This window comes from Leptosomus discolor, chromosome Z (assembly GCF_034619465.1).
Source record: "Leptosomus discolor isolate bLepDis1 chromosome Z, bLepDis1.hap2, whole genome shotgun sequence".
Taxonomy (NCBI): domain Eukaryota; kingdom Metazoa; phylum Chordata; class Aves; order Leptosomiformes; family Leptosomidae; genus Leptosomus; species Leptosomus discolor.
Genome location: NC_141419.1, coordinates 544345 through 614601, shown reverse-complemented (window position 1 = coordinate 614601; position 70257 = coordinate 544345). Strand labels below are relative to the sequence as shown.

The 70257-nt window shown below is 52.7% G+C and overlaps 2 protein-coding genes across 2 annotated transcripts; both read left to right on the top strand.

Moving 5' to 3' along the window:
* Positions 1-41516: 41516 nt before the first annotated feature.
* LOC104348183 (Cbp/p300 interacting transactivator with ED-rich tail 4) lies at positions 41517-43390 on the top strand. Its single transcript, XM_009953405.2, has one exon. The coding sequence runs from the start codon at positions 41517-41519 to the stop codon at positions 42129-42131; it is 615 nt and encodes a 204-aa protein (XP_009951707.1). The 3' UTR covers positions 42132-43390.
* Positions 43391-56100: 12710 nt separating this feature from the next.
* On the top strand, positions 56101-69957 carry STX12 (syntaxin 12). Its single transcript, XM_086479405.1, has 9 exons — positions 56101-56212; positions 59472-59541; positions 61460-61559; positions 63384-63521; positions 64394-64437; positions 66008-66113; positions 66584-66656; positions 66823-66905; positions 68513-69957. The coding sequence occupies exons 1-9, from the start codon at positions 56101-56103 to the stop codon at positions 68603-68605; spliced, it is 819 nt and encodes a 272-aa protein (XP_086335531.1). The 3' UTR covers positions 68606-69957.
* Positions 69958-70257: the final 300 nt, after the last annotated feature.

Here is a 70257-nt window from a genome sequence, read left to right as displayed (position 1 = left end):
CAGAGCTGGTAGAAAGAGTATCTGGAGGTCTTTAGTCCAACCTGCTGTCACCAACACCATGGCTTAGTCTGGTCAAGTCTTTAAACATCCAGGCACCCACCCTGAAGATGTCCTCACCCTGCAGCCCAGCTCACATCTGTCCCCACACGCTGTCCCCACACAGGACAGACTGCGCAGCCAGGACCTGACTGACGTTCACCAGCTGCAGCCGGGCTGCGGGGAAAGGACAGGACAGGGTTCAACTCTGAGGTGTCTAAAGGGTTAACAAAGCAGGGCCAAGCCCTGCCTGCAGGAAGAACTGCCAGGGTTTTGCTCTCTGCCCCTGACAGCTCTGCTGGCCACAGGGCGGTGGATCTCCCCATGTCCCTCGGACACCTCTGCTGTTCTGCAGTGCCTCCTCACCCCATCCCTTGGAGCTGGCTCCCCCAGGGAATCGGGAGCCAAGAGGGCCACAGCCATCCAGTGTGTGTGTGCTTGGGCAAGTCAGAGAGCCCCTCCTAGCCAGAGCAAGCCCCTCTTGCAGCCCCTTGCCTCAGCCCCTGCTCAAGCCCTGGCTGCCAGCCCGCTGGCCGCCCGGCATACAACCCCACTTGCTGCTAAGCCCTGCGAGGGCTGCTGGGCTGGCGAGGCGGGCAGATAGAAATGCAAAAGCCCAGGCCACACGGAGATCCTCTCTGCTAGCACCAGACAACAATTCAAAGGCAAGTGTCCTTTCTCCTTCCTCTCAGTCTCCTTCTCAGTTTCTTTTAAGCAAAATAAGAACAAAACCAAAAAAAAAAAAAAAAAAGAAGAAGAAGAAAGGGAAGGGGGAGGAAAGAAAAGAAAGGGGCGACTTCCAGCCAGGCAGTAAAATGCCATCTGTCTCCTGACGGCTCATGTGACACTGACAGACGTCCACTGCAAGCCAGAGCCAAAGGCATGGCAGCCTGTGATACTCGTCACAGCAGGCGAGGGAGCACCCCTTCCCAGCCTCTGCTCTCTCCTGAACCCATCAAAAGTTTTTGAGCTGAAAGAAAAAAATAAATCAGGCTGATCCTTGCTGCCTTTACTGCAGGGAAACATGCCCAGGGAGGTGGTGGAGGTGGCAGTGTCGGACTTTGGAGCGGGCTGTCTGTGTTGCGTGACTTTTCACCAGGCTGCGATCCCTGCGGATCCACCTGTTTCCCTCTCAAAAGCAGCTCCCAGAAAACAAAGGAGATGAACAGCAGGCAGCCCGCCACCCCCACGCTACCCAACTGCTTAATTGCCTCTAGGGACAGAGCCTCGCTGACCCGGGGACCCTCCTAGGTTCTTGCAGACACGAAAAGGGAGTTCTACAAGACAGACGTGCTGCCGTGGCTGCCAGTGACCAGCTGTGGACTGGCCCTGCAGACAGTGCCACAAAGAGGGAAGCTGCAACTCACATTTCCTGGGAGCACAGATGTCTCTAGGTGACCTAGCCACTTCCCAGAAAGAGATACGCTCTGATTCGGTCCCAGAGGAGATGGCGGGGAAGTCCCTGTGCAGTGGGTGGAAAAGTCTCAAATGTCCCTGATTTCCCTGGATTCCCAGCAGTGATGGTTTCAGGAGAGCAGGACTTAGCTGGGTGTTGGAACTTGCAACCTTCTTGCCCTATACCCCAGATGTCTGTGGTTCGGTGAAGCAGCACAGACCCTGGGAAGCTCAGCACCCCATGGCAAGGCTGCCCTGCTTGTGGCACCTGCCCCGCGCGGCCATGACCCTGCACGGAGGCACGACCACCCTCGTGCCAGCCAGGGCTGCACGGACAGCACAGCAGTGAAGTGTCCACATGGCCCTTCTCTGGAGCACCAAGCCCACCATCAGGAGCCAGCAGCACAGGCCAGCACACATCTCCTTCCCCATGAACCTCTTCTCATTACAGCCTCACCATCCAGGTCACTGCTCACCACCAAATACGTGGCAGGACCTCACTGGCTTGGCCAACTTGGAGCTGGGTTGCTCATCTCCTAAACCCATCTCCTAGGAACAGCGTGGCAGAAGGAGTCACCAGTCATACAGAGAGCTGGGGGGATGATGCGAGGGGGTGCAGGAGACTGGCTTCTCCTGCCTGCCAAGAGACCAACAGGATGATGCCATAAGGTCCCAGAACACCCTTGGACCCTTCCCCACAACCAGCGTCAGTACTCGGGCATGGTTGGGCACCCTGTCAGGTCCTGGGTACCTTCCCTGAGGGCAGTTGGAAGTCCAGGGCAGCAGGAGGTGGGCAGCTCCCACCAGCCCAGCTGCAAAGCGTCAAGTCCCTTTTGGTGCTGGCACGGTCCAGGGGGGAGATGCTGCTGCCAACATGGAGCACCACCTAACCCCTGCTCTGTCTTTGAGTCTGACAACATGTGGTGTCTTTCTAAGCCCCTGAGCCCAAAGGCAGGTGTAGGCCTTGACCTGCAAGGATTCATTTTATATTTTTTATCAGGAGACATGGAGTTAGGATGTTCGCAGATGCAGCTTCCCAAGGGCATCCCCAGACAAAGGAGGGCAAAGAAAGAGCCTGGCATTCCACAGGTTTGCTGAGCCAACGCTGGTCACTGGATACTCAGCACAGGTTGGGATCCTGCCTCACTACCAGTGCACCACAAAGGCAGCCTGGCCCCTGTCCCACCTCCACCAGCAAGACTGAAGCAGCCTGTCAGTGGCTGCCAACACCCTGGTCCTGCCAGTTGAAGCCACCAGAGAAACGACACTACATTTCAATTATGTCCTCTGTGCTGCCTTCAGGGACAGCCCTGGTCCTTGACATTGCCAGAAGGATGCAAGAAGGGCTGGACATGCAGCTGTCTCTTAAGGATGGGCAAAGAAACAGCAAGATTTGTCCAGGGCAACCCAGGACAACGCCAGGCCGTTGAGCGCAACACCAGGGCAGCACCTCTCTCCCTCGCTGGCTGCAGCAGGTCGGTGCTGCCATTGAGAGAAGCCACCGTGCAGAGATGCTGCAGTGAGACACCCCAGAGCACACCATCAACTGAGGCTGTGAAGCCTGGAGGACCCTGGCATATGCCACATGATTTGCCAAGCAGACCTCCAGCGGCTGGGTCACAGGTTTGTTGCCCACCAGCCTCCTTCCATCTGTTCCTACACCCTTTGACCACAGAGGTGATCTGTCTGCCCTCTGCAGCCATCCCTGACCCTGCAGTTATCTCAGGTGACACCTCTAGTGACTCCTAGCCAAGTGCTGTTCCCCTCCATGCCTGCTCTGGCTGTGCCTCCTGGGCTGTTTCAGGAGGACGGTGCATGTGTCACGCAATGGCGACCAGGGCTCAGGGCTGTCTGGGGGACAGGGAGAGCGTCAGTACGTGAAGTTGCATTGAGCCAAGATAAAAATGGTCACAGGGTGCAAAAGGCCCTAGAGAGACCCTGAAGAGTTTATCACAGTAGCAGAGCAAAAAGCCCCGATTATGTTGTGAAATGATGGTGTGGGACTGCTTGGCCTCGGCCCATGGGCCACGGGTGGGATGGAGACAGGCGTTACTGCTGCCTCCACCCCAGCCCTGCAGGAGCCACCGTCCAGTCCTGGGTATGGAGAAATACGCTGAAACTGCTCAGCCCCGCTGTGTTTAACCTGGCTAATGATTAGCTAGCGAGGACGTGGCCATTCAAGGGCACAGGGTAACAACAGCCCTTCTGCCTTTGCTTACACAGCACGCACAGCCGGGCCGTTCCCACCGCCAGCGCCCAGAGACAGCAACAGCCGCGGGGGAAATGCAGCTCGGGAGCAGCATCCAAGGGCTTTGGCTGGGAGGATAGCCCAGAAGATGCTGCCCAACCCAGCTCTGCTTGAAACGTCCCCCGAGCAAGAGCTGACCCCAATGTACACAGTTGCGTCTCTCTGCAGAGATGTTTTTGCATCCAAAGACAAATCCAGGGAACAGCGACCTCACTCTTTGTCCTTGTGGCGTCCATCAGAAGTTGAGCCAGGAGTTAATGTGAAGCTCTGGGGTCATGAAAAAGGTCTCCTTGTGTGTCTCACACTTGGAGACCCCACAAGGTTTGCTACAGCACCCTCTTACCTGCCCAGAGAGCAGGTGCCTTCTCCTCCAGGGCCAGCTGCAGCAGTTTGACAGCAAACTCCTTCCTTTCACTACCCAGTTCAGCCTCCCCAGGATCCTGCCTAAAGGCCACACATGGCTGCCATAACGAAGAACAACAGGTCTTTGATCAGGTGATGGTCCCACCTCTGCAAGGAGAGAGTGTCAAAACTCTAAGAAAGCAGAGAGAGCGGCCACAGCTGAAGGTATCCCTGCCTACCTGAGCAACACCCCTCCTAAAATCTCATCCAAAGCCACCCTCTGACCAAAAGACACCCTCTGACCAGAGACCTCCGCAGGTCCCTCCCAAACTAATTCTTCTGTGATTTTTTCAGCCCCCTGAACTTTTGCTCTTTGCTGGACAGCGAAAAGAAATGGGCCCATCCACAGGTTCCCATCTAAGGCAAGTTTGGGGGAACCCAAGGACTGGATTTGACCGGCTGTAGTACAGTTGGGTTTATAGAGTGTGTTTTGCTTTGCAGGGTTCTGGAAAAGCCAAGGCTTTACATGTCTCTCATCTATCCCACCCACTCAAGTTAATATTAGTCTTCCTGTGAAGAGGAAACAGCTTAAAACAGCTCTCACAAGTGCTTCTCATCAGATCGAGTGAACAGAAAAGTGAAATGAAGTCCACTTCGATTTTCTATTAGGAATTCAAAGCCACTTAATTAATACACTTCAGCTTCAGCTTCACCTTCCTGTACACAGATCCAAAGAGACACCTTCCATCCACTTTCACTGCTCAGCAATTGAACAACCCTACTCAATCCACATGATATTTGAAGACCTTGGTGAACCTCAGCTAAGCCCAGATACAAAATCCTCTTCTGATTCAGCAGACACAGAACAATTTCCAGCATTTCACTAGCCCTTCACTCCACACCCAGCACCTAGCATCTGCTGAAATGCCTTAGAAGCAGCAGCAAACCCCAATTCTAGACATCTCATAAATTTTCGTGTGTTCCTGAGTTTCCAAAGTACTCTGCTTTCTCTTCTCTCAGATCAGAGAGCTGAACCTGCTGGAGATATATGTCCCAAATCTCCACACAACACTGACAACTGGGGCTTCTGATTATTTTTTGTTGTTGTTTTGGCAATAGCTACTCATCCCACACCTGCCCCCTGAAAGGATGACGTTAGTCCCGTTTCAAGAAAGAGATCAGACTCAAGACTTCCAAGGTCCCTTCCAGACAACATTTACAGGCCATCAAGTCCTGTTTCACAGCACTCCCTGCCTTCCCAGAGGTGCAAAGTGCTTCTCTACCTTGTTTCTCCTGCCAGTTTTTGGGGGTCTCTCACAGAATTTATCGGACACCATCTCTTTCCATTGCAAGTGGTGACAGCAGAGCACTAGCAAGACATGCTTTCTTTGGGTGTGAACATGCATGTCTGACTTGGATGTGCAGGAGTCTGGCTGCATCTCAGACCCATAGAGGTTCCTGCTTCCCACGGCGCAATGCTCAGTCTGCATGCAAACGGCTTTCTCTTGTGTCCCTCTGCCTCTTTTTGTCTTTCTTTCCTTCCTTCCTATAAATTCTTTCTTCCTTCAAGTCCTTTCTTTCATTTATTCTTTCTTTCCTTTCCTTTCTTTTCTTTCTTTTTCTTTCTCCTTTCCTTCTTTCTTCCTTCCTTTTGCTCTGCATTCATTTGAATGACAAAGGTTTCTGATTACAGTCCTCCTGGGGAACTGGGCAGCAAGGCTGCTACTCACTGACTGACTGACAGATTAAGATAGATAAAGGGAGAGATTTGTATATTGACTCTGTGTTTGTGTAACTCCTGTGCAAGGCCTGGCCAGGAGCAAAGGGGGATCTGACCCACATAAATAATAACGAGCAGCATTTTTAAACTAAATCATCTGGAAAATTCACAGACTATTCCGCCAGTTCCTTCTATTGTGTCACCAGAGGGTCATAAATAATTCAGCCTTGCTCAAATATTTATGGAAATCAATTTAGCCCTCAGTCCAATGTCACCTCCCTGAGAAAACAGTTTCCTTTCATATCTCAAGAGCAAACTGACTGCCCTCGGTCCCACCAGCCTCCCTGGGGCCAAGGGCACCTGAAACTTCCCAGCAACATGTCCAGGCACCAGCCCAGCTAGGCAGGTCCCCAGACAGCTCTGGGTCCATGGGGACCACCAGGAAGATGAAGCTTTACGTGCTCCTCCAGGAGAGCAACAGGTCCAGCACCTGCCCTCCCTTCTGCTGTGACCACCCTAATCTTCACGATGAGGCACCTGCTCTGGCCCAGGGCGGTTGTCAGCTCCAGAGCCGAGGAACGGCACTTGGCAAAGCTGTGGGTACATGGAGCTGTTGCTCCTGTGCAGGTGACAGCTGATGCTTGGGTCAGCCTCAAGAGAGGCTTCCCGATGCGATCGAAGGTCACGAAACAAGCTCCCACAGGAACAAGCAGCCACAGGGAGCTTCCTGCACCTGCTCCCAGGGCAAGGTCCACGGCTCCATCATACCCACCGAGGAGCAGCTGCTGTACATTCTGAGTCATGGCCTGGCACTTGCAGCTCGCTTCCTTGCTTCCTCTCTGGCTGACACACAGCAAGGATTCCCGAGACCTCTCTTCCCAAAAGCAGAGCGGCCACACAGGCTGCCCATCACAGCCAGAACCCAGGAAGATTTTCACCCACGTGGTGAATCCACCAGGCTCCTGAACCTGGGCATCTCATTGATCCTTCTGGGAGCTCAGCATGTCCATGGGCTATTCCTGCCTCTTGATGAAAAACCCACCTAATGGAAGCTGTGAACCTCTTCCAGTACCTTGATTGTACACAAAGAAACAGGACAAATTTCCAGGGTCAAAAAGCTGTACCCTTCTGCACATCATCCAGGGACACCCTGTACGCATTACCTCTTGGTAGGTCACTTACCTTGCCTCTCCCCAAGCTTCTGGGCCCATTTCTCTCCCCTGGTGCACTTTGCCTGGAACAACATGCAGACCTGTGCAAAGCCACAACACCACTGGATTCCCACGGAACCATGGGAGACACCAGGACACCTTCTCATGGGTCTCATGTCTGTCCCAGGTAGCAGTGCCATGAACCAGGCAGATGCTGGGCTGCGTGCCACTTGGGGACCTGAGGTCGTATGGCCGTGCTGCAGTGAACAGGAACCCAAGGAGAGAGTATTTGTGATGGTTTGGGAGAGATTATCCTCCTGTGTTTCCACCACTGGGATATTTCTGCACAAAAAGCACCAGTCTGCAAACTTTGGCTTGAGCACCGTTTGGCTGTGAGCACCAGGGGCCGGAACCAAGCCTGGTGGGGAGAGCTCAGAGCAGACTCCAGAGTATGGGCAGGGTCATTCACAGCCATAGAGGTGAAAGACGGATGTGCCCTCCAGCCATTCAAAGTGTTTCCGATTCCCAGTTCTTCAGGGTAAGAAACTCACTGCACTGCAGGGTGAGGCAGAGAGAAGGTGTGAGTGGCAGCCCGAGGGGCTGTAGGAGCTGGTGTCATTGATAGCCAAGCTCTGCAACCTCTGGGCTGAAAGAACAGCAAAGGCACACAATCCAGTGTGTGAGGTGGGTTTGTGAGCTTCTCCAGCCCTAAAAGTGGATAAGAAAGGTCACAGCCTTTCTCCTTCCCAAGACTCCACCAAACAAGCTGCATCTTGAATTTTCTCTGAGTTTCCAAACTAGACAAGGGTGGTGTGTCCAATCCAGGGCATGCACCATCACACGGACCCGCATTTCTGACCTCATCTGTGACCAGGAGTGTTCTAGAGAAATGGTTTGCACCGGCTCTTCTTTCTTGGGCCCAGGATGCTTCTTCATGGAGCACTGAAGTGGAGACACACTGCTCAGACCTGCCTCTGCTTTTCCGTGGCCTCTCATTTATAACAAGAGAAAAAAAGGCATGGGTCTACAATGAGCAAGAGGCCCAGGATCCCATTGCTGCACACTGAGCAAGGTGCTCTGGTTGACTCTGGTAGGACACATCCCTCCAGAAGCCCTGTGATTGTGGTAAAGGCAGAGGACCCAGCTGGGTGCAGTGACAGTCCAAGCACCAGAAACTCAAGCTCTCTTCTGTAACACATACAACCCATCCGTCCTTGCTGGCAATCAACCAGCACAGAGGAAACAGGACAAGAGATCAGGCCCCAGCACTCATGCCTCATGTGAAATGACCCGGCTGTGTCAGATTCCAGCACCAGCTCTGCTCCTTACAAACTCTGGAGGTCTCTGCAATTATCTGGTTCACTAGGATTTGAGCAGCCAAAATCAGCTCCTCAGGCTGACCCACAAACCCAAATCATAGATCAAGCAGCAGAAGAAGCAGAGGCTCTTGACTTGTGCTGAGCAGAAAGCTACAGGAAAAGGAGACACTCCAGCTGAGGAGTCACAGGTCCTCCAAGCGGGTGTGAGCACTGTCACTGCTTGGTAGAGGACAGTAAAACTCGACTTGCAGTGATGGTCCACAATGGAGACTTCACAGAACGGGCAGCTATTTGGCATGCTCCATGCAGTGAAATGAGAGCTGCACGGAGCCAGGTGGGGTGACTAGTCCATGGGAAGACTCACACCTGTGTGGCCTTCACCCAAGCAAGTGTGGAGGAGATTGGAACGCTTACAAAGCTGGTGCCACTTAACTACATTGTCAGATATGATCGGGCCAAGATTCATAGCTCAAATTGCCAAGCTTAAGAAGAAACAGTCAAGAAATGACCACCAAGTTGGGATAAAATAGTACCAGTCCTCTACCATGTCTTCTGTACATAAAAGTATACCCCAGAACAGAGAAAAAATCAAATAAAACAGTGCCACAGACTAGCTGCGCAGAGCTGCACATCTGCTTTCCAAGGGCTTCTCCTGGGGTCATGTCTCTCAGCACAGGGCCGCTGATCCCTTCTGCTTTTCAGTCCCTCCGCTTTCACCTGTATGTGACAGCGATGCTGAGGCACCCTCAAAGCCCGTGCACATCCCATGTCTGCACATCTGCAGATGCCACTAGATGAGAGCATCGCTATTTCTCCCACGTATAAGAGGACCAGCGATCCACACAGGGGGTACTCGCGAGGGTTTTCATGTGCAAAACCTTTACTTCAGGTGACCCTCCCAAAACCACGACTCACCCCCTTCTCTCTGGGCTAGCTCAGGCGAGCCCTGCTAGGGTTTGCAAGGTGCAGGCAGCTTCGATGGGGAAAGGAGAAAGGGACAGTGGAGCTAGCCAGAGCTGTCAGACCTGCCCCAGGGAAGCTGCAGCAACAGTCAGGCCCTGCCTGCGCCCCGAACAGCAGTGGGATGCAATCTGCCCGCACCTCCCACCACACGGGCATGTCTCCCCCAGCATGTCCCGGCATGGGAGACAAAGGGATCAGGATGTGCCCAGATGCTACTAACACAGAAGAGCTTCACTGGAATTAATTAGCCCTTGTTAGGAGAAAATCCCAGGGACATTTCTGATGAAAAGGTGGGTGGAATCCTTCCTTCGTGTTTTGGTCTCCCTGCCTGGAAAAGTCCCTCCTCTGTCCAACATTTATGATTTGGGGCCTTGGAAAGTGTATTTTTCTTTGTCAGACTGGTGATTCATTACAGACTGGAAAGAAATGGATGTTCCTGGGCTCAGGGTCCTGCACTGCCCGACATTTGGGATGCCACCTAACGATGATCCTTAATTCATAGCCCCATTGTAAAAGTGTCTGCCTCTGCACTCAGTGCTAGAGCATCACCTGGATTTCTGCAGAGCTGTTTCATGAAGCATATGCATTAGTGGTGTGTTATTCAAAAAGGGGTTAATTTGTGCCCTCTTCTCCCCCAAGCACAGTAACACAATCAACCTCAAAAGAGCTGCTTGGCTTTCTCCTCCATTCTCCAGCCTTCAGTTATTGGCTCTTAATAAATTATTCAGCTTTCCTAAATATGCATAGGGGTCTCATTAACAACTAATTTTGCTTATTTAAAACAACTGCATAATCAAACCACTATAGTGTTTTGCCTTTCTTATAGATATGAATTATTCATGTGTTAGGAATCTGCATACAAATTTATTGATTCTTAAAAGGGTGCATTTTTCACAGCCTGGAAAAAAAAGAAACCCTGGTTGTGCTGGGTTTGAACAAGTGAGAGAAAACCTTCTTAAGATAGAGCACCTAACATCCCTGCTCTGATCAAACAGATGAAGGATCCCAGGAGAAACTTCATTTAATCGGAACAGCAGGAACTTGACAAAAATCCTAGTCGTATTCCAAGGGACATATTGACCAAAATCCTGCTGTAGCAGACTTTCACATAGGCATAACTTTGCAACCCAGGAGCAGCTGTACTGACACCAGCGGCTCTGCTTAAAGTGCATCTGAACACATGTCCTCAAGAGCTAATTTTGTACAGAAAGCAGCCCTGAAACAGCAGATTCTGGGAAACATAGCCAAGACAGACAACAGGCAAGGAAAAGAGACTCTTTCAAGCCTGGACGCTGGAGAAGTTCTTGGCAGTGTGACAAGGAGGTTTTGGTTACTATTGAAGAAGCAATTTTGTGCTCTTGTTTTGGAAATGGGTAGGAGATCAATGAGTTCCAGTGAAAACCATCTGAAAGGCATCTTCATGACTTTACCTGGAAGAGTGCTCAGGTAGGAACCACAGGACAGGATGAGTCGCTTCGGAGAGGGCAATCCATGTGTTGCTTGAGACAGCTCCTATCTTGCTCCAGGAGTCACAGTCCTGTGTGCAAAGAGCCTCCGTGTCAAAAAAGTCCCATTCACTACCTTGAGATTGAAACCTGCACTCCATGGCCCCTTCCCACCTTAACAGGAGAGGAGAAAAGTACATGCACGCACGCTGGTTCCACACAGAGCACACTGCCGGTGGACACTAACAATAGGACAAGGAACAGGGGGTTTCATGCAGAGGCTAACGTGCCTCCAAAAGCCAACGGGCATAAATCGTACAAGGTACCTTTGTTGGACTCGGTGTAACTTCAGGTACCTGCTAGAAAAACTTAGAGTTTTCTTCCTCTTTAAGGTCAGGCTTCTGTCTCAGTTTCTGTGTCTTCAGTCCGTCTGCTCCTCAGTTACAGCCCCCTGCATTTTATGAAATGCATCCCATGACTGCGGTGCAGAACTGGTAACCAGGATGCCTGGGTCCTGTGGAGGGTGGAGAAGATGCCATCCTCAACTTGTTGGGTGAGAATGAGCCAGTCACCTTCCACACTCACAAATACAGTTTTACAACCTGGGTTAATATTGATTTCCAAGTGACGGTGCTAAAGACTTATCCAGTTCTTGGTGCCCATTCAGAGTTTCTCTCTTTCCCAACTCTTCACAAGTCAACTGGAGAGCAACACAGATGCATCAAGAAGGTGATGCAGGTGGTATCAAAGCGTGGCTCCTTCCTGCAGCTGCTCTTCAGAGTGTGTTCCCCTTGGGCAGACCCCTCACACAGCGCCGGAGGGGAGGAGATCGCTTGTCTCCTCTAAATGCCTTTTACCCATCACAGCTGTACCTCCTGGTGCATGTTCCAGACCTGCTCTTCAGAGACAGGTGCCTGACCTGCTCTGGACACCCGCATCCAGGCAGAGCCCAGCACACCCCCACCCACTGCCCACCTACCCAGCAGGAGCAGCTGAAATCTGAAGTCCTGTTTGTGAGAGCAAACACACAAACAGGTAATTTATTGTTCACGTCTTTGCCGCACGTGCGTGCGTAGCTCTCTGCCAGACCCCGGCGGGTGTGCGCGCTGGCACTGCCCATCCGCAGCCTGCCTGCCTGCCTGCCTGCCCGCCCGCAGCCGCTGCTGCCCTCTCTGCCCACCCCGTGGAAACAGGGAGCGGCAGGGAATGTCTGGATTCCATAAGAAGCTGATATACTCATATAGGCAGCATTAATTACAACTCTTAACATTTAATTATAGGTTCCCTTGGTTTCCACTGTATATTTACAGCTGAAAAACTTTGCTAATTGCCTCTGTGTTTCCATAGCTCAGACGTGAACTCACACTCTAGCGAAGGCAGAACCACTCTACCCGTTCCAGACCAACTCGTGATGTTAATAATCTACCACCCATTTATGGGCACCCAGAGAGAGCCGAGAGGAGGATCTGGGTGTTCCCCACTGACCTCACCCCCTGCTTACAACAGTCCCAAAAATGGCCTCAAGCAGTTTAGGAGAAGAAGAATCTCCTTGAGATCAGCGGAGGAACAGAGCTGCAGAGTTGAGTCTTTGGGGCCAGTAATCCACAGGAAAACTGGGACCTTCAGGGACATGAGACACCGCTCCAGTGGAGCTCCTTCTGAATGGACTGCAAAAAGGATCTGATCTTATGCAAAAATATGCAGATGGGAGCTGACTGCTCTCAGAGTCATACCCTGTATGCTTCACTGAATGTCCACAATTTCACAGGGATGCGTTTGGGTGCAGCACAGCAGGGGCAGCCCAGGGACTTCCATTGTGAAACTGAGTCACATGATGAAATGTCCCATCCGCATCCCTTCGCTGCAGCTCCCTGCTCCCTTCCCATTCTCTGTGGTGTGATGCTCTCCACGCTTGGGTGGAGGGTATAAGTTGCCACAATGGGTTTGTGATCCCCTTGGAGCAGCGTGGCTCTGGGCCTGGAGGGGAGCAATGGCAGGGCATAGTGAGAAAGGAGCATCCTTCTTTCCGCACTGATCCCAGCACTCTTCCAGGAAGCCGGACCTGCAGATGTGGCCTGGATGAGGACTCCAAACACCCCTCTGAGCCCTGGATGGCTTTTATCTCTGCTGCACGGGAGGCAGCTGCTTCCTCCAGCCAAATTAGGGGTTACGTGACCAAGGAACAAGAGCCCATGGCACGTTTTGTCAGATCGCCCGTTTTCACCTGAAGATCCTCCCCCAGTGCTTGCCAAAGGGACAGGTCCAACCAGACAGGAGGCACCTGGTCGTTCCCAGAACCAGGCACGATCTGTGCAAATGCGCCCTGTCCTGCCCTCCCCAAACACAGACGGGAAAATTGCCTCGCACAGAGCCACTCCTTGCCTTCCCTGGAAGCCGAGCTGCCCCAGCAGGGACATGCCCCTGGGATGAGTGTGCAGGAGCTCCACTCTATGATGGTGAGGAGCAACGAGCTGAACTCAACCTCGGAAGGCAGGGAGCAGCAGCTGCCTTACCCAGCTTCCCAGGACAGCCTTGCCCAGCTCTAGCCTCTGTATGCCCTTTCCACCCGGTGCTGGGTGTCACTAAGATCACCTGGAGACACTTCCTGCAGTCTTTTCCCATGGTTTATGCCAGCCCTGACTGTACAGGGCTTGGAAATCTTCTGTCTTATCACATTGAATGCACAAACATCAACAGGCTTGAGGGGAACAGCAGTAAAATAACCCAACTTGCAAACACGAAACAACGTGCCTGAGACTGCCTGCGCTGCTTGGAGCACGTGTGCTCCCAGCTTGGCAATACGCTTCCATCAGCACGGCCGTGTCACAGGGACCCCTCAGCAGGCCGCCCCATGAGCGCCCTGCGGCAGCCCTGAAGCTCCTCATTGTGCAGGCAGCACTGCAGCCGCCACATCTCTTAAGACAGCACCGAAAGAGAGAAAAAACTAGTGGTGTTTGTCGCGTGGAGCTTAGTCCTCTGTGGTTCTGGGCCCCGCGGCACCGCTGAAGCCCGCACATCACAGCACCAGGGCTGTAGTGACAAATACGTCTTCCTTTCTGTCAGGGAAGAAGGAGAATATGCCCAGCATGGTAGAAATGTGGCTGCTCCCTTCTGCACTCTGTCCTACTTGGAGACAGACAAGATAAATCCTAATGACTCCTAGCTTGTTCTCCTCCTGCTCAGCTTTTGCTCAGGCTAGCACACCGATACCAACTCACACCGGCATCTGCATCGCCTGCTCAGCATCAGCTACAGCTGCATAGGGTTGGCCCCAGAGGAGCTGAGAGATCCCACTGCAGCCAGGAGTCTTCAATCTAAAACCACCTTCCAAACCACACAAGAGATTCAGCCCCTCTGAGGTGGCAGAGGGATGAATCCCCACCACTGGGCGAAGCAGTGTGTGTGGGTAGGGGGGAATGCAACAGCCTCCATCTCATCACACGGCATGGCAAAGGTGGTGGATGTGAGCCCGGAGGTTCTGCAGAGCAGCATTGAGAACATGTAACAGGACAAACCCCAGGCCCTCTGCATGCCCCAGTTTCTCTGTCTCTAAAAAACGGGAGCAATGATAATTCACTGTTTTGGAGAAGTGCTAACTTGGGTGTGAGGTTCCGTGCATGTCTTGTGGGTCTTCTTGAAAGCTCTCCTGGGGACTGTCTCCTAAGACACTTGAAGGTGAGGGTGGCTGCCGTCTGGAGCATGGCACACGGACCTAGGATAGCGTGCATGGAAACCCTGGCCTTTCCTGTCGGTGTTGTTCATCTGGGAGCACCAAGGAGGCGAGGTTGTCTGATGCCACCACTGGTTTTATGAGCTCTTCCAAAGAAGCATCCTCACTGTGTCACTGAAGAAACAAGCTGACGCACAGCACCACCACTTGGGAATCCACCTCTCCTCTGGTGCTTCCTTGCCCAAGCCAGTCCACGGCAGGCCCCAGGTCGGATGGTCGAAGCAGGCCATTCCTTAACCCATCCGCTGTTCCCGGAGGACAGATCCTTTGCATTTTGGTTTAATGTCACCGATGGAGTCATCCAGGGAGTCATTCAGCCCTGGGCCACACCTGTCCAGGCACACCGATGGTGTCCGGTCCTCAGGGCAGTGCGCAGGTACTGCAAGACAGACAGCAGACGTGCCTGGGGCACAGCACACAGACCGGCTTTAAATATCAAACAACCAGCTGGGCCAGGGACAGAGGGCTCTGCCCTGGCAAGTAGCGTCCACGGGTTCCTCTGCAGCCCCGTAAGACAATGGCTGTGAAAAGGCATCTCAGCCCTGACAACCACGTGGAGGAAAAACAAGGAAGAAAACATCAGTTCCATCTTGCAAACCAGGATCTTCTCTGCAGCTTGGCCCCCCTGCATACGCCTTGTTATGGTTTGTTTGGGTTATAAAGGTGCAGGGGCACCAGGGTCGGCTTCTCTGCTTTCACTGGCTTGGGTAGACCACCCCGCATGTGCAAGGACAGGGAGAAGGGGGCCCAGGGTGTGACCCCACTGGAAACCCTCCCAGCCTCCTCTCTCTGGCTGTGCCCTGATAACGGCACATGCTCCAAGTGCCCCAGTGCTGGTTTGCGTCCCCTCTCCACTGACCCACCAGCCAGATGCCTCCCAGCTGGGATGCAGCCCACAGCCACCTCCCACAGCCGCATTCCCTGGGCAGTCTCGGTGGCTGCAAAGGGCCAGAGACACAAATGGGAGCCCCACACCTCGTGGGACCTCAGCAGTGACTCTGCTGGGTACAGAAGGTCTCCCTGCCTCGCTGGAGACCTGCACCTGGGATCAGGCTGCAGGGGTACCACCGCAGAAAGGCCAGCCTGAAAATTTCTCACCAGAGCTGATAACAAAGCGCAGCACAGGCACACACACCTCCCTCCACAGAGAGCCACCCCAGGGCAGCTCCACACACTGCATGTTCCAGCAAAACACATCTCACAGGACAGCAACTGTGACAGGATTTGCACAGGGCTGGGGAGGAACCAGAGGAACCACACCAGCTGTGCCACGCCAGCTCCTTCCTGGCTGTCCCATCTTAGCCACTGATCGCAGCTGCTGCTAGGACATCTTGGACCGCTGCAGGGTGCCAGCCAGAGGCCACTTTGCAGTGTAACCGTGGATGGAGATTTCTGCCACACCTGCCCAGGCTTCCATCCAGCTCCCAAGGGCTTCCTCTTTCTTCTGCCCTGCCATGCTCCCAGTAACCCTGATGCTGCGCCCTGCAGCCTGTGGTCACTGGGCACAGCCAGGTGTCCCCCATCACAGCATCTGCTCCCAGCCATGATCCCTTTTAACTACTTCCTTGTGGCTCAGCCTACTCAGAGCCACAGACTTGTTAACTGGCACCACACGGGGTGCTGCTTTGTATTCAAAATTGCAGGATCCTTGCTTAGCAAGGTGCCAGTCCAGCTCTCATTACAGCCAAGACAAGGACCCCTCCGGCCTTGGGAGGATCTGGATGAGTCCTCACCTGGCTCACTGTCTATATCCAAGCTTATTCTTTATCTCAGCCAGTCCCAAGGGTTTTCATTCCCATTTAGGGGAATAAGCACATTTGCCTGTGTTTGTTACAAGCATTAGAATGAAACTCCTCAAATTCCATCTTAATGGGATCCTGCCCCTAAGGAACTAAAACTTTTTCTTCACAGCAGTCTCTGTCTGAGCCATGCATGAGTACTTGGAGATCTTCCCGGTGTTTACCTGGAGCTGCGAACAGCTGCCATTCAGTTGAACTGCATGAAGTTAAAGTCCTTATTAGAGATTTCTCCAGACTGCGGAGGCTGATCCCCTCTGGGGGGGCTGTGCCCCCCACATGCCCCCACACCAGCCCAACCTGCCCGGCCTGCAGCACAGGAGGGAGCTCCACCTTTGTTCTGGGACCTGCTCCCCACTGGGCAAGGAAGTCCCTGCAGAAGAGAAAAGGGTTTGAAACTTTGGCCCTGTAGATCTTAGACCGCTCCATCGCTTTGGCTGGAAGGAAACTCCAAACCATTGCATTAGAGGAATCAAAGTAATGCAAGTGACTGTCCAGGGCAATAAAAGGGAAAACTACAAGCATTGGTGTGATCCCAGTTGATATGAATGTTGGGAAATGAAATAGCACGTGAATTTCATCACTGACAGCAACGAGAGAGCATAATTGTTGACTGAACTTACAGGATCACTGAGGAACAGGCCCAGAGCATCATGTGTCTGGAACGGTGGAGACTTCTGACTCGTGTGCAGCAATGGGCAAATGCACCATCCCGCAGCTTTAGCCGAGAAGCCCTCGCAGGGGTTCAGGGCCTCCTGCCTGTTAAGGGTTTCCCCTGGAAACCAGGATGCAGTCACCTGCCAAAGAGCAGAAGCAGCGGGTTGGAGGGTGTCAGGCACCTTCCATCCTGGACAGGTCAGACTGCTCACGAAAGAGGGATTCAAAATTATAGCTGGCCGAGGAGGGGGCTGTTCCTGTCCTGATCAGTGCTGTACATGTTTCAGAATTCCAGGAGTCACTGGCTGGACTGTGAAAAACCCCATTCCCAGCACCCCACCGGTGTCTCATCTTGCCTGAGATGCTCCTGCCTTTTTTTTTTTTGACTTAACCTGATGAATATCTGCCCCTTTCTCGTCTGCTTCTCAGCAGCATTAAAGGAAAGGACTTCAGACGATTTGTGATGAAGGCATTAAGGCCAGGATTTTTAAGTGAGCCAGAGGGAATTAGGAGTGCACAATCCACTGAAGTTCAAGCCTGTTTCTTTCTGGAAGAAAACTCCTTTCAGCAGTGCCAGCACAGTATGACTTTGCTCTCCAGAGAGGTGAACCAGCTCTTTGCTTTCTAAACGGTGATCAGTCCCACTGACAGTGACACCCTGGCTGTGCAAATGCAGTTCAACACGTGACCGGACTTCTTCCAAGTGCATCAAAAACCCACAAGATAAAAAGTTTAGATGTCACACTATGCTGCATTATGTCACATAAAGTCATGTGATGTCACCTACAATATGTCAGATTACAAAGCAGATGTGTCCCGGTGATTCAGTCATTGAGGCTGAAATATTGTCCGCCCCTCCCAAGGCATTCAAGTCTGGGTAACATGAAGAACACAGAATATTCTGTAATTTTCTGAGTAACTATTTTCTAGGTGCGAAATGAAATTTCTGAGAATTTACAAGAAAATTGTTTGTTAGTACACGAGAAGACACTTTACGAAAGAGGCTGTCTAGTGTCAGGAAGCATTTCCCTCATGATCAGGACAATGAAACAGCACACACTCCCAGCTTCTGATACAGGTGAAATTCTCTGAAATCGCACAGAGACACTACATTTCAAGAATATTTTCTCAGGAACAATGGACCTTGCTTCCTATTGCTCTTTCTCAGAAATTTCCTTCTGCAACATCTATCATTCCTCCTGTCATTCAGAGCTGAGTCACCCCTTCTTATTCTCAATTAACACGAAGCCATAGCACTGTCATTAAGAAAGCTCATCTCTCAGAAGGGCCACTGCAATTTAAACCTAACTTTAGCCCCGACTTTCCCATTTGCTATGGTAGTTTGTGCATTTTAGCCTCTGAAAATGTTTTATCATCAATTTTCTCATCTGGACACCCCCTCTAAACAGACTTTACTGGCTGATCTCTAGCCAGAGGTCTTTACACGGTCCATGTTTGCGTTTTTTGGTCTGTGCTGTGCTGCTCTTTGCACGTGGGATCGATCTATGAGAGAGTGAGGTTTTCTGTCATTTCTCACCAGGCTGCACCAGCACTGCACTGAGCAGGGACGAGGAGCTCTGGCATTGTTGATGAGCCGGAAAAAAGTCACGATGCTGATTATAGTCTGTCAGCTTCCCTAACCACTTCCAGCAATTAGATTTAAGGACTTTCTTACTAAATTTACAGAAATTGCTTCCTTCCCTCCTGTTCCTCAGAGCAGAATCAGCAGAGCCTGATCCCAGATCTGCCCACTTGCATTGTCCATACAAACAGTTGTTGATGCCCCTCCGGAGCTGGGGCAGCCTACCTGGGCAGACACCAGCACCAGCCTCCCCGGGACCCTGACCCCTACCACAACCCAAGCAGGGGATAGCAAAGAGATTTACCTCCAAGCCAGGTGCGTGTCATTTGGCAGGTGAAGCAACGTCAGCTCAGGGCAGTGGAAGCTGGGCTCAGGCCAGGAACCTGGTGGGTGCTGCTAACAGATCCTGGGGGATTTCTGGACTAATTGCTTCCCCTTTCCCCTCAACCCCATGCACTCAGCCCAATGGCAACCTAAAATCCTCAAATTTTGATGAGGCAGAACACACCCTTCCCCAGCCCCTGCGGTACAGCCCCCTCCCTTGCACTAGGGCACTGAATCTGACCGAAAACAGCCTTTGCACGGAGCTGATTTGGATGAACACAAAGCACTTTTTGCAAGGTTATTTTTCCCTGGATTATCTCAGCCAGCACTGGCACAGAGGCAAGCAGGAACACGCCACCAAGGGCAGGAGCTCTGTCAGGGTCACAGAAGCCACGTGAAATGGATGCATGAAAGAGAAGATCTCCATAAGGGACAGTTCACCCCCTCCCTGCCTGCACTCTGTGTTCCTTCTCTTCACTGTGTCCTTGGCATAACACAAGCTGTACCTTTCTGTGGCAGAACACATGATTTTTTTCCTCTTGCAAAGTGCCAGGCAGCCCTGTGACACTAGGCAGGAGGCAGAGTCTGCACCAGAGTCCTTATCTCCCAGAGGGCCCATCCCCAGGAGACAGGTCAGCAGACATCCTGCAGAGCAGCACAATCCACACCGAGTCCTTTGCATGGCAGTCTGACAGGGTGAAGAAGCAGAGCTTCTGGAAACATTTCCACATCACAGGGGTGGCATGAATCCGTCCAGAGCCTGAGTGCATGAACACGGACCTGCCCAGGCAAGGGCTTCCTGGACCACTTGGGCTGGAGAGCACGGCAGGAGGAACCTAAAGGTCCTTCCTCCTGTCCAGGTGCTGGGTTGTTAAAGCAAGTCCTTCTTACCCCGGTGCAAGCACCTTAAAAATGGAGGTTTCTGTGCTGTGCAGCGCTGAAGTTGGAAGGAAAGCCCCCAAGGCGAAAAGCTGAGACTGGATGCAGAAGTTAGTGCAGCCCCAGAGAACCTCCAGCAACCTTGGAGCCTGGGGAGAAGAGCACTGGGTGACCTGTGGGTGTCTCACCAGGTACTTGTGGGTCAGCTGCAATCACCCCAACAAATTTTCTTCTCTGGAAGCTCTGCTGCCTCAAGGGCTGTCAGCAGGAGCTGGGCAGTGAAGCCAGGGCAGTGATGGTGGAGTGAGAGGTGGCCCTTTCTCCTCACCTCTGTGGAGATCTCAGCAAGAGCAAACCCATCAGAGCCACTCCAAACCCCCCTCTCCAGGAGTGCCACATCATTCAGAGCAGCATCTTCTCGCCCAACAGACCTCGGTCAGAAAGGGGCTGGGAATGTCCCAGCAGACCCTTGCTGTCGGTTCCTAACACAAGCCTCTGAATGCGCCTCCCCCTCCCCCTCCGGCCTTGGTCCCCAGAAAGCCCACCACGGCTTCCCTACGCGCCGCTTTCCAGAAACACCGAAATGCAGTCAGTCTGGCGCGGAGCAACAGGGCTTGGCTCTGCCGCCGGGCTGGACGAAAGCAGCCAGTCTCTGCCTCGGGAAGAGGGGGGCTCTTGCACAACACGGCCCCCCTCTCCCTGCCCCCTGACACAGGCAGCTGCCGGCACCCCCGAGGACGAGGAGGCCGGCTGCCTCTTCCCCCGCTGGGGAAGCAGCTTCCTCCCTGCGGAGCCGCACAGGAAGCACTGCGGTATTTATAGCTCGCTCTGAGCGCGCCTTGCGCAAACTTGGGGAAAAACCTGCACCGAGTCAAAAACAACCTCCACACACCCAGGGCTGCACTGGGAGCTGGCACAGCGGGAGGTGCACTCAGCACCCTCCTGGACCCGCAGGTCCTGAGGAGGAGGTCGTAGGATGGGATGGGGAGCTTTTTCGGGGACTATTTCTGCGCTTCTCTGCTGCTGCCTCCTCACTTGCCTCCTTCCACATCCATCTCCCACTGTTGACCCGCCTTCCTCCCTCCCTCCTCCACCTTCCTCCTCCCTTCTCCTCATGCTCTGTGCAACCAAAGCAAGCTGCTCCCCACCCAGCCAGAAGCATTGAGCAAGGACAGCAATCGCCAAGATGCAGAGGACACTGCTGCACAGGAGGGAAGGACAGAATCTGCTGCCCTGCATAGTGTAAAGAAGAGCCAAAGAGCCAGAGCAAGTCGCTGACAAGTGGCGACATGCATTCACCTCTCTGGGCCACAGAGAAGCTGGGCAGAGTGTAAAGATGCCTTCCAACATGTCAGAATTTGACTTTGATCTCAACTGGGATAAAAGAAAGTTTAAAAGACAGGAAACAAAATTTTGCATTCATTATTTTAGGTAATTCCGAGCTTCCATTTCTATTCTGAACTTTAAGTGGTTTTCTGCTATCACGTAAAGCAGGAAAATATCGAGATTTCAAAACATCCACCTCAAAAGGAAACATGGAAATGATTCACTCCAAAAGAGCTCTGAAACAGGTTTGATTACAATTCTGAGCTTTTCTTTTCTGAATGAATTCTACTTCATTTGGGCCAGTTCCATGATTTCTTGGTAGATTTGTATAGGCTGAGGCAATACCTGTTCCAGGAAATTTTTCCCAGCCAGTTCTGGCCCCAGCATGAGTCCAATTCCAAGTCCAGCAATGTTCATTTCCAGTTCATTTCTGTCTAACCTGGAGGTAACCTCACCCTTAGCTGTGTCCTGCAATCAGCCCTCTGAGCAGACTAAAAGACACAACGGGTGATACCTTCCTGGCACCTCACCACAAATGACCTCACCAGTACTTTTTTCCCCATTTCTCTCAGTCCTACATCTGGCCAAGCTGGCCCAGCAAAGCTCTCCCGAGGACAGGAGAGGCACACAGCCAAGATTTCATAGCATCATAGAATCATTCAGGTTGGAAAAGACCTTTGAGATCATCGAGTCCAACCATCAACCCTGCTCTGCCTTTTTCTTTTTTTTCCACCTTTCATCCCAAGGGGGTGCAGGGGCCACACGGAGCCCATTCTGGACATGCCCCTTGGAGGAGCTAAACTGCTGCCTCCTTCCCAAGGCTGGCTCTCATTATGAAGGCTGCAAGTCAGCCCTGAGGTGACCCAGTTGTGGCTTGCTGTGCTGAATCTATGTCAAGAAGTGCTGCTGCTACCTAAAAAGCATGTCAGGCAGCCCGTGCTGCCTCAGGGACAGGAAAACAGTGCATTGGCTACATCTCCCAGCAGAGGAGACAAACCACTTATTTCTTGTTCCTCCACCACGAACGTGGAATTTCCTCTTCCAGCCAAGCTGGAAATGGTCAGCATGGGCTGGGTCCACTGTAGCCATGGGCCTTCCTTCCTCACGGAGCTGTTCCACCCAAATCAGACCCATTTCTGGGAGGCAGGTAGGCTCTCATGTTTAGTAAACACGGTGCATCTGAAAACTTAATCCACCAGAAGACTGCTCTTTGCTCATTCCTCCTGTGACCTGGCTCTGCAGCAGCACAGCTTGCAGAGACCACGCAGAGAGAGCTCCACCAGCATCATCCCGAGGAGGAGAGGCAGCAACAGCATCACTGTGCAGCTGAGCAGAGACCAAGGCTTGAGTCTACTTTCCAGAAATGATGTCTAAAGCCTGTGGTGAAGGTGCAGTGGGGAAATGTCTGCTTTAAGGTCACTATCTGTTCTGCAGGGCTTTCAAGCAGTGCTTGCTGTGGAGCAGAAGGGATAATGGAAGAAAGCTCTACCTTCCTCTCCCAGGGCAGGAATGACTCCCAAGAAGTCAGCAGGATTGACTGAAACCTGGCATTTTGTGATGGTCTCTCCATGCAGCTGTCACGATTCTGCTGTTCTAAGACCGTTTGCTCACTTGTCCCAGCTCTCATGGCTCCACTTGCTCCCTCCCACCCAAATACCAAGGTGACACATATGCACCCCACAGAGGCCAACTAAGCTTTGCTCTGAAGGATTAACATTCATCCCGTGTTCCTCTACCAGCATTTCCAGGCACTGGTGGTCAGGCAGTGCAGCTGGCTTCTGGCGCTGCGGGCGGACAGCAGGCACAGCCTGCCTGCCTACAAGAGGCACAGCCACGGCAGGACTAGGCGCAGCGTTTGCTGCCCTCACACAGCCACTTTGGAGGGGCCAAAGAGCTGGTTTGGGGTGTCAGGTCATTACAGCACTGCTTCTGAGGATGTCAGACCTATAGTGGTGCCACTGGTTCAGGAGTGAACCCCAGCAGCCTCCCATGCACATGTGAGATCGGACCATGCTCCAAGCCCATCAGGAGTCCCCAGGGACTTTCATTTTTGGAGGGCTACAGTCTTCAGCCTTGTTTTTGCTTGCAGTGAAGCCCAGAGCTGGTTACAGGCCATGTGGCTGGAAAGGAAACACATTCACAAGATCACCAGAGATGAGAGAGGGAAAAAACCCCAAAACTCAATTGTTTTCTTAAGCAGGAAAGGAATCAGGAACAAAAAGCCGATGCAACCCGAGTGCCAGCCAAGTGAAGGCGGCTGTAACGGCTTGACTCTTTCACAACACGCTTCCCGCGGAGGGCAGCAGGGAAGTGTGGCACAATAACAGCACGAAGCCCTGCGCCGCAAGGGCAGTGCACGCAGCACCGGGCACAGAGACCTGCAGCCTCCCCCACGCCAGCAGCCGCTGGACCGTCACACAACCACCAATATTTCTGTCACTGCTGTTTCCCGGCAAGGCAAGACAGGGTTTCTGTTCCCATATTGCAAAATGCTGGATTGTTGGGAGGATCTAGGTAAGTGCTCAGCACTGGGGCGTCTCGTCTGTGCAACTCCTGACATCGGTGCCTCAGGCCACAGGGCACGGATGAGGAGTCGCATGCTCAGTCTTCACACACCTTCAGCAGCTGGAGATAGGGGAGAACCGGACAACCTTCTGCAAAGGATCAAGCAGGCTTGAATCTGGGCTGCCCTCAGTTATCCGCCCCAGCCGAGGACTTCCTCCTCAGTCATTGCGAATGGCCATTCACAAAGCGTGGCCACTCATCACCAGGGAGCATCCAGGGTGGCACGCACGCCTCTGAAAACACAACTGCAGGGAGCCCTGAGGGTTCGGCATCTTGTCGTGCTTCTGAAGCAAGTGACTAAGTCCATCTGCACTCTCTCCACTCATCCCATCCCATCTGTAGTGTCAGGGGCATCAACAGGGTAACCGAGAAGGACTACACCAAATAGCATTTTACTTTATAGGCACAATATATGAAATACATATGAAATCTGTGCTACAGCTCCATATTTAGGACCTTTTTTGGATTGGCAGAACCCATCATCTTGGCTGCAATGGTGGTTCCAATATCCCAGCAGGGAACACAGGAAAGTTCTTTGATGTGACTGAATTCAAAACTAGCATGGATTTTGCCATTTTGCTAGTGTCATTCCTCGAAGATGAGCCCACTGAGGCTGCCAACAAATACACCGTACACCCTCCCTTAGCCTGCTGCCCCTCTCTCCATGCCTATGGGCATAAGCGTTGTCTGAAAATTCCTACTTGGGTTTGGGAGCTGCAGAAGATGAATCCCGGGAGCCCTGGAGCAGGTTTCCATGGCCCCAGCATCTGCTGGCAGTGTGCTGAGATGATCTGCCTTTGCCTGTAAACCATTATCTCTCCATCCTCTCTGGGAAAGACCCAAGCTGAGGCTGCATCTTGAAGATAACTGCTAACATGGGAATATTTACGCAGGTCTCTCTCCTGGAGTCCGGCCAAGCTGCCTGTGGTTTGTGGCCTACAATAACAAACGTTACAGCAGAAGACAGTATTTGTTTAACTGCTTGTTCTGTCAATACTGCATCTTGCAAAAGCCCAAAGATTGCACAGTCAGAGCTGGTGACATCTCAGAAATCATCTGTTCTTGCACCAAGAGTCGGGGCTGTTTCGCTGTGAGATGGGACTCTGCCAGGCTTCGCTCCTCTCTAGAGACTGAGGGGTGGGAGGGTGGGGGTGCCCCTGCCTTCCAGGAGAGATAGCTCTCTTCCCCTGTTACAGTCTGAGCTTGGAAGTCTCCAGCATCAAACTGTGTCCTGGCCTGCCCGGGTCTGACCGTGCTTTCAGCAAATGCCTCTGCACCCGAGGCCTCGCCCTCTGGAAACCCGAAGCTCTGGCTGTGGGAAGGTCCATGAGCCGGACAACACCTATCGAAGTGCAGCAGTGCGAAGCCCTGACAACAAGAACTGCCAAGACATACGGCCTCCTCAAAATGCAAATAGTGACAAGTCTCCGGCCACACAGCTCTCTGCACAGTCAGTTTTTCTGCCTTGGAGGAAGCTCCTCCAGGATGCCTAGCACTCCTCACGGCAGCAATCAGCTTGATGTTTGGGTCTCCCTTGGTCTGAACTGTAAAACTATCACACAATGAGTGGCAAAGGGCAGATACTCCACTCTGGAAACTCAGCAGACCCTGACCCAAGAGACCCTGCGGTCTTCTTGGACCACAGAAGCTCATAGTCTGGACTTGGCATTACCTTGGGACTAGAAGGGACCTTGGGTGAAGACAGGTCTGCCCTCCAACCCCAGGTAGCTCAGCTATCCTTGCACTGTCCTATTTTAAAGTTCTTACAAGATGAAGAGCTGTCTCCAGGCAGAAAGATCTTCCTCAGGTCTAATGTGGATCCTCCTTCCCACAGTTGGAGCCCCTTGGTCAGCTGCTGGGTACCATGAACATGGCAGAAAGATCTGTCCTTCACCTTCAGAGCAGTCCTCTGTGTATTTGAAGACTGTTTTCCTGACTGCCTCTGTTGTCCTTTCTCCAGGATAAACTGACCAGCACCTCCTGCTACCAGAGCTCTGCTGGTGATTGCTCATCTCAAAACACTCCCCAGGTGCTCCACATCTTTCCTGAAGTGCTGGGGCTTCAAGAAAACCCTCCCCTAGGGCTTCCCCATTCACAGCCACCCCGTTAGATCTGCTGTGCTGTGCCAGGACCACATTTGGCCAAACTTCACTATGGACGTTTGTGGGGTTTCATCACTGCAGCGCTGGCTCAGCTACCCCTGTTAGACACAGGTTCATACCCCATCTCAGGGAAGACCCAGAAGTCCCAGTACAGGGTTGACCATGTGGCCAGAGGCATGGTGAACTCTAAGAAAACATTTAGCAGACGTCCCTGCATTGATTTCAGCTCCTGCTGTCTTGCTTATAGTTTCCTCAGCATCCACCACAACGTGGTGCCAGGTGGAGTATTATCCATTCGTATTAGTACATAGCCTAGAGCCCTGCAATGTCACAGGCTGAAAAAGCAGAGCAAATAAGAAGCGATGTGTTTTCTGGAGCAGCAGGTTTAGCGGGTAGCTGTGTCGGCGTGCTTCTGCCAGGACGCAGGTAGGTTCTGTGGTGAAGCTCGGGAGGAAGAGTGAAGCACAGCACGGAGCCAGCAGAAGCAGAGAAGGCAGGCAGCCCTGGCACCCAAGGCCCTGTCTCTCTGCAGAGCACTTCCACAGCCTCCTTTGCAGCCCAGTCCCACTTTCCTTTCCTCTTTGCGAAAGCTTTCAGGTTTCTTTCTGGGGTGGCTTGAGTCTGTTGTGAACCAGAATTGAAGTGTTGAGCTGGGAAAGCTGCCGGTTTCACTGCTTCTCAGAATAGCAGCTCTTTTTTCTAAGCCTTATTTGTAAACTGCTGCTGTTTGGGTTTTTTATGGCAAAGCTAGTGAGTTCAGGAAATCAGCAGTGGTTTCTGTTATCTGGAGCACAACCACGCGAGAGAGGGAACAGGGTATCACACTCCAGGAGCCTGTTCATGGAAACTAGTATCTCTTTGCTTTGCCCCTCGAGAGTCAGGTATTTACAACCCCTCACATCTCTTCCTGCTCCTTTCTGTCACCAGCTTCAAACCTTGTGCATACTTTTAACCCCACAAAAGCAGCCACCTCTCTTCCCTTCCCCCATTTCCATGTGTAATTCATTGCTCACACGTTGCACAGACCGAACACCGCGGCTGCAGCAGCTCAGGTCAGCTCCAGTGGAGCTCCCAGCACGCTTTCTCCTGGCCCCATCATCACAGGCACACCTCACGTTCCACCTCCCTGGCACAGCCCAGGCCCACACCAAACACTGACATGCCCCACACCTCCTGGGCAGCGCAGACCCCATCCAGAGCAGATCGATGCGGCGAGGAGGGGCAGGCGGAGGGACAGCGCATGCGGCACCTGTCTGCCCCAGTGCAGGCAGATCCTGGCTATCACAGTGGCCAGAGCATAAGGGCAAGGGCACCCACGGTGGGTCCAGCTGAGTAGTGCAGATTGCAAATGTAACAGTGAGGCGGCAGCAGCGGAACCCACCAAGGCATCCCCCACAAGAAGAGAAAGTGCTCAGAAGCTCAAGGAGATCTCAAGATCGCAGCGAAGAAGCGCCCCGAAACTGCTGCGCAAACTGCAGTACAAGAAAGATGCGGACTTATTGGAGCAAGTCCAGTGCAGGGCCACAAAAAAGAAGGGGCTGGAGCAGCTTTTATATGAGGAGAGTTTGAGAGAGCTTCAGGTCCCAGAGATGCTCATGTCCTGCAGCACAGAGACAATGAGGACAGAGGACCTTCTGGCATAGGTAGAGGAGCCCATGGAGGAGAAGGACAAGGTAGTGGTGCCACAGCAAGGTTTGTCAAGCTGAACGACTTGAGGGCTTGCAACAGGCTGCCGCTGCAGAGGTCACCTGTGAGACCAATCCTGCTGAGACAGCGGGCGTGGGCAGCCCCTGTGAGCAGCCTAGACTTTTGCAGTGGGTCAGGCCTTGATCTGAAGGGTTTGGAGCAACTTTATTCTAACGCAGTGCTCTGGCCAGAGCCCTCCAGGGTGCAGCCACACGCTTTACCACGTCCCAGGTGCAGCGTCTCGAGGCAACTGCCCTGGGGAGAGCAGCTGAGTGGGTGCTTGTTGCCAGCCCAGCCCCAAGAGAGCAGCAAGTGCATTCGGCTACCAGAAGGGCTACTTGTGCATGGACCCCCTCACCTGCATTGCCCTCTCCTTCCCACAGCATCACCTGGCCCAGCTGTCCTGCTACGGCCTCCTACACACCCAGATCTCGGGGACCCAAATGTTGTTCAGACCAGTCCAAAACACGGGCAACACCTCCCACATTCCTGAGCAGTGACATTGGGTCACCCAGTCAAAAGCTTAAAAGCATTCCCCAGTGGCTATAAAATGGAGACTATGAAAAGCACACCGAGATCTAGGTGAAGCCATGAAACAAGTGCATCTCTCATGCTGTCTACAGCGAATTCCAGGAGTGCTTGCAAAGTTCGTGTGCTAAGAGTGTCACCTGCTCCCTGCACCTTGAAAAGGAAACTGCATTGCTCATACAGCTTTGGGAGAGGAGATCTTAACGGGGAATGCCGCAGAAATCTGTGCAACTTCGTGTGGTGAGATCAACAGCAGCTCTCTGCCCCCATGGCTACTGTGGGGCCCCACATCCATGCTGGACCTTGCCAGACCTCTCAAATCCCACCCCAGCATCCTTTTACCTGACAGCCTCCAGCTGAAAATGCCCAGAGGAGGTCCCAGAGACTGCCGAGGCTGCACTGCCCTGGATGCAATGTGGCTCCTGCTTGTTTCTCCTCATCCTAGTCCCACCGGCCTGGTGCTCCTCTTTGCTCAGTGCTGGGGGAGCTCAGCTCTTGAGGTCCCAGGGCAGGGCCCTTCGGACTTTTGCATCGGGACTCTTATGGCCGCAGCACAGCTGGCAGCTCGCTGCAGTGCAACCACTGTGGCCGAAACTGTTCTCCAAGGCTGAGGGTGCATTTCATGAGATACAGTGGGACAAATGAATGCCACATATCCATAGCGAGAAGGAGATCTTCTTCCCTTCCCAACACTCTTCCTCCCTGCTTATCTAGTGCCAGCTCCAGCACTTGATGGACTACTGTGTGTGCTGCTGGAAGTCTCTAAACCAGTAGATAACCGTCCCAGTAAGAAGGCAATTCATCTGCCTGCACTAATGCAGTCATGGAGCACAACCCCATGGGTTGTTTTCTCAGGTCAACACTAACACAGCTACCTCAACCCAAGAGATAAGAATGCCTTCACAGTGCTGCTGGAAAGCACAGCACGATCAAGCCACAGTCACCTATCTGGGGACACAGGTAGAGTTACGGTGGCCCAAGCCTCACCCAAGCCCTCCACCTCTGTCCAAGGTCTCTAACTTCACACAGAGCTGTCACCCAGCCTTGCACTGGCGTCTCCCAGGGGCTGTCATTGTGGGCATGGTGGTGTTGGGTTGACAGTCGGACTTGATCATCTTAAAGGTCTTTTCCAACCTTAATGATTCTGTGATTCTATGATTTTCTAAGATGGATTTTCTCATTTCAGACCCTCAACTTTTCCCTAAACCCGTGTCAGGCTCTCAACTGCAAAGCCCAACTCAGACCTTGCCAAGGCCACAACTGGTGGCACTTGGGAGTTGGTATCAGGAAACGAGATATTTGAGGGTTGCCAGGATGTAACTAACGCTGTCTCGTGTCTCCACTGGGTAACATTGGTGACCGGAGAACCTCAGAATCTGGCCTCAGCCACTTCTCCATTGAGATACACACGATCATCCCTTGAGACAACCCCACACAGGCCATGCACAACCCTGTCCATAGACTGAGCAGCAGAAAGAGACAGGACAGGGCAAGCGGAGAACGGAGGGAAAGGACGGATGCCTTTGGTCCTCCAGGCCCTGCTGCAGGCTCACACCCACCAAACCGCATTGCTTCAGCTCTTGGGTGAAGAGGCACCTACGGCCCCCGTGGCGGGATGCTGGCCTGAGGCCAAATTGGTCTCCCAGGCAGGAGATTTGCCACAAAGTCTGGCTCTCGTTTGCTCTTCTTAACTCCATCCCATGATTCCGAGTTCTGTTCTGCATCCATCCCACATCCATCCCACATCAAGCCAGGGACCTCCTTGCCTGGCTTTGGGCTGCCCGCCGGATGCCCCCCCCTCTCCCGTACCCCATCGCGTACCCACCAGCACCGACCATCCCAACGCTGCCTCGCCTGGAGCCCAGGCAGGAGGAGCACAGTGCAGAGCAAGGGACTGAAAACACCTTTCAAAAGCGTACAGCGTGGCCCGTGGCAAACAAGAAGACGGTTTCTCTCCCTGCCTGGCACTCTGCTGCTTTCGCCAGCTTGTCCTTTACACAACAGATGCCTTCAGCAATCAGTGTTCCCAAAAAGGGCAATTGCATTTTAATCCTGACAATGGCAGCAGCAACACGAGCTGTTTTCCTGACATCGCATATGCCAATAGCTCCCGTAGATTTCAGTGGATACTGGCCAGGAACACGCATTTTCGGGTAGTACATGTTTTCAGGTTACTCCTAATAAATTGATAACTGGCTCCAGCATCCAGACCATTTTTTTTAATGCAAAAAGAAAGCTTGTCCACATGAGAACTGGGCTTGCTCTGGCCACAAGTCCCGCTACTTTGGCCAACCTCCAGGCATCTGGCACATGTCCTCTGCACAAGGCCAGCAGTGCTGCTCAAGTCTACTGACATTGCCACCCTGGTGACATGACAAGATGACTAAAATCCAGGCAGGTAGCAGCAGGACAGCTGCCCGGTGAGATAGGCACATCTATGGTTCTTTCACCATAAATACCGAGAGATGTTTTCTTCTTTACTTCTGAGATCAGAAGGTGGTACTGCTCCCTGTAAGCTTTTACCATGATAACAAGGAGAACAGATGATGCAGGAAAAATTGTGTCTTTATTTCCTCAAAATAAAACAAACATTTTCATTTAGAAGTTTTTCCATCGAGCAAAAAATACATGTCAGTGAAATCCCTGGTTTAACCAGCAGGTTCTTCTGCTGAAGCTTGGCCTGAATAGAAATGTCCTGTCCAGCTCCAGAAAAAAGGTTGTTGCAGACCAGGGAAACGGCAATGTCCACCACAAGTGTCTTCTCCCCAGAAATGTCTACAGCCTCCCAAGGTGGTTCAGGCTATGGCAAGGGCCCTCGCAGCAGCCTGTTGTCAGCTTTTCCCCTTCTCTGTATAAACAGCAGTTTCTCACCCCTCGCATGGCAGTGACTCACCCACAGCTCTGTCCTCTCCTACCCCAGCCCAGTGATGACTCAGAGAACATCACCAGCCCGCAGCCCGAGCCAGGGTCCAGCAGAGCTCACCCCCGATGCAGGCGGGGGCCAGCTGGAGGACGAAGCCCAGAGAAGCGCCCCGCCTGCTGCACGCTCAGCCCGCAGCCGCCATGCGCAGAGCTGCAGCCGCACGCTGCAGAGCCTGAAAGCCTCCTCTGACAGCAAAGGCTGTGATGGTCTGCCCTGCGTTTGGAGGAGGCTAGTGGGAAGGCAGGTCCCCAGTCCGTACCAGGGGCTGTTACCAGTGGCACAGCCTGAGAGAGGAGTGTCTCCCGCTGGAAGCAGCCACGGGACCGGCGCCACTGCCCCTGGTCACAGCAGAGCCCGAATCCAGTCCCACCACCAGGCATTCTGTGCAGGACACCTTCCATGCCCCACGCCATGTGATGCCAATCAGGTGACAACAACTCGATTTGTTTTCAGGAATACTGAGTGGATGAATAACGAAAATAGGAACCTGACAAACAGGTCTGGGCGACCTGGATCCCGGGCAGCTCTCCCAGGGCAAAACTTTCGGTTGCCCTGAGTCACCCGCCCTGTTCCTCCCCTGGCCACATGAACCGGAGCCGCCAGGCACCCAGCCCACCCGCAAGCTCACACCTTCCCAGGGCTTCGCCGTAGTCCCTGCTCAACACTAAGACCAGTTAGAAGGTGGAAGAGCACTTGGCCATCCTAATGCAGTCAGGGGAGTGAGAGGGGCAGGAGTGAGGTGGGGGAAGCACATCGTAGCCATAAGGGTCTGCAGATACCAGGAGGAGCATCACTGCTACTTGACCCAGGGAAACCACCACTGCCATTTGAAAAAAAGGTTGCATAACATGAAGGGAAGAGCAGGCAGATAAAACAGCAACAGCTATTTTTGATGATAATGTAAGAAACACCAGACTACAGCCCCCCCCCGAAGACTCACCACCAGGGCCCTGACTACCCCACACCTCCAGATGCAAGGCAGTTGCATGAGGCAACTTCAGCAGACCAGAGAAACCGCCACCAGCTAATCTGCCTCAAGACAGCAGCAATGCAGGCGCCAAGAGATAAGAAGAAATAACCTAAAGCCTTTCTGACTCCATGCCCCAGAGGACGCTGTGCCTTGCAGGAGCCGTCATTTGGGTGGGAAAGCCCCACTGCTGTCCATCTCCACTGATCCCACCGCCGTGCACCGGATCCCGGAAGGAAACGGCAGAGGGACAGGGCATCGCACGGGGACCCAGGAAGAGGTAGCCGTGACCCGCATGGCCTGACTCAACAGGCACCTTGCCAGAGAAACCACAGCGCTGGTCTGTGACCTCTGCTTCAAATCCAGCCCAAGGGAAATCACGGTGACAAGTGTCCTGGTTTGGGCTAAACCAGAACTAATTCTGTTTTAGTGCTTTAACTTTTCAGTCAAGTCTCCTCTAACTAATGGCACTTCCTGAAATATCAACACGTTTTCCCAGACAGCGACTGCTCCCAGCAGTGACAAGGCCTGATGTTTACAGTCAGTACCAAGGAATGGGCTGCAGAGAGGCCCTGGCTGGTACTTGTTCTTGTAGCGACCAAGGTCACTGCTGAATCTTGTACTGCGTGTTGGGGTGCGGGAGTGAAAAGGGTCTCAAGCACAAAAAAAGGCCGCCCCTGCAGGGAGGAGCGAACCAGACAGGTGACCCAAACCTGACCCACAGAGTGTTCCACCCCATAGACCTCATGTTCAGTGTAAAGCTGAGGGGTCACCAGGGTCAATCTCTCTTCTTCGATGGCTGACATCTGAGGAGTCTCTGTATGTTCTTCTGTCGTCGATCCCCATCCATGGATCTCTGAATCCAGTGCCTGAGTCCAGCTCCTGCATCCCGTCCCTGTCTGCTGCCCAGTCCAGCCTGGGAGGGCCCCAGCGCCAGCCCTGCAGCGTGGTGGGGACATGTCATCATCAGGGTGGAGGGAGTTGGGTTCGGGATTGGGTTTGATCTATTCATATATATTTATACATATTGTATATATTTCGTTATTTCCTTATTATTATCTTTTCTTTTATTGTTATTGTTTCATTAAAGATGTTTTAGTTTTCTTTTCCAAACCATAAAGTCTCTCTCCCTTGTTCTCTCTCCCTTTCCCTTTTTGGAGGGGAGAGGGGTTAACAGAGAGCCTCAGCCCGTGACACCCAGACATCCAGAGAGGCCACGTGGGGAGAAACATACGCCCAGGCAGCAATGCGAGCCAGGCTTCGGGCAAAGTAGCTGCTTAACCTGAAGCGGACCTATGGGCTGTCTTTAGCAGGGAAAAGGATGCGCTGGAGTCCCTGGGCAGGACAGTCACGGGACTAAAGGGACCGTGCAAGAACAGAGCCCCGTGATATTGCATGTGGACCATCCCTTTGACACTAGAGCCAGCTCAGCGCACTGGCTCGCAGTCCGTGGACCAAAGACACCATATGGAAACCTGGAAAACTCCAAGGTGGAAAGGAAGGACAGAAATGGGAAAGACCAAAGAAGCACTAGCGAGGCCTGCGCAGGCTGGTGGCCCAGCCCTGGTGCCCTTGGCCATGGCGAGGCACAGGGCTGTGCTGGGGAGGGGTGACAGCACAGGGAGGAGGTGAGCAGCGACACGTGCAGCTGAGGCAGGAGCTGGTGACGTGCGTGGCTCCATACCATGTCGGAGGCCGTGCCGGCAAACCGGTCTGGCAGGCTGCCTGCTCCTGCCATGCTTGGAGCAGCACCCGGAGCCCTTTGGGCCACGTTCAGGCTGTGCTTCCATGGCTAGGTGGTGCTCAGGCTGCCCGCTCTCCCCAAAGCAGGACTGGTTTTCTGTTATCAGACCCCACGATGGAGATCCCTGAGGGCTTGACTGGTGATAACTGGGCTCTCTGGGCAGCATGGGCCAGGAAGCTGGGCGGGCTGGGGGTCAGGAACCGTGCCAGCTGTATTGGGGTTGGCTCTGCCTCAGAACAAGAAGCCTTTTGGCCCTTCAAGGCTAAAGTGCAGCCAACGCCTGCCATGGCACAGATCTGAACCCAAAACGGCTGCCTTGGCACAGGTTCAGCAGAGGAAGGCAAAGTTGCAGGGCAAAGAGCCGGGATGCTGAGCAGGACCTTGCCGAGTCCCACACGGGCTCTGCAGGCATCGGCGAGGAGAGGCCAGACCCCACTGCCCGCCCCCGCTCCCTGCCAGCAGCCTGGCCCCAACCCCGCAGGGACACCCAGGGCGGCAGGTGGCTCTGCCGGGCTCACCCCCCGGCCACCTTCCCCGGCACTGGGAACGAGGCGCTGGCGCGGGGCGGCGAGCGGAGCAGGAAGCAGCCAGCACGACGGGTGCACGGCAGGCCTGGAGGAAAGCAAACAGGAGAAAGCGATTGAGGAAGCTCGTGTCTCATTCGTGTGCGTCTCAGCCAAAGTCCAAAGCAGGAGGCGCTTGCAAAGGACACTGGAAAAATTCCAGTGATGTTATCTGCCCCCACAGAGCAAGATTAGCCCAGAGGAAAAAAAATAAGAAGTTGTTTACAAGCTGGGCAAGCCAGCTGAGTGGTTGGAGCATGCCAGTGCTGGGGTCAGCCGCTGGCCTGGTTACGCCTGCCGCTTCGGAAGAAGCACCAAACCCCTCCGTGCCCCGCGCTGGTATCTGTCAATCCCCTCTGCACCACTTAGCGGCCCCGGCAGGGCCAGGTGAGAGGCTGCAGAAGGGCACAGGGCCCCACATGGCTGTCAGGGCGTGCAGGAAGCCGTGCGTCCCAGAGTCCGTGTGCAGGGAGCTTGCACGCCAGCCGCTTGCACGCTTGGCAGGCTCCCACAGAGCTGAGTGGAGGCACAGCCTTCCCTTCCTTGGTATCTTTGCTCCTGAATCCCACCGGGGTTCATGGAGAGCCCAGTTTCCCTGGAGCTGGCCACCAGCTGTAGACCAGCCCTGCTTGCTCTCAGCACTAGCAGTCCCTGCATCCAGCGGGGCTATCAGGGAGCAACCTGCCCTTCACCCCCCTCCCCCAGGCCATTTGCTAGTCTCTGCCTAACACCTCCTGCCTTTTTTGAAGCATTTCCATCTAAATGCAGATCAGAAATCACAGGATAATGTAGCACCTGGATTCAGCTCTCCTGGAGGACCCTTTTACTATGCAGAATTTGGCAGAGGGAATTTTTAGTTGCTGTTCAGTGCATCCTAGTGCTGCTGGTGTGTGGCTGCCCAGCCAGCAGAGAGGCCTTGTTAGTGACCCGTGCCCCGAGAGAAGCCACGCCGTGCCCCTCTTGGGATCTTTGCTTTTCCTCCATATTCTTTGTCTGGGGTTTTTTTAACTCCTGATGAAAAATCTTTTCTGTTGGACACCCACGTCTGCTCACAGTGAAACCCACACTCGCCTCATCTTTCCCTGGGCATCTGTCTAGGAGGCATTTGCTCAAGGGAGCTCCGTGCCAGCCCAAGCCTGTTCCTGCCCCACACGCACTAATGCATCTACACTACAGAGGGAAGGCACAACACCGTGACTGTGCCAGGCAAAGTCCTCCCCTGCAGACCACGTGTGGGATGGGGTGACAACTCCACAGAGCCGTCACCAAGCAGGTAGTGCCTGGAGCACCTTCCCAGGAGAAGGTGATGTGTCCTGCTGCAAAGCCACAGGGGAACGCAGATCTGCCACACCTCCTTGCTGGGATATGCTGGGACCCATGGCCCTGATGGCACCACAGGTTCCCCACATCCTGACAAGGGAATGGTGCTTGTCCTCATCAGACCCACCCAGGGACAAGAAATAGGTTTGGTAACAGGTGTCTGAAGTAACTTGCCATTGGGCAGTATCCCTCCCGTCCTCTTTGTCAAGAGACTCCTGTAAGACAACGGTTACACTCTGTGTCAAGAAGCTTAATATTTAACTTCCAAATCCTGGCTTGTTGACATACTTATTTGAAGAAACTGGAGAAACTCCATCAGAATTTGCTCCTGGTTCAGTGTTTATCGCACCATGGCCTCTGCTGGACTTCTCAGCTTCAAAGTCGAGGTTTGAAAACCCCTGTGATCATCCTTACACACAAAAAAAAAAAAGACCAAGGGCATTACAACCTTTTCTCAATTCCTGATTGCCAGTAAACTAATCTCCTAGCAAAGCTTTACACGTGCAGCAGACTCACTAGGATCCTTTCCAGACATGGCGTAGAAAACTCCAGCAGCTAATAGTGAATATTTGATTCAATCGGATGTCCCAACACAGTCAAACATTAGGTAGAAAAGCTTTCAGCTCCTTGGGGGTGCAGGGAGAGGCAGCGGACATGCACCCCCAGAGAGGCCTCAAAGGAGTCAGCCCACAGTAACCATTCCACCAGAAAGGGAAAAGCAGCTGGAAAAACCTGATGCTGCGGGGTGGGCGACAGGGGCTCTGAGCCGCTTCGAGTCCAGCAGATTTGTTTAGCCACCCTGTGCCTGGTTTGTGGGTGCTCTCTCTCACCAGGGGCCTGTACCAGCAGTGAGGAGCTACCTATGGGTTGGTGAGCTGCTGTACCAGCTGCAACCCACCCCTCAGGACCCCTCCTGCCCTTCCTTTTTCAAATACACAAAATGTAGGTGCCACCTTCGCATGGTGCGAGGCGGATTAAGGGAGGACAGAAGGTTTATGGAGAAAAAGGCAGGTGGGAGGTGGTTGCTGCCACGTGTTACGACTGCCTTGATGTTTAATAGCTGATCCTTCTGCACGCTGCGTGCCCTTGACATTTTCCTCCCTTTATGGAACAAAATGCATGCTTTAGTGACTCAGAGCTGGACCCGTCTAACCCAAGATCTTCCCAAATGCCAGGGTCAACCAGGTGCTGTGCCCAAGGGAGCCAGTGCAAGCCAACAGTGTGCAAGAGGAGAAGCTCACCTGATGCCTGGCATCTTCTGGAAAAACAATACTCCAGGAACCCTTTGTGACGCAGCCGAGAGCTCCGAGGAGTTTAAGCTGGTGTGGAAGTGATTTATGCACACTGCTGCCCTGCGTCTGCCCATGGCCAGGTACAGCAACGTCATTCAGTCGTGCCTGATGGATCTCAGCTTAGGTCACACCTCTGCAGATCTCCAGCCTCCCACTGCACAGTTCTAACTCTCTGTGTCTGTCCTTCAGTGAGTGGGGGACTGCAAAGGGGCTGCTTTTTGGTGTTTGTCCCTCAAAGGCAAGCTTCTCCCACAACAGATGATATTTCAAATTGCTTTAGCTTCTATCTGTGCACCTCAATTCCTTTGAAACTTGCAGGAGATCTGTAGGGCCAAGCACTGACTTAGCTGGGCATCCAGGAGTCTTTGAATCATGGGGTTCCTCAGATTCTTCCATCTACACCCAAATACATAGCTCACATTGCTACTCAAATTGTTCTGCAATCTCCATGCGAGGGCAAATCACACCCCACAGCAGTGGGTGGGTTGTAAACTGAAATGCATAGCAAGAATAGCTTGGTCAGAGGAAATTCCCCAAAAAATCCTCTACCCGCTCTTCATTCATCAGTACATCTTACATCCTACAAAGCTCTTCATAAAAATGTTCTTTTTTCTTTCCTCCGTGCCAAAACTAAGGCTCTCAGACTCCTGCAAGAAAGAGATCTCGGACTGCAGATCAGCAACTGGAATTAGTGAGAACCAGCTTTGATACAGGCGAAACATTGCAAGATAAAAGTGTTCACATCTCCGCCTACAAAAGCCACTCACCCATGCCACCTCTCATCCCTGGGGGGCTTTGGGGACATAGTTTTACCACAGTAACGCCACTGGAGCTGTGCAGCCGATGTGTGATGAGCAGGGATCAAATACGAGGAGGGAACACCTCACCAAACAGAACCGTAGGCAACACAGAGTAGCTGTACCTCAGGCTGCAAGCACCCTCCTGAGAGGGAAGGGAAAAGGTCTGCAACGTGTTGGAGATCAGATCCCTAAACTGATGTCCACCCACATGGATGGCTTGACCTTGGACACGGACACACAGGTGGTGCTTCCAGATCCCCAGTCATGCAGAGCCAAACTGGTGCCACTGGAGCAACAGTCTGATTAATGCACAGCCTGGGCAATCCACCCTCAATAACACAGGGCTGGTGACACCAGTGCAGCCAGACTGGGGAAGTCCTGCCAGGAAGCCATGAATGACACACTCCTGGAGGTGGCTTATGTGGTGACTTAAGTGAGGGCTGACCAACTGACAGCCCCAGGGCTGGATCCGGCACCCAGGCAGTTTATCTGCTTTCCCAGAAAGGCCAGTCTGTCCACGGGCTGATGACAGATGGCAGTGCAGGGGGAGATGGAGGAGAGACTGCAGACCTGGGCTTAGATCAAGTCTCTCGGAGTGCCTTGTAAATCCAGCTGCAGTGAATAATACTCGGTACCTCAGCATGACAAGGAACCGCTGCTTGTTCTGGGCCAAAAAGACTCGAGAGAGAGAGACGCTACCAGGACTAGCCAGCCCTTTCCCAGCTCTGCTCCCCAGCCATTGCCTGGGCAGTGTGAAATGCAGCAGACAAGTCTGCGGTGGTCCCTGTAAAATAAAATATTACTGGTCCAAGAACAGGAAGTGCTCAAGACACAGAGCGCAGGAAGATGGCACATGACATGGCAAACGTGGAGGCTGCGGATCTGTGGCCACCTCTTGCCACCACAATGCCTCCCATCCCCCTATCCCCTTCCTTTTCTGCAGGCACCGGTTCCTCCCAAAGCACCCCAGGTTATGCTGGTGAAACATCTAGGGGACAGCGTAACCAGCTAGATCAGAGAGCTGATCCCAGCCAACATAGCCCCATTTCTGGTCAAATCATTTTCAGACTGGATGAGCTGCTGATCTCTTTTACCCTTCCCAGAGGAGAAGGGACATAGGCCAATGTAGAGATGGAGGGGACTTTCACCCTTGTGTTCAGCAAGGGCGCTCTCTCATCTGCCAATTTGTTTCCAAAACGATGGGGTATTTACCACCCTTGGGGTCTTCTGTAATGCAAATGGCTATGGAGAGCCCCCTCCCACCTGTTACTCCTGTCCAAGAATTCCTGCCCCTGACCAGGACTTGCACTACACACCACACCTCTCCTCCAAGTGTGAGAGGCTTTTATGGCTGGATGCATCGGCAAGGATGAGGGCAGACACTCCCTGGTATTTGTTCCTCACCTGCATGCGAACTCTCAGGCAGGCAGGCATAGGGATGTGCACATGTGTTTGTTAGCACCGAAAAAATGCATTTGTCAAAATCTCTAGAGTTAAAAAACAATCATTACGTAATTACATTAAACAATTAACCAACTGATTCATCAGTTAGAGGCTCATCAACAACACCTGAAACCCGTCCCACAACAAGGCAGAAGGTGGCACAAACAGAGTGACTCCTGGAGGTTAATGGCCCTGTACTCTGTCCAGGTAAGAGAAGGCACTTTCCATTCCTGGCTGTTCGCATCTGGAAGCTGATGGCTTCTGGGCATTACCTGCTCTGAGCTGCTGGTTTAAGGTGTTTTGATATAGAGATATTCCATACAAGTCACCCTTCGGGTCAGTACGGTGTGGTCAGGCACTCGCCCAAGATGCCCGTGCTGCCTAACTTCAGTCCCTTCGTGACAGCACATGCTTAGACCTCCTTCCTCCAGTAATACAGTTAGCCACAAACAACTTCTTTGGTAACATTCGAGACGCTTTGCTGGCACTTCCTTCTGCTCAGCAGGGGCTGTGGGCACAATGAAGATACAGAACACATTAAACTCCATCAAACAACCTGCTCTAAGTCTCCAGAAAAGATCTGTCTGTTATTACCGGAACGGTGATCTGTAATGCTGTAGTTACAGTCCGCACAGGAGAGCACACAAACAAAGGCAGAATGAAGTTGGGCAAGCAAGATTAACTTTGCCGTCACCTGCCTTCCGAGTGGGTAACCATGCAACACTGATATCTATAAAAAAAGAAGTCTCTGTGTTCCTTCAAAACAAAAAATAAAGGGAAAAAACACCACTGTGCTGTCATGCACTACTGGAAAGCACCACATCCTATAGGGAGCACCAGCGCCGCTGTAGTCCAGGCCCATGATAAAATAATTTGGCGAGCACAGCTCAGCGGGTGAGCCTGTGCGCTGCGCTGGGACCCCCTGAGCCAAAACTAAACTCAGAGACACCGCTGCAGACAGTTATACCAGCGAATCTCTGCTTGTTGCATTCACCTTGCTACCAGTCGTGCTCGGGATGTCGGCATCTCCTTGCTGGGAGGGCGCTGCTGGCAGAGCAGCCAACCGTCTAAGTAACCAACCCCAGTCACCTCGGCTGGGGAGCTCTCGCTCGGTGGTGGCACCCCACTGCCGACCCTGCAGCCTGAACTGCCATCAAGCAAGGACCCTTCTCGTGAAGGCCAGCACCCCGCTGCGCCAGGCACGGGCTGGAGGGGCCAGCGTGCAGTGGCCCTGGAAGCACTTGACAGAGGCCTGTGTGCACATCCTTCAGTATGAGCTCCCCAGCGGGTACCTGTGCCCCAGCCAGCCGTGTGATCAGGTAGAAAGGCTTTCAGAGTGACACTGGGGAGAGGAAGGCACTGGAGGGGTGACTCTCTTCAGAGAACTGATCTTAGGCTGTTTGCAGCGTCGGAGGCAGACAGGGTCCCTGCTCAGGAAGCAGAGAGAACACAACGCAAGCAAAGACAGTTCAAAATTAGCGCTTCACATGGACACACCACCATTCCTAGCACGCATGGGCCAGGTGCAGGAATGACCTGCCTGAGGTTCCCCAGTTGCCCCAGGCCCAGTCCTTACCCCAGGGCACGTAAGTGGGGTATTGAACACGGATGTCCCAAGTTTTCTGCAGCCGAGTATCCCTGGAGGAATTGAGATGCCCATACCGCACCGAGGGATCCTCAGCCCAGCGTGCTGGGGACCTGTCCCTTGTTCCCAGCCACCTCCTACCCCTCGCCCTTGTTGATGCTAACATGGAAAAAGTGAGACAGCACATGCACCCTCTGTGGGGATGGTAACACCAGGCATCGTGGCTGGACTTGGCATCCTGCTCAGGAACAGCATGTGCATTGGGGGGCTCCTCGCCCCCAAGGGCACCGGCAGGACACTGGGGGCGCTGGGCTGGGGGGCCTGGATGCCATCCGCTCCTTTCCTCCCCAGCCTGCCCAAGGTGTCCGCACTCCAGACCCAAGCGGAGGGCGCCTGATCCCGAAGCCCTTGGCAGCGGGCAGTTGCCCCCATCAGCGCCCTGTGTGCTGGAGGCAGTCAGTCCCCTCCAGCTGGGCTGTGTCGTGACAACGAGACGTGTCGCGACCGGGGTGCGTCTTGCGAGCACGGCCCGGAGAGCCCCGCCAGCAGCCGTGCCGTGCCGTGCCGCGCCGCGCCGCGCCGTGCCGGGAGCGATCGCAGCGCCGCCGCACCGGCCGGGGCCATTGTGCCTCCCTCCCGCCCGCCCCGCCGGGGGCCGGGCAGCGCCGGGCCGCTCCAATGGGCGGCGGGGGCCGGGCCGGGCTGCCCGCCCCTGCCCGCGCCCCTATAAGCGGCGGGAGCGCGACGCCCCGCACACGGCGAGCCGAGCCCAGCCCGCGCGGCGCTGCTGCTGCCGCTGCCGGACCCGCTGCCTGCCGGAGCCCCGGATCGGTGCGTACCCGCGCGGGCAGAGCCGGGCTGCCCGCGGCGGCGGCGGGGCGGGGCGCAGGGGCGCCGCGGGGCGCGGGGCACCGCGCTTTGTCCGGCGGCGGCGGGCGGGCGGTCCGCGGCTCGGCTGCCGGGGAGGGAGCGGCGGGGGGTTCTGCGGGATCCGCGGTCGGAGCCGGCTCGGACGGGAGCGGGGAGCGGTGCTGTTGCCGGGAGCCTTGCCCTGAGCCGCGTGTGCCTTGCAGGGGCCTGGAGCTATGGCCGAGCACATGATGATGTCCATGAGCCACGGGGGCACCGGGCTGCAGAGCTACCGCATGGGGGTGAGCGGGCTCCAGGGACCCCCGCAGCACGGGCAGCATGTGCTGAGGACGCTGCCTGCCGCCGGCCAGATGATGCCCTACGGAGGGGCCGGCATGGAGGGTGCGATGAGGCCGAGACCCAGCCTCAGCGGACAGATGGGCCACCACCAGATGCAGAACGCGATGATGTTCAATGGCCCAAGTCAGCAGCAGCAGTACATGGGGCCGGTGGGCACCCAGCAGCTAATGGCCAGCATGCACCTACAAAAACTCAACACCCAGTACCAGGGGCACCCGCTGGGCATGAGCAACGGGCCCATGGGAGCTGGTGCCCAGCAGTACAGAGTGGGGCCAAACCAGCACCCCGGCATCCAGCACATGCCCTCACCAGCGCTGACCTTGAACGTTATGGACACTGATCTCATAGACGAGGAGGTCTTGACATCTCTTGTCCTGGAACTGGGGTTGGACCGGATTCAGGAGCTGCCAGAGCTATTCTTGGGACAGAACGAGTTCGACTTCATTTCAGACTTTGTTAGCAAACAGCAACCCAGCGCCATCAGCTGTTGAGGGGCTTTTAGCTCCTCCTTGTGTCTTGGTGGTTTTGAGTTTGTTTCTAACTTCCTTCTCCACCTACCATCCTCCTCCCTTCCCCTGCCTTGCCCTGTCCTGGATTCCTGACCTCCCCAAAGAGACAATCATCGGACACTGGCTTGCAATGGATTGCTTTTCTCTTCTGTGTGGTTTTTCCTGTGTGGGAGTTCCTGGGGAGGGGTTGTGTACCCCAAACAGAGCAGATCAAGAGCTCTTGTTGTAGAGCTGCCTCTAAATGGCATTAACAGGATTTCTGGCTTAAGTAGAAATAATGGACTTACGACTTTCCACAACTAGGCTTTGAGCGCAGGAAGCGATGGGCAGCTGGCAACCCTGCCGGTAGCTGGATTTGCTCAAGGATTCTATGGTGCCAGCGAAGTTAAAGGATCCCTTGAGAAAGGATTGTCTCCCTGGTGCATGGTTTGAACCAGTTTCCCCTTGCAAACATGGGTGGGGTTAGATATGTGTTGGGACTTTTTACTGTCACAGTAAGTAGGTCTTCAGTCTTGTCTGTTCAGCGTGGAAAGGGGGGCACTTCCCCTCCAGCAGGCTTTTTTCTAACTGGCTGAGCAAAATAAAGTATGCCTTGGGGAAGGGTGTGCATATGTGCCTAAATGTTCATCTCTGTGGAACTTCGGATCTCTGACCTGTACAGCTAATTAACTGTAAAATTGACAAAGCGTTTGAGGTTGATTCAGGCATAAGGCTTAAAGCTGCAGTCTAGCTCCACTTTTTTCCACCTCTGAAACCAAATAAAGACCATGTAACTGTATATTCCAGATCTAATCTTATTTATTTTCTTATGATTATTTATTTGCAAGGGCTTCTTTTGTTATTTGGCTTTGGGACTGCTGGGAAGGATGCGTGGAGAGTACTGCAGCTTTAAGATGCTGGCTTCAAAAAAAAAAGGCAATCTGGGGTAGTTTTCAAGCTGTTCTGCAGATAGTCACTTCAGCCCGAGATCGTTGTGCTGAACGCATAGGACTGTACATCCGACACCTTTCTGAATGCGATAACGATGACTCGATTTCTAATTCCCTGACTCAGAAAAGGTTACATGTAAAAGCTAGTGGGGTTTTGTTTCCTCTGCTGTCTCTTGTTTCCAGGTACTGTGGAAAGCTCCTGTTAACTCCTAGTTGCTGCTGCCCCCTGCTGCTGACAGCTCCTGGAAGCTGTCACTCAACAACCAAGTGAGAATGTACAGATGAATTTGCAAATAAAAGCTGAAATCTTCAGTGTGCATTTGTTTAGCGCTCGTCTCTGTCCCAGGTGCAGCGCGGTGTTGACCACTGGGGAGAAGTGGGGTTTTCACTCCTCTCGGTGGGCTGTGGATCCAGTCCCCTGACACCAAAGCTGTAAGGATTGTGTTTCTAGTTCAATGCTTGGGCTTTGTCAGTCCTCCAAGTGTGGCTGGGAGGATGAGCTGCTCCCTCCCTGTACTGAGGGCTAATTCCTAATGTGGACAGTGCTGCCCTGTTGCCGAGTGGCTGCTGTTGCTTGCAGCCCTGCTGCTGGTTGACCCAAGGTGCTCAGATAACTGGGTGGTGATTCCTTACACGTCTTTCAGACCAGGTGCAGCTCTGCTAGGAGCTCTCTACGGCAGCTTTGTATACTGCAAAGGCTCTAAAAATCGAGAGAGTCTTTGATCTCCTACTCTGGTTTCAGAGATTAGGTTTTGCAAAGTGCAGGAATATCCCCATGTGGCCCTTTCCTGCCCTGGAGCAATGGGGCTGTGGATGCTTGTATTGGAGTGGCTGGATCACTTTGGGTTGCCTGTCAGTGTTCCCTGGCCTTGTTACTTGCCCAACTCAAGAGCAATTAAGTCTGTCCCGTCCTTTTGGAGCTTATGCCTGTGCAGTCTGGAGAGATGGTCAAAAAGTAAATGGCGGGGCTTGTGTTGTGGGTGGGAGAGCTGTCACCTCTATGGTGACAGGCTGTTTGAGACCTGGAAGAGATTTGCGTTTTCTGTGCATCTGCAGGACAGCAGATGGCTTGGTCAGCAGGTTGTAGGTAAGCAGCAAGCAGCTGGCGACTGGATTTATTCCTCAGAGAAAAAGTAGCTGAACCCCAAAATAAACAGGCATGTTCTAGGCTGTCAGTTGTCATTGTGGGGAACGCAGCCTGTGTGACGCACCGTGGTGGCCTACAGTGTCCCCGCGTGGGGAGCTGTGTCCAGCCCACAGATGCGGGATTGTCAGCTTTAACAACTTCTGCAGAGGTTTCCCAGGAACAGGAACGTGTTTCTCTTTAGGAAGCACCTGGCATTCGATGCAGAATGGGCAGAGGAAGGTGTCTGCGCACCCTCCCGGGGGCCGTGCAGTGTGCTGGGAAGGAGGTGACTGATTTAAATCGGAGCAGGGGAGCTGATATTACCAGAGATGGGGAGTGACTCGGGGGTCCCAGCCAGGATTTTCCTGGGAGTCTGTCCCAGCAGGCTCAGTCTTCAGGCAGCCTCTGGGAGCACGTGACTGTAAAAGACAAGGCATTTCTCTACATCCCTGTCTTTGACGGCATGTGCTCTCAAGGTGATGAAGCTTGCTGATAGTGCTCGGTGATTCAGAGTCGCAGAGACAAAAGTCCAGTTCAGAGAGCTGGTAAAGGATCTGCTAATAGTGAGTGACTGGGCAACACGCTAAGCAATGACTGGCAAATAGGAAATTATATGTGTGGGGGTTAATTTTTCTTGACTTGACACACAGGGCTGGTCTCTAAACTAGCTACAGCCACTCATAACAGGTCTTAGCATTACAATGAATGTTCCTATGAAAAAAATCTCAGCTTGCAGTTCGGGAGCCAGACAAGCAAAGGGAAGGTTAGAAATAATTGGGAGAGGAATAGAAAGCGGAATAAAGCAGAGAATGCCTTACAGTATCTATATACAATTCAGCTGCGTCCTGTGCACTGCCCATGCTAGCGAATGGTCCAAAATTCTGGTCTGTTCATCAGAAAAATTATAAAGTAAAACTAGAGAAACTGTAGAGAAAGAGGAAACAACTGAGGCAGAATAATGTTTCTCAAAAGAAGCCACAAAATAGACTGGGACCCCTCAGCCAGGAAGAAGGCTGGGTAACAGAGGTTTATAAAATAAGTGAAAGGGGAAGGCCACTAGAGAATTCTTTTCCCCAGGTGTAATGGGACATATCTATTGATCTCTGCACATCTAGGTGGCTGGGGCCAGGTTCACACCCAAGTGAGCACAGGTATCTCTGCATGCAGCGTGCAGCTCAAACAGTGAGGCTCTGGGAGGTACAGGAACACTTGGGGGGTACATGAACTCTTCCGTATGACCAAGAAGCCAGTTGACTGTTACGAACTGCTAAGAGCAGCCCGGAGAACATAGCAGGGGCCGTTGTACGCTGCTGTGCGTCTGCATGGTTCACCTCCCACTTGCACACTGTGCTGGCCTTGTCCTACCATCTTCCTGGCTCAGAGGGAATGAGGTGGAAATTGGAAACGTTCAGAGAAGAGCAACCAGGATGATGAAAGTTGTGGGGCAGCCTCTGTCGGAGGCCCCACTAACCACAACTCTTCAGAAGGTATCTGAGAAGGGATGCGGTTCAGTCGTCTTCCCTCGCAAACAAGAAGGCACCGAAGGAGACTGGCAAGTTGCAAGTTCAAAGCAAATTAAAGGAGGTGGGTTTTCTACAATGAATGGCTGAGCTGTGGGACTCCCTCCACAAGAAGCTGTGGATATGTGACATTGCTGAGGGTTTGAGGGATGGCCAGACATGTTCCTGAAAAAGAAATCAATGAAGGGTCTGTAAGCACATAAAAATCATGTCTGGCTTAGGAGATTTCAAGAGCACAGAGGGTTAAGGGCTGGAAAACCGGCCAAGCGCACAGTGTCATGCATGCTTGCCTTGCGCTTGTGTCCTGCTGAAGGCATCTACTGAGGACAATGTTGGAGGCAGGGTATGAAACTGTCAGGTCTTTTGGCCTGACCCAGGACAACTCTTATGCCTCGGGATGTGATAGATGCTGAGACACATGGCTTCAAAGAGCAGATAGACCAAAGATACGGGGAAAAAGGTCCACCCTAATAAAAAGGTCCTGTTTCTGAGTCAGGAGGTCTTTGAGCCACAGATCGGTGCTGAAGAGTAAAGCTGGGAAGGACCATGGCAAGGGTGCCAGCATCCAGTGCCGCGGCAAGGAACAGATCCAGTTCTCTGCGAAGGGAACTGGAACATTTCTCGCAACAAAAATCATGAAATATCACTTTGCTTCTTTGGAGAGATAGATACTGCCTGGTTTTGCACATGTGCACTTGAGAATAATCCAGTTTCCCTCACTAGCATATGAGACAGTCACCTGCTTAGAATATGGGAGTTTCGTAAACCCTCTACAGCCAAGGCACTGGAAATCCCCTAAAAAACCTCTCTCTGTATATCATGCTCTCTGCTGGCCTGCACAGTAGACATAGCGCTCTGGGTTAGAGGGATGGAACTGGTAATTCTGACATTTTATTAAGGCAGAGAGGGGATGGAGCCCTGGCAAGTGCACACAGCTTTGACTTCTGAAGCCACCGGCCTTCCTGCCTTCATACGGAGGCTGTTCTGCATCTCAGGGGACAAGCCAGGTCCTCCTGCGGACTGCAGCAAAATGCTACAACAAATGTTCCAGCTTTGAGGGAAAGGCCGATCCCAGGTCTGAGTCTCAAACTGCTGGCAAGCAATTTCAGACGATGCCTAGAGGAGCGAGAGTCCTTCACTGGGGTACAGGCTGCGGTGATCCTGGGAGAACACACAGCTTTGTGCACAGGCACCAGCACCAAAGGCACATGAAATCTGCTGGCCCTGGCATGACAGCTTGAGCGAAATGACTCTCCTTTTCCAGCTGAGGGAGATTTCTCAGAGAACTGCTTTCATGTCCTTCTTTGTTGATACAGCTGTGGGAAGAAGAGCTGCAGTCCCAGCCCTATCCTACATGTGCTAAGCAGCAGGATAGGAGATCTGTGGCTGTAGCAAAGGCTGTGAGACACTTTCTTGGCTTCCTCCATGAGAGCCAAATCTTTAGATGGGAGGGCTTGGGGCTTTCCAGGAAATGTCAGAATCAGGCCAGGGTGTTTCTGGACCCGCATCTTGCTTATAAATAGATGGAATTAAAAAACCCTATCTGCCTGGTGCACTGGACTGTGAGCACTGGTGTGACATAGACAGCACTGCCATGGCACTGGGTAGGGGTGAGAAAGCGAGAGGTGGACAAAGGTCTCAGATATAGATGAGGCATATCCAGGAGAATCCTCCTTCAGGGCTGATGATGTCCTTTTACCCTCCTTTTCCTGACCTCTGCCATCAACAGAGGTGCCATGTGCAAGGAATTCCCTGTGCTCAGACACACCTCAGTGCTTAGACACACCGCCTTCAAAAAGCAACCTGCTCCTTTCCTTTCCCCCTCCTGGCTGCCCCTGCGAGCCACCGTGGCTGGGTTTAATCTGCAACACCAGCAGCAGGGCAAAGAACCAGGCAACACGTCTGTCCTAGGAAAACAGGGGGAGAAATAGGTAACAATTCACCTCCTTGCTATGAATGATGCACCCAATGAAATCTGGAGTCACAGAGGAGCAGAATTGGCCCTTTGCAAAACACGGGCTCCCCAGGCAGGAACCAACACAGCAGTGTCCAGGCACGGCAGGGGAAGCGGACGCACATCTCCGATGCATCACACAAAGTACCCCCACGGCGCCCAGGACTGGGGGAAAGTGGGGTGCCCTCCTCCTGCGCCACCTCCACCAGTCTCTGCACCGAGCAGCAATGCCGTGGGGGCAGCGGGGAGCCCAGCTACAGCCTGACGCAGCTCGCCCGCCTGTCCCTGTGGATCCAGAGGAGCCAGCCCAGGGCTCAGCGTACGGACACAAAGATGAGGCTCTGACAGCACCGGCTGCTGCCTTGCTGACTCAGTGTTTCATCTTTCTTCTGGGTCAGCAGCTCTGGGTGTTCTCAGGTCCCGGGATCACAGGGAAGGACCCCACGGCCACGAAAGGCAGCGCAGAGGGGCTGTGCATCACTCTGCAGAGCCAGGCAGGCAGGCCGGGGTCTCTTGAGGATGCCGCTGTGGAGTGCTCACACGGAGCTGAACCCGAGCCCCTGGTGCAGCAGGGATTCCCAGGAGCTTCCACATGTGCCTGCGTGCATGGGGATTAGGGAAAGCAGCTCTTTGCCAAATCCGACCGATATTCCAGAGACAAAGGTCTAAACCCATAGTAAAAGCTCTGGAAGTGACTGCTTTTGCAAGTATCTGATCCCAGCCCAATTTCCAGTTCAGCCTTTGCCCTGAAGGAGGGGGAAAGAAGGGGGGATCTGCACCTCAAGTCTTTGATAAAGCGCTGTTGATTAGAAAGCACAGTAGGTTACTCTATGGCCCATCTCTCAGCGGTATTTGAATGCTGAGGGTCCCTCCTGGGGCACATCGTTGTTTATGGCACATTACAACATCCGTGATTTTCAGATGCTGGTTACAGTCTGCCGTTAGGTTGCTTCATAATTGCTACACCAAGGTATGGACCAAGTCCTGCTTTTCCTGTTTCAACTGTAAATACAAAAGACAGTTGATTGCAGGGCATTGTAGTGAGTTGAGAAAAGTTTTGACAAGTCAGCCAAGTCCTGCTGTCAGTGGTATGTGCACAACTCAGAAGGACTGGGACCTTTCAGCGTGCAGGGGTCTGTGCTGCATCCTGCAGCCTCCGGATGGAAGATTATTTCCTTTCCAGATTTGCCAGAAATATCCCTGAGTTCACATTTCCAGGGAATTCTGCAAGTTCAGCCTGCTACAAAAGTCCACGACCTGTTCGTGACCACTGAAATAGCAAGGGGGTGAAGAGAGCTCAATTCCACAGCTTTCTGATCTTCTCCCACTCTGTCGGCTCTAAGCCCTATGTCCATCCTCACTTCAGCTCTGTTTGGGCTGCAGAGCCACACTGAACTCTGCCTCTCCCTGCATGGCTGCAGAGCTGCGTAGCCTCTCCCCATCCCTCTGCACGCTTCTTTCCTTCTCTGCCAGCACCAAGACAAACATCAGAAGGGGACAGAGGGTTTTGTTTCATTCCTGGACAAACCCCTGTGTATTGTTTTGCCAGGCCCAATAGTCTTATACGCCAGGCTACTAAGACCCAAAACCAAAAGCCAGCACATCACTGCAGGTGGGGAGATCTGGGTAAGAACTGTGGTGCTGTAGGGTAAGCAGTGCCAAGAGCAAACCCGGGTTGCAAAGGGGGCACGGCTAGGTCAGGGAATGAGCAGTAGTTTTAATAATTAAACCTAGTCCTAGCTTCCTTGGTGTTTCTGGTGGGGTTCAGCAGAGGATCCTAGTGTCACTGAAGGAAGAGGAGCTCAGCACTGCCCACAGAGCTGCTGGCCTGCTGGAGCAAGAGGGAGGGGAGGTAGGCAGAGTGTTGCCAGCATCCCTACACGGCTAAACTAGGCAAAACCCTAAGAAAGGCAACTCATGGAGATGAGACGTGAAGGTGTCTCTTTCTCTCCTCTGACAGGGAAGGAAAGGCTTGGAGGCTGTGTTTTACACATCTTGGGGCAGGCAAATCCCACCTCGAGTGGGTGCAGGCAGCAAACACTGCACTGTTCAGCAGCTTGGAAAGATACGGCTAAAACTGCTGCCGCCGGTTTCTGCCCACGCACCACAAGGATCACCTTTAGACGAGCACGGCTGTTTCACGTGTTAAAGGCATGGCTGCCACAAATGACCCATTTCTCCTGCAAAGCCTCTGCAAGATTGAGGGCTGTGAACAGCACCGGCTGCACAGCCAAAGTGTTTAGGGCTGAATTAAATACTCACTGGAGTTTGGTAACTCCAAAGCGTTATTAAAAGCTGTTGGTGCTGTAGCGTGCCCCCAGCAGATGGTCAGCAAGATCTGCTTTATTCGCTCCTGTCTGAAGGATCTCTGGATGAATTCAAGGCAGCGAGAGAAAAGCTTCAAGAGTCCCTGCCCCCTTGCAAGAGAAGGCTCGGCACAGCAGGCCGTTTATAAATAGCCGGTTTCAGGAAAAGGCATTTTCCGTTCTGGTGTCAGTACGCTGTAAAGAATAAACAGCTTTCAGAGCTGAAAAAAGCCCTCCTTATCTTCTCAGTATGCAAAACCCTGCATCTGCCTCCGTGTGCTCAGCAAGCTCAGGCATTCAGGGCACAGCAGCTGGCAGGAGCCCCCTCGCCCGGCAGGGAGGCAGGCAGGGGACCTGGTTCGCACCCCGCACAGAGATGTGTGCTGCAGTTGTCACACGGCCACCAGGCAGGAGGCAGACTCGGTAACGCAGGCTGTTCAGTCAGTTCCCTCGGTTCTGCACTGCTGGCCTGGGTTCACGGCATCTCAGGAGAACGACAAGGGGCTTGAGCACGCTGGAAGAGTGCCCGCAGCGTGGGGGCACAGCCTCTCCTTAAAGGACTTTACTGCAGTTTCACAAATCACCCGAGCTGGACCAAGGGCTAAAATACACAGTATGCCGGGCGAAAATCAGATGGGTGAATTCTGTCGGTGTGAAGCTAGCAACAGAGCTCGGAGCACAGGGAGGGAGCCTGCTGCTTCTGCTCTGCGCACAGGGCAGCTCAGCCCAGCAGCGCGGCAGGGGAACTTCTCTGAGGACTCGGTTTAAGTCAAAGTACAGACACAGTTTCTGGAATCTTGGCACTTTCTGAAAAGCACACCCTGACTTTCCTTTTGTCTTCATCCCCGGGAGCCCGGGACTGTTTTGATCCCCTATGGCAAGGGGTTGGAAGCGGGACAGGAGGGTGTTTCCGTCTGCAGGGTGGAGGGGAGGCAAAGCCCTCCAGACGGCTGGGTCTGCCTCCGCACCAGGGCCTTGACCTCGGCTCTTTCCTCCCCATTCCAGCCTAACTGGCCCCAGACGAGGAGGGACGCTCGGGTGCTGGGGACCGGTGGCTCAGGGGCCATCAGTGGTGACAGCATCACCCCGGCACGGGCACCGCGAAGCAGCCCTGGCGCTCTGACAGAGCCAGCGGTGGCAGGGGGGTCCCCAGCCCCCCGGCAGAGCCAGCGGGGGGGGTCCCCAGCCCCCCGGCAGAGCCAGCGGGGGGGGTCCCCAGCCCCCCGGCCCCCGGCGCCACGGCTCCCACGGGGCGCTGCTGCCCCCCGGTGGCGCTGGGCGAGAACCACAGCCCAGGCCAGCCACAGCGCTGGGGGCGCTGGGCGCTGGGCGGGGGTGCTGGGCGCTGGGGGGGGGGTGCTGGGTCTCCCGCCGCTGGGGTCACTTGTCAGAAGCCGGTGCCGCCCCCTCCTTCCCGCACCCCGGCGGTTCGCCCCGAGGGACCCGCGGGCTGCGGGCGGCGGCCGTGGCTCCCGCACGTTGTGGCTCCCGCACGTTGTGGCTCCCGCACGTTGTGGCTCCCGCACGTTGTGGCTCCCCCACGTTTTGCACCCTCGGAGACGGGAGCGAGGAGCCAGGCCCCTGGAAATCCCCCTCCCCACTGAAGGCGGGGAACTGAAGCAGAACGTACTAGAAGCACATCAGCGTTATGAGGATCCCCCAAAGCTTCTTTCTGTTGCTTCAACTCCTTCTGCAAAACTCCTTTTCTGCCCCCCGAGCTCCCCGCGTCCCCGCTGCCATTACAGCAGAGCTGATCCTGGTCCACCCATTCACTCTGCTCCTGCACCAGCACTCCAGGTGGTGGGGACAACCCCACCAAACTGCTCAGAAGGCCACAAAGTCACAAGGGCCTTCAGACGCTCTCGGTGCCCCGGACCCAGGGAAGCTGGACAGGCCAGGGAGCGGCAGCATGGCCCAGCCACTGCAGCAGCACAGCACTGGATTCATGTACCTGCAGTCAGAGAATGACAGTCTCAATTGACTGTCTAAGTCAGAACTTGGGCAGCACAGGCCTCCTTGCTCTGCCAGAGACCTCCTGTGCAGTCTCAGACACATCTTTCCATCTCCCCTCCGTCCCAGTTGTCTGCTGGAGGATGCTGAGTCCTTGTTTCGTAAAAACCCTGTGATCATCGTCCCTGTGCTCAGGTAACACAGGTATGAAGCACGAGCCAAAAACAGCAGGGAGAACCACGGCTTGCCGGGCTTCCAGGCATCCCCTCAGTTGTGATGACCCACGGTGCTGCTCTCTCTGCAGTTTTCCTTCTCTGTATCCTCTCTGTGCTTCCAGATCTTCCTTTCGACTGACAGGTCTGTACTGCACCCAGCCAAGCCGACACGATGCTCTCCACATCCTGTTTCCCTCTCCAGGGATCACTCCAAATTAGATTCCTCTTTGTCAAGTTGTTCAAGAGATCTTTAAAGACTGTCATGAACAAGCATTACAGGCACTCTGGCCGTGCTAGTTGTTTTCTTCCACGATCGGATTCAGCCTATGAAGAAGAAAGACCCTAAATTCAGGCTAGCAGCACCCAAGCTGGTGACTTCTGTTACAGTAATGCAGCGTAAACAGCTGTGTGTGCATCCAGCCTGTCCTCCCTTGCGCGTGTGTGCTCTCTCTGACACCCACTAGAGCTCCCCACAGCAGTTTCTTGGGGGAGGATCGTTCCTTCAGTCCCAGGAGAAATGTGCCACTGAGAAAGGACTAATCTTTCCTGGAGGGCTGGAGATTTTTTTAGATACATCTAGGAACTAGGAGGAATTCACACAGGCAGTGCAGGTGCAGTCCCTGAAGGGCAGCAGCGAGCACTGCTGGACACACGCGCTGCGTCATGCCACGAGCTCCCTTGGACCCCGGAGATTAGCTCTGGTCTGAGAGTCATTCCTCTTCTGCTGCTGCTCATCTCGTCCTTGGGCTTCGTTTCTCTATCCACGGCCCCATTTCACTGGAGAAGCGTGCAAAGGAAGATATTGGCAATTCTTCGAACACCGAATAAAATCCCCAACTTAAAACCACTGTAAAACTTTTTCTTACGACCAGGCTTCACTTTTCCCACAGGGACGGACAGACTTGGAGCTGGGAGATCCAGGTACACAGCACAGACTGATTCCGCAATCACGCAGTTACGCCCGATGATGACGAACGTACAGAGCGGGAAACAGCTGACGTCACGAAGCTTGCGCGGCGCCCCCCTCCTCCCCGTGGGTCAGTCAATGTGTGCAGAGAGATCTCATGGCCTGGAGAGTCCCTTCTTTTGGAATTAACATTTTTATTGGGGGGTGTGTGTCCCCAAAAAAACCCCACCACAATTCCCAGGGCACAAAAGCGCATAGAGGAGACGCTGGTGCTTTTCAGCCAGACAATATCGTGTGTGAACTATCAGGCCAGACATTTACACAATAAAGCACATTCATCTGCAAGAGAGTGGCTGTTTGTCCGTCACCTCTTCAGAGCTGACACTGGCAGCACCGGACAAAAGAGAAAGGGCAAGAGCTCTCAGCCTTTCAGCTGAGAGTGTCGTTATCCGTGACAGGAGGGGAGGGAGTGTGGGACACTGTCACAGCAAAGGCCCCGCGCTGAGGCGGGCACAGGAACAGCTCACCCAGGAGGACACCCGCACACCTCGGCTGCAGCCAGACGATCCCAGCGGCATCGCAGCTCTTCAGGGGCCGTGAAGGGGACGCAGCCAGGACAGGGAGCTGGGTTTTCACAGGAGCCTTGTCAGGAGGCACAGCAAACCCTTCTGAGGGGCTGCTGCTGTTCTTTGAAGCGCGTTGTCATCTCCTGACGGGGTTTGTTCATCCCCTGTACCTAAACAGAGATCACTGCAGCGCAATTGACTTGCTGCTGCAGCCCGAGGCCTCCGCACGTCGGCTTTACTTCCACTGCTCGTACAAAGCCTTTCTCGGGAATGTAACTGGGGGGATCAGCGTTATTTCTCCCAGAATCCTTCCGAAGCCGAAAAGCCAGTTCCGGCTTGGCGATGCTCTTAAATGGAGCATGAGACGGTTCTTCACCACAAGCTGTAGCACCGCTGGTGGGAATTCACCACGCTCTGTTTCGGGTGAGTTCCTGTCACCAATAGCGGGGTCTGGGAGCTGCCCCGGGCGCCCTCCCCCACGCCTGCCGCCGTCACCCGCCCCGCTGGTGCTCACCAAAGGCTTGTGGAGCGTCAGCCCGTGTCGAACAGCTCAGGACCCGCGAGTTCTGCCCACGCGCTGCTCCGCGCCCACCAAACCACCAACCCGCCCGCGTGCCCCGAGCCCAATGACCCCTCGTGCCAGGCAGGTGGCACCCGCGCCCCGCGCCGCAGGCACCACCGTCCTGCCCTGCTGCGGACCTGCTGGAGCGGGACATCGGTTACTGCGTCAGGCGTGTCCCAAAGAAATATTGAGCCCTTAATCACGCGTACACTGACTTCTTTCCTCCTTACAGGGCACGCCATCAGTTTTCATTCCAAGATTGGACGTACTTTACCTAAAATCCTGCAGCTGCTGCAGCAGGTAGCAGGGATGGGTGTTAACTTACCTTTCTTCTACTCTTGAATCGAAAGCTGGCATCGCATTACTAGCTGAGCTGAACAAAAAGGGGTAAGTTGAGAAACTGTGTAAAAGTATTATAAATTTCTAAATCATTTTAAAATGTAGATTGTTTTCAATGCTTAAAAAGGTTCTCCATTTTATATATTTCTAAGTGTTTTCCTCCTAGTTTATATTCTGATACTGCTAAAGTGATTATTTTGTAATCTCTGTGAACACTCACTGAAACATTTGCGGGTTTTATATCAAAATGTCTCATTTTTATTGTACAGAAATGGACACACCAACAGCTTCACTAACAAATAAACACTGAAACACAAAGTCAAATCCTGAACAGACCAAACCAAAACTGAGTTAATTCAGCGAGGTGACACGTCCACTTGCCCCATCAGCACCCACTACCCCAAAGCGGGGAGAACACCCAGTTCTCGGTCGCTGGCCAGATTCGCCTTTGACTGGAGCCTTGAACACGGACTGGCCCGGGCAGGGAATGTTCCCAGTAACGTTGTCAATGTACTGGTCGGTGTTGTGAGCAGCGAAGCAACTTGCTGCCTCGGAGGCTGCATTTTCAGGTGTCGGGGCTATCCATGGCAGCACAGGGAACACCACTCCGGTATCTTCAGGACTGTCACAGATGCCACAGCCCGTTTGCTGACCGCAGTCATTTTGTTTAAAGTTCAGACACGATTCCCTCCAGGGGTAGCGTCAAAAAGCACCGGTAATTTAGCTCATTATATATTTCAACCTGAAATTACAGCAGGAAAAAAAGAAACTGAACTTACAGCCTTGGTTTGATTAAAATTGGTTACCTGACCCCACAAACTATACAGCGGATCATTCACGTTCAACTGCACTGCTGCCTGGAAAAGGCCTTTCCCCAGGACACGTGTGTCATGTCCCGGGATGCAACTTCACGTGGTGTTACGTGGAAAGACTCTCGTCCTTCCTCGGCAGCTCTGTGGCGATGGCGGGAGAAGGGACAGAGCGCAGCCGCGCGTGGCTCCGGGCGCTCCGCTCCCAACCGCTCCCCCCGGGCCGCCCGCAGCACCCACCGCCCCCGGGGCGCGGCGGCAGGACCCGCCTCAGGCCAGCAGCACCGGCTGCCTCACGCCGCCCGGCGCTCACGGGAGCCCGGGTGAGCACAAACCACCCTCGGCTTCCCGGGCCCTGCAGCGACACGTTCCCCCGCTGCCCCGGGCCGCGGCCCGGCCCTGGGCCGCCGCCCGAACGCCGCCGGTCGGCTGCCTCGGCGCGGCTCAGCCCGGCCCTGGGGCGGGCCCTAGCGGGGACCCTGGCGGGGACCCAGGCGAGGCCCCCGCCGCCCCTCGCAGCCAGCAGGCGGCGGCAGCGCCCTCAGCCGCACCCGCGGCCCCCGCCGGCCGCCGCCATTGCCGCGCACCGGGCGTCGCCATGGCACCCGCGGGCTCGCCGCCCCTCGAGCGCGCAGGCGCCGGCGGCCGCGCTTCGCGCATATGCGGGGCGTGCCGTCAGCAGCGCCCGGCAGCGGCAGCGCATGCGCAGAGGCCGGCGGGGCGCTGTCAGCTGGGCCCGGCGGAGCCGCGCTGCCTCCCGGCCCGGCCATGTCGTACGGGCCGCTGGACCCCCACCGCCCCGGGGCGCCGGCCCCGCCGCGGGACTTCGGCGGCATCATCCAGACATGCAGCGGCAACGTGCAGCGCATCGCGCAGTACAGTGAGTGCGCCCGGGGGGGAGGGAGGGGGCGGCCCGGCCCGGCCCGGCCCGGCCCGGCCCGGCGGCGCCCCGTGAGGAGCGGCAGCGCGGCAGCCGCCTCGCCGACGGTGCGACGGGGAGCTCTCCTCGGGGTCCCGGGGAACCGCCGGCCCGCCGGGGCTGGCAGAGCCACCGCCAGGGCGGTGCCCGGCGCGGGCGGACCGGGAGCTGGCCCGGCCGGCAGCACCGGGGTCCTCCCGGTGCGGAGGCCTCGCTGCCCCGCGGCCGCGGACACAGGCCAGCCGGTAGCTGAGCTTCCCCCGCCGTGCGCGGTGACTAACAGCTGCTCTGCTGCCGCTGGCCCGGGGCGATCGGTGCTGCTGGCGCGCTGGGCGTGGTGTCCGTGTCGCTGCTGCCAGCCGCGCTCTGCCCAGCGGAGCCGAAGCTCTCCGGCACCCCCGGCGAGAGCCCGGCTGCTGGGTCGCCCTCGGTGGGTGCTGAAGTGGAAGCCGAAGGTTGCGCAGGGCGGCGGGGGGAAGCCGCTGCTGCAGAGATGTCTGAGGGCTGATGGTACCTGGCCCAGCTCCTCCGGAGTGTGCAGGCAGGGCTCTGCCCTTCGGTCCGTGGTGGTGCAGGTTCTTGGTTGTACAGTGTCGTTAGAGAAGTGTATCGGTGTCGTAAGCTGGTTGATTGAAATCCTAGTGTTGAGCGCTCAAATAGTGCTTGCTACATGAGTCACTTCCAAAAGAGTCTTTGGTATAACCCCTTCCTGAGGATGCTGCCTTTGCTCAAAAAGGCGTTGATTGTGCAAATGCCCCTGCAGTTTTGTAGGGGCAAGGTCAGTTGAACATGTTGGTTCCCTTGAAAGCTGGTGACTTCTCTAAGTAAGTCGATTATACGAAGTTATCAGCATTGCTGAAGCTGCTTTGCTCTTGCTCAGCCATGTTCATTTCCTCCTGGTGTAGGCGTGGCTGCTAGTTGAGTTGCTTCTGAGCTCACGGGTTGTCTGGGGGTTTTCCTTTTTTTTTTTTTTTCTTTTCTTTTTAACACCTTGCCTTCCTTCCATGGGACTTCTGTGAGCCGCCCCTTCCAAGTGGTTCAGCTTCCCATTCCCATAGGACAAGCTCCCACTGTCTCGTGACCAGCAGCCATCCCATCTCCGTGCGCTGCCCATCTTAGATGACATAAATAGCCTTGCAGTTTTTATCAAGGGGGGGGCACACACAGAACATCTGACTTAACCTTATGGTAGTTAACTTTATTATGCGTTTTATGAAAGCTTTCCATTCAAGCCTAGGAGGAGAAGAGAGATGGAAGCCTTAGGCCTGTCCTCATTTCTCCTTTTGTTCCCCATAGGGTACACAGCTGACTGTCATTCACTGCTTTTGGGAAGCTTTGTAGAGTTAGAATTTCACACCAGATATACAGAAAACTACTGACCTGAGCTGGCAAAACTGTTGCTTGCAAGACTGTTATGTTACCTAAGCATCTAGAGCAGAGATTGAAGTGCGTTAAGTCATCTTAAGTGTAAAGTAGTCGGTATGTGGAGGGCTTTACAGCCTGGGCTTGAATGGGTTTGGAGACTGAAAGCTGTTGACTGAGGGCGCTCTCTGTGTTGGTATGTATGCCCCCTGTCCAGAGAATACACGTGGAGAGCTCCAGCCCCTTCCTTTGGCCTCCCAGACACTTTGCTGTCGTTTCCTTGCGTTGCTGTGGGCTGAGATAGGCTGAGCCCGGCCCAGGCCAGTGCCTGGTGTGGAAGTGGGGCTCCTGTGAGGATCTCCCCCAGTGGAGGGGAAAAAAAGTGTCACGGAGTATCGAGACGTTATAGCACAAACGCCGTTTGTGAGGTCCCTGGTGTCCCCACAGGGAGCACAGGCCGGGTGCCGCCTGTCCCTGGGCTCGGCGAGGGGCGTCCCTGAGCCGCCAGGGGCCACCGGAGCCGTGAAGCGCGTGCGGGCTGGCGTGCGGGGAGCCGCGCTCCGCCGGGGCTGTGACTGCTGCCGTGTGGCTCCTCGTGGACGAGCTGTGGCAGTCCGGGGGGCTCGGGGAGAGAGCTGCTGGGTGCAACAGCCGTGCTCCTTCCCGGATTGCCGGGAAGCTGAGCTGCCCTGGGACATCACTTCGACAGGAGTGGCCGTTGTGGGAATGTGATGGTTCTTCCACAACACGTTCAGCCAACTGCAGTGGGTTGCTCCAGGCTGAAAGCTGGAATTGCACCAGGAGGATGTCACTGGGTGGGAAGCAGCTCTTGTTAAACTCGCGGGGTGTTCGACTCCCTTCAGCTGCCTGTAGAACTGTGCTCAGTTGATCCGCCTTGGTCTTGCCTCTCTCCATGCCTGATGGACAGCATAGGGTTTTGGGATGGGTTTGAGCCAGCCAGACTGTACCGTAGGTGGTGTGCCTGGCGTCTTTAGCAATGCTAAACGTTGTGCAGCTGCAGAACGAAGTGAATCACCTTGTTGGCCTGTGGAGAAAAAAAAAAATCTGAGGTAGAGGGAGCGGGGAGAGAAGATGGTACTTGTGTTTGAGCCAGGCTAACAGTCTGATGGGACTCGCTGGGTGGCTGCACGGTCCCTAGTGCCTGCACAAGGAAAACCTGAGGTAGGGCAGACAGAGGGCTAGGATAGCCCTTCTCACTACAACACGATGTCGAATTGATGCAAGCTGACCGTGAAGTGCTCTACTGCTGCCTGCTGTTCTTAAAGCTTGTTTGTGCCAGCATCGTGAAAGGTTTGGGCTATCCTGAGTAGCAAAATGTGTGGTGGTTTGTTGTTTTTTTTTTTAACAGACAGCAACCCTTGGCTTTTTCTTTTTAGTGCTCTGATTAAAAAAAAATAAAAATGAATAATTTAAGTCACTTTAGAACATGTAGAAGTACACACAGCGTAGTAAAATTGTTCTGCAGCAGTGGTAGCCTAAAATACAGAAATAGCAAGGCTGGTAGGAACACCCAGCCATGTTAGCTGATCTAAAAATGTTGAGGAAAAGGAGTGTACAAGCTTTTAGCTCAACAGACTTGTTGTCTTCAGGGTATGTGTGCCTCACTGTCGCTTCCTCATCCGAAAGTTAGTCTGATGGGCTGGATCATGTCTAAATGGGGATGTTTAAAATACACTTTGCGTTTAAAGCAAAGAATTTAAGTGTTGTCTTACCAGCTTGAGTTAAGTCAAACATTGAGAGAAATCCTCTGGGGAAGGCTAGAAGAACGCATTAAAGAGGGAATAAAATACACTGGAACTTGTCTTACTAACGCATCTTGTGATCTCTTTATCTTCAGCTGCTCAGATAAAGAGTTTGATGAGCCAACTGGGAACAAAGCAGGATTCCAGCAAGCTTCAGGAGAACTTGTAAGTATTAAGTGGGCTGACACTTGTACGGGTTCTCTCTCATTTCTGGCTGTATTCTAGCGGAACGGGGTTACTTGCTTTGGGGAGACACTGTATTAGATAAATTCCGTACAGCCCTACAAACCAAAAGGACTAGCTGTGTTAGGTAGTTTGCTGGACAAATTAAGGTGTTTCTGCAGGGCGCTGGAGAAGCCATCCGGAACTGCTGGGTAGGCATGGTTAGAAACGGTGTGGTTTGTCTAAAAAGGGTAGTGGCACATCGGCCACGCATCAGCTGTACTCTGAGGACCAGCCATCGTAGCTGCACGTGTGGTTTAGAAGAAATGAATACCATACTGGGTACTTGGTCCTCACATAAGAACAGTAAGGAAAACCAGCAAGGAAGACCCATAACTGGTGAAAAAGTAGCTTGCTGTACTGATGGATTCAGGCACTAGAAAGATTAGCAATCCTGTGTGGCAGCCAGAACACCACATGTCATTTCAGAAGAGGTGCCAGGGTGGGACCATGTAGGAGACATTTAAGCAGGCATAGTCCAAACTGCTTCCTGGAGAGACCGAACAGGGAGTCTGTGTTCTGCACCTTTTACGAGCTTGTAAAGCCTAAATAGCAAGTTATGAGAAGAACAACTTCTGGAGTCGTAAAAGAAAACTTGAAAGTTCATTCTCCCCTTATCTCTTCCTGTGACTGTACCTTCAGTCTCTGAGTAAGCAACTGCCCCATTTTTTTATCAGAGCTGCTGTGGGGGTAAGTTCATAACGTGCGGTGATGGTTACACAGCCTGCGTTTGAGGGGGGAGATCAGAGCCCGGTCGGGAGAGAAGGGAATCCGCGTGCCTGAGCTGCGCAGTTGACTCGATCCGTGTTTGATTGGTAGGTGAAAGAGCTGATCCCTGGTGACCACACGAATGTCTTTCCATCAAATGTCACTGTAGAAATGGCCCTGCTCCTTGAGGTGAGGGGGGTTACGCTCGCAGGGTGTCCGCTGCCCTACAGAGGCAACAAAAACCGCACGTGTTGCAGGTCGGCTTGTACGGCAGTGCAGCCTGAATGCTTTGGTTCGTCTGCTGGCTGAATAGGTGCTTCCCACTTCAGCATCTTGGGTCTGCTGAATGCCAAAAACATTTTGGTTCTTGTTTTGGTATTTCGTGTCTTTCTGGTTCACGGTGTTAGTTTTTGTGCAGATGGCCACTAAATAGAACTTGCAGTTCTGCTTCTCTGTGAAGCACTAGCATTCCTTCTGATAAACTGCATCTCTGATGTACAAGCTGATGCCTTTACATTGGGTTTGATGTAGCTAACCTTTCTGTGTTGCAGTACGAAGGAAGGTGCTGCTGCACTAGACCCTTTGCAACAATAGCTCTCAATTGCAGTGCTGTTGGAAAACATAAAGGTTCAAGGGAAAGCCTTGCATTTCCCAGAGTAGAAGCTGGATCAGTTCTTTCTCTGACCATCAATTTTCACAAAAATGTAAGAATTTAATATCTCTGGGTCTCTGTTCTTTTGTCAAATGTACATTTAACCAATGGAGTTGATGGTTGTTGGGTGAACGGTTAGTTACCGATTGGTACCACAAGGAATTCACCCTAAAAGAGGGATTATGTTCACTTGATAAAGTTGTCTCTCTCTTGAATTTCTCTCTCCTATGCCATTGGAGAAAAATATCTTTTTAAACTACTGAATTATACCAGTTAGTGGGGAGCACAGAGCTGCTTTGAATCTCTTTTTAAAACGAGTCCAGAGTTGAGTTGATGGTAAAAGCTAAAAGTGCATCTGTTCCGCTAGGGTGGAAAAAAAGCCCCACCATAAAGCTGTGTGATCTCAGAGCCCCTGCTTGGTCATCATTTTAGAAGCTGAAATGCTCAGAGACTGCTTTTTAGGTGGAAGCCTGTGTAACTGCTTCTGAACTTCTGTTTCAGACAACAGCTGCAGCATTCTGCCAACTGCCTTGCCAAAGAGACCAATGAATACCTGAAGGAGTTGGGGTCTCTGCCGCTTCCTCTGTCTGCATCTGAGCAGGTAGGCGCAGGGTTTGCCGGGGCGTGGTTTTAAATCACTCATTTCATGGAACTAGCTTAGACCACGACCTCACAAAGCTTGGATTGGCACAGCTGAAGAGACAATAGCCTTTTGCAATGAAGAATGTTGTTGAAATAGGGAAAAACATTAAACTGGCTACTGGTATGACACTGGGAAAGGGGAAAATGTAAGTCTAAAACTTACTTGCATGAGAATAAGAAGCCCTAGATGTTTGGGGAGAGCTGAGTATGCACTTCTGTTTCTCGAGTAAATTTCTGAAAAATAATCTTGTTCACAAAGCGCCTGGTGATGCAAGGCGGTGTTTTAGGATAAGAACTCATAGCAAACTGCATGTCAGTATGAAATGGGATCGTGCCAGAAAGCTTTCCCTTGCATGTGATTTATTAGCACGGGGGAAAAAGCTGACTCACCTTGCTCATACTCGAATAAAGCAAAGTATAGCGAGGCAATGATTGTGACTTTATCTCTTGCCACATAGTCCTTCAAGTTGCCCCTCCCTGTGGGAAAGGGAAGGGACAGTCCTCTGCTGTTGGCATTTTCTTGCTCTACTTCAAATCACTGCCACAGCATTGATGCATCTGCTTCTGTGAAGCTGTGGTGGGATGGCCTGGGGACATGGGTCAGCAGATGTTGGCTCAGTCTCAGCCTGTGTTTAAAGGTTTATGTGCCCATGGTAAGCGTGGCCACATTTTCCCGTGTGTTTGGCAAGTATTTTTCGGTTAACCTCCCTCTGGTGAACCAACTCCTGTGGTGTGCATCTCGTGGGGTGCAGCCGTGACGCTTGAAGCCTGTCAGAGCAGTCCAGTCAGAGTCTGCAGGAGCTGAGGATCTCCTCTGGCAGAAGGGTTGTTGCTTCCAGATGGCTCAGGTGGAAGCTGCAGTGTATTATGAGGCTGCTGTAGTGGCTTATTATAGAAAAAATTAATTGAAAACATTTATTTCCTTGAAATGGCTGGTGAATTGATATGAACTCGTTGAAGGATTACAGTACTGGAAGGCCTGCAGTTGGAGGCAGCTGTTGGGAAGCTCCCGAATGGAAAATGTAAGAACTGACCAGAATATTGAGTGTCCTTGGGACAAGGTTTTTCACAGCTTCTTGTTTCCTGTAACTGGGATGTTACAACACTCGAAGGCAACAGTCTGTGTAGGCTAAAAAAGTTGATACTGCAAGATGAGGATGAAAAAGAGTATTAAACTGATATATTTGGAGAAAAGATAAACTGAAACTGTTATCAGGACCAAGGATATTCTGTGATCAAATAACAGCGGGCTTCTAGTGTGGCATGGCTGGGAGAGACAGCTTATGAAACTGGGGTAATGGGTGTTGTCATTAGTTCTGGAAGTGTGGGGCTTCCTGTACTTGTAAGGAAGTTAAGGGGGTTGTCTTGTCAGGACAAGAGAAAGTCAAGTGCTACCAGACTGGCTAAGTAGAGGAATGGAGGGGAAAGGCATTGTAGGCATCCAAAAGGTACATAATTAAATGTGGCAGATTACTGGAATGTGATGTGAACAAAAGTAATGCTGTAGAAGACCCCTCTGTTTCAGACTGACAACTAGACTGAAGTCAGAGAACCTCGCTGCACCAAACTGCTTGGCGATTGGCAAGGCACAGAGCGTTTGGTGTAAGGCATTGAAACACGGCGGGCTGTTGTTCTCTGCAGGGCCCCAGAGTGCTGGCGCCAAAAGGTCGCTTGCATGCCAGCGTTCATCGCTGTGGTTGTGAGGGTGGCGTTCTGGAGAGTCCGGCAGTTACGTTACCATGAGTGGGAGTATCTGAACACTTGTTTTTATTTTGATTTTTAGCGCCAACAGAGGCTCCAGAAAGAACGTTTAATGAACGACTTCTCCACGGCCTTAAATAACTTCCAGGCAATACAGAGGCGAGTGTCAGAGAAGGAAAAAGAGACTGTAGCAAGGGCGAGAGCTGGCTCCCGTATCTCTGTAAGTATTTGTGGGAGTTTTGTATCGATAAGGTGAACTCCAAGTCTTTTGAGAGATCTTGTACTTGCCCACCAACTTCATAGCTGTCTGTGACACCTTATTAGAGCAGGTGAGGCCTCAGTGCGTTGGCTTTGCTGTTCCAGACGTTGTCAGTAGGCACTCACTTCAGTGGGCTCCTTGTCAGTGGTAGCAGAGGAGGGAAGGAATCCTGGGCGTTGGAAATGCTGGAGGATGAGATGGGGAGTCAAAAGTGCAGTTAATAGCAAAGTACTGCGGGCTGCTCTTTGCTCGATGTCGGCCCTAGCCTACAAAATTTAAGAGGTCAGTTGGAAGCTTACTACACCTTAAATCACATCTTAAATATCACACTGTTTCTTTATTTTCTTATAGCTTCTGTCCTGCTAATATCTCCAGTGTACGTTCCAACCTTCTCCCTGTTACCTTTTGACAAACCCCTGTGGCTACTAAGAATTCATAATAAAAAGGCCAGTGAAAGCATTTTTCTCCCCTTGCCTTGGGGCTTTGTGTTAAGCATGTGTTCCCAATTTCTACAAGGGAGCACACCTATCTGGGTTATGCTCTAAACTTCGTGCAGCATGTTGAGAAGGGAAGTGACAAACCACGGCTGATCTGAGTAAATGGACTAGCTGCTTTGGGTCACTCAGTTGCCTTTGATTTGCAGAGACAATCTGAATGTAAAAATTAAATCTAAAAGTTAATCTAACTCTAAATCTAATCTTAATTAACCAAAGGTAAATCCCAAAGTGGAAGTGACAGTGGCATTCTTGGAGAGCTCCCTGGACAGTATATGCCTTTGTCTTCGAGATACTCCTGTTGCAGTCTGCAAGACTAATAACTTTTATCTCTTCCAGGCTGATGAGCGGTTCAGAGAAGAGCAGCTTGTTTCATTTGATAGGTAACGGCTTCTTGTACTCTTGATGTTCTACTTTTAACTACCTATCACTAAAGCTTTTGTGGCAAGATACGTTTCTGCAACTTGGGCCAGGCTCTGCTGGCTGAATGCAAAGCAGAAAGATTGGAAAGGCAATTATTATGGTACTCGTAATATACAATGTAAAAAAAAATTAACTGCATACAACAGTATTTTATCCTTCTTAAATGTAGATTGTGTGATTAGTGCCCTGAGGGGAATAGGAGAGCCCCTAGTCTGTGGCAGTTGGAGCTCCAGGTTTTCTGGACCGTGAGCACCAGATTACCAGGCAGGATTTCCCTCACTGTGACCCTTTCCACAAGGAGCTGTGTATTTATTTCATGGGTTTGGGTGTGTTCGGGCAGCCCAGCCGGAGCATTGCAGAGCAGGGGGTGAGGCTGCCTTAAGCTCAGACGCGCCAGACGTTAGGCGCTGCCAAACTAACCCCCAAGCGCGCACACCGAGGCAGCGTTCCTGTCGCCTGTCCGGGGGTGGCACTGGTTCTGTGGTGACAGCGGGCCTGCCTAGTCGGTAGGCTTGGAAGGTGTCAGGCAAGCTGTCCACCCTGGAGAAGCCTTCGGGTTATTGTCCGCTCTTGGTATGGCGGTGGGGAGCGATGAAGTGACCGCCAGAAGCCCAAAATCAATTGAGAGAGATTTTAGGGCCTTTTAGGGGCAACTGCTCAGGGGATCAGGAGTGCAAGTGGTGTTCTCCTCCATCCCTCCTTGGCGGGGATGGATGAGGGAATTGACAGGAAGAGCCATCAGATTGATTCATGGCTCCGGGGCTGGGGTTACCGGCAGGGCTTGGGTGGTTTGGTGAGGGGTTGATAGACGGGACCCCCGGCTTGCTGGCACGCGGTGGGATGCACCCGTCCCAGAGGGGAAAAAGGATTCTGGGGCAGGAGCGAGCAGGGCTCGCTGACAGGGCTTTAAACTGCTTTGGAGGGGGAAGGGGACATGACTGGGCCTGCTGTTAATAGCCCTGGGAAGCAAGCCAGGGCTCGTAGGACGGCGTGCTAGCGAGGACTCTGCTCTGCCTTCTCAGCAGAGACAAGGGATAAACACAGAATGAGGAATGAAGAGGCAAGGGCTGCTGGTGGTGCTTTAGAAGTCACAGGAACACCTGAGAAGGGTCTGGTGGGAAACGGGGCCCACACCCACACCAAGATGTTGGGCTCGTTAGCTCGTCTGAAGTGCATCTATACCAGTGCACCAAGTATGAGCAACACACAGGGGGAGCTTGAAGTCGTGATGCAACAGGAAAACTATGACATAGCAGCTGTCACAGAAACATGGCGGGATGCCTCACGCGACTGGAGTGCCCCAATCGATGGCTACAAGCTCTTCAGGAGGGATAGACAGGGAAGGAGAGGCGGTGGGGTGGCCCTGTATGTGAGGGACTGTTATGAATGCTCAGAATTTAAGTGTAGTGATGGGGGGTTGTTCTGTAGGAGATGTTTCAGCTTTTACTCACTGGCCCTTTGCTATAAATGGACTGTGGAAGTACCTATACTCAGAGAAAAGAGTCATACTTTCTCTCCATCTCTTCACAGTGGTGAAGATTGGAATCAAATGCAGTCTCAGGAAGAAGATGTGGCAATAACTGAACAGGACCTTGAACTCATTAAAGAAAGAGAAACAGCAATCAGGCAATTAGAGGTGACCAGTAGCTCCTGCACGTTTAGCAGTACTGGGAGATAAACCAAAGGAGTCGTGCAGTGCTAACTAATGGGATGGGCTGAGGAGATCTGAAGGTGGAGGAACAGAGTTCCTTGTAGAGAGGATTGATGCCAAGATCAATCTCCCCGGTCCTGTTGAAGGAGATGGGGTGTATTTTCCTTTGGTGTTGACGGGTGGTCCTTCAGAGATGGTCGGAGCAACTCACGTCACAGTGTTCATCTCCATTCCATGCCGCCCTAATTGCTAGTGAATGGAACAAATACTCCGTAGCGGGAATGTTGTAGGCTCCTGTGTAAATCCCAGATTCCACAGATAGTATCATCAAGTCACCTCATCAGTGAATGATGTCTGTTCTGACACTTGAGCCATGGTCAGAAGAGGTGCTAAGAATAAGGATTAGAAAAATTATAACCAATGTTTGTTATAACTTGTTAAACTGTTGTCTTCAGGCAGACATTTTGGATGTCAATCAGATATTTAAGGATTTAGCCATGATGATTCATGACCAAGGAGACATGATTGGTAAGTATGTTGGGATAACAGGAGGTTTCTTCTTAGTTCAATTGCATGTTCTGCCCACATAGATTAAATTTTCCAGTATTTTGTATAAAAAGTATTGTTCTTTTTTTTTTTTTGAGCTACTGAAGCTCTGAAATATTTTACAATGTGTTCTCTTATTTTTCCATAGATAGCATAGAGGCGAATGTGGAAAGTGCAGAAGTCCATGTGGAAAGAGCCAGTGAGCAGTTACAGCGAGCTGCCTACTACCAGGTAAATTCTGCCTGCCTGCGTTATTGTCACGGCACGGTTGAGCAAGAGTGGAAGCGGCGTAACCAGGCACATACTGGGGATGGCAGTGCACGAAACAAGTTATTAAAAACAGCTTGTGCAAGGTGGCACTTGCTCCAAATGGTGCTGCAAGGAATAGATAAAGCACTTGAGTCAAAAATTAGGGTATTGAAGTTAGTCCTTCAGAGGATCTACAGTCAGTCTGTCCCTTCATGTAGGTGTGCTCAGCAAGTTTAAGTGTTCAGCTGTCTCTGCTGTTCTCTGGAGTTAGCAGAACAGTTAAACAAGAACAAATTCTCATTTTGTATCCATCTTGTAAACCTATCAGCCAAGACACTGATGTGCAAAACCCTTGCCCAGACTCGGGGAGCTGCTGGTGACTGGGATTTGCAGCATGGTTCTTTCTGGCTGCTGAGTCTGTATCCTGTGGCCTGTCCTTCCTTTCCCATCACATCTCTGCAGTGGTTCTCACCACTGCTTAACTCTCCTTTGGGTGTGATATTCAGCGTTTGCTGTAGGTTCCTTTCATCATTGCTGTCCCTATAGGGCCGGGTTCTGTGGAGGAGCAGGGGTTCTGTGGAGGAGCAGGGGTTCTGTGGAGGAGCAGGGGTTCTGTGGAGGAGCAGGGGTTCTGTGGAGGAGCAGGGGTTCTGTGGAGGAGCAGGGGTTCTGTGGAGGAGCAGGGGTTCTGCTGCAATCTGTCCCGTGCAGGTTCACTGCTGGGACTTCAGGATCCACACAAGATAGAAAAGTGGGAGTCTTTCAGGCTCTTAAGTGGGGAGGTACTGGAAGGCAGTAAATCTCCCGTGCTGTTCAGTGCAAGGGAGGGAAAGGCTTTTGCCATCTGGCAGCACTTAGTGGTAGTCTCGCTCCATGGCTCCCTTTACAATTTTGAGGTATCTTAAAAATCTAAGTTTGGGAGCTGCTGGACATGTGCTGGATGTGTATTTTCTGGATGGAGAAGGAAGTGGTTATATATAACTATCCTCAATTCCTTAGATACAGGGTAAAAAATACTTTGTATGTATGGACAGACTGTAGTCTCCTGTGATGAATAAAGTGACCAAAGCTGTAAAATCCAAGTACAGTAACTAACCCGTGGCAATGTTAAATCACTTGCACTGTAGCAACACAATACTATGCCCACACCAACCCCAAGTGGACAAGGGCAGATTGTGTCAGAGAACTGCTTGGCAGTTTTATTAGTCTTACCTGGAAAATCTAGATAGCTAGAGATGCTTGGATTTCTTTCGAAGCCGTGGTGTTGTCTGTTGGGATGAGAAACATGTGGTAGGTATTGCCAGTTCTCTCTTTGTAGCCAACTTGCATTTTCCTTAAAAGAAGCAAAACTTGTCCCATTTTGACTTAACTGCATGTCTCGGACCACTGTGCTCCTAAAACTAAGAACAGTTATCTGTAGGATGATGCAGTTTAAGGGACATGTACAAGCGTTCAGACTGCACTCGTTACTTCTCTCAAGTGTCAAGTGCTCTGGTTTGCCAAGTTAGTAACGTTAATTGCTAGACTGGCTTTTTCCTGTTGTCATCTGTTCCTGGTGTCAACGGCTTTTTTTCTTCTTCTTTCATTAGAAGAAATCCCGTAAGAAGATCTGTATCCTGATTCTTGGTCTTGCTGTGGCTTCCATAATCATAGGACTCATTATCTGGCAGGCAATAAAATGAAATCTTCACGTGGAACCTAGGCTCACTGCTGAGATTTTTTTTCCCTCAGAGCAAACAGGCTGACTAGTCGTGGAAATGAACTGACCACCCTGAGAGAGCACAAGCTGGACTACTTCTAGTAATAGATATTAGCAACTAATGTGCAGATAACTAGTATTTGGAATTAGTGAACTATGGAGACAGTATTTATGAGTTTATATACAAATTATTGTTTTATGTAACTAAAATCTTGTGGTTTTGCTTTCTGTAATGTATTATTCCCTGTCCCAACTGTATGCTGAAGTGTGATCAGTCATTGGAGATGTCTTGTTCCTGACAAGTGGCACAACTTTAACATTTTGTATGTACAGGTAACTTTGGACTGGAATAAGAATGACATTCAAAGAGGGCACACCACTGATTCACATAACCTTAACCCAGCAGGTTCTGAAGTCTCCAGTATCTGCCCCGTGGTTTTATTCATTTCCAAGGGGCTGTGGTTCTAGATTCTCTTGGAGAAGGATGTCGTTACAGATCTGAAAGGCCAGGAGAAGTGTGCGTGGTGACAGCTGGAACCACTGCATGCTGGTCAGGTTAGCCTCGAGACTCCTAACTGGGTGCTTTATTTCTGACCATGGTGGGGTGGTTGTTTTCCAAAATGCATCATTTGAGGACAGGATGTTCTTTGACTTACAATCTAACAATGCAGCTTCCTTAGAGAAACTAGCTGGTGGTTTGTCTTTGGACAAAGAAATCTCTTCCAATGCTGACTCTCAAGCACTAGAAATACAAAGTTTAGCTGCTCGCTCCTAATTGTCTTGTAGAAGCTTCCAGGGAGAAAAATCACACACGGATGAAGTGGGCACCTAATTTACAAGCTAGCAAGCTAGATGAGTATTAGCTGAAATCCTGCTCTGAAGGAGTACTCCTGAAGCTCACTGGTCATGTACTATAAACATTAGGTGTGGCTTGGGAACGTCTGGTGTTTTCCGTTCTTTACGAACAGCAAGTGCAGACCCCGTCCGGTGAGGCGCCAGGTCTTTCAGAGAGAGGCTGTGCGGGCACACGACGAGGATGGCTGGTTCCAAGGGCCGTGCTAGCAGAGCTGAGCAGAGGGTAGGCGCCACCCCCCGCTTCGATGTAGCTCTGGACTGACAGGCACTGAGGGAACAGGAATCTGTCCAAAGCCCAACAGAGCGTGGCAAATGCAGCATACTGACCCATTTTGTATTTAGTCCTTATTCCATGTCTCCTGTATAATAACGTAAATGTGAAAGCTGGGAAGGGAATGTGTTCTCCCAATTGCACAGTGGTTTGCACTATTGCGCCATCATTCCATCGAGTACCCATCAATAAACACTTTTAAAAGCCTCTGTTGGAGCTTCTCTCTCTTGCAGTTTAGACCTTGGCAGGGTTATGTTTGCCCTTCCCTCCATAAGCCCGGAGAAGACTTCCTATCAGCAGCAGCCGTGTTTCCTCCAGCTTTAGTTCTGTGGTCCCTGATCCTTAAGAATAGCTGGAAACGCTGAATTCCTTTCCTGTGGACATACACAGAACTCCTGAGCAGAGCTCTGTACAAAATTAATCTGATTTCCCCCCCGCCCCTAACAGTGTTGGGTCAACTTTGACTGTTTGCCTGTTGCTAGAAGTTGAAGTCTTTGCTGAGCCTGTAC

What these genes read in the sequence shown, in the direction of transcription:
- LOC104348183 (XM_009953405.2), top strand. Translation starts at nt 41,517, where the DNA reads ATGGCCGAGCACATGATGATGTCCATGAGCCACGGGGGCACCGGGCTG.
- STX12 (XM_086479405.1), top strand. Translation starts at nt 56,101, where the DNA reads ATGTCGTACGGGCCGCTGGACCCCCACCGCCCCGGGGCGCCGGCCCCG. An exon ending in GCAGCGCATCGCGCAGTACA is followed by an intron (nt 56,213 to 59,471) that starts GTGAGTGCGCCC and finishes CTTTATCTTCAG; the next exon opens with CTGCTCAGATAAAGAGTTTG. An exon ending in CAGCAATCAGGCAATTAGAG is followed by an intron (nt 66,114 to 66,583) that starts GTGACCAGTAGC and finishes TGTTGTCTTCAG; the next exon opens with GCAGACATTTTGGATGTCAA.